The sequence below is a fragment of the Podarcis tiliguerta genome, assembly GCF_965153285.1.
Source record: "Podarcis tiliguerta genome assembly, chromosome: 10".
In the NCBI taxonomy this organism is placed as follows: domain Eukaryota; kingdom Metazoa; phylum Chordata; class Lepidosauria; order Squamata; family Lacertidae; genus Podarcis; species Podarcis tiliguerta.
The window spans coordinates 64,338,408-64,410,496 of record NC_139543.1 but is presented as its reverse complement, the minus strand read 5'-3'; the positions used below and the strand labels follow the sequence as shown (position 1 = coordinate 64,410,496).

Genomic DNA, 72,089 nt, shown 5'->3' with positions numbered 1-72,089 from the left:
CAATCAGCTTGAACCCACATGCCTTAAATTAAGAGTCCCATACTCTACTCCCAGTAGTGCTTCCATTTCTCTCTCTCTCTTTCTCTCTCTCTCTCCACACGAGAGAGAGAGATCTACACATAATTTGTTATAAAAATCCACACTTGGGAAAGAAAACCTGAATTAATGTTGCTCAATTTTTGACTTGCTTTTTCTTCCCTTCGCAATAGTTCATCATGAGAGTACAAAGCCCGGAGGTATCTTAAAATTTCTTCTTCTTTTCTAAAGGAACCAAAATAGGAACACATAAGGCTATAGGCTCCAATCGCCACTGCTGAGATTGCCTCTCTGTGTCTGTGGATTTTAGATGCAATTACAAGGGAGAAAGCAGGAAGCCAAGCAAAACAGACACGGCCGCTAATACTCTATCTGTCAGTCACAAAGATGAGCTTCTCACTCCTGGCTTTTACCAAATTAACACATCAGTGACTTATGCATAACTCGGGACTTTAATTCACAGCTTGACAAACCATAAACAAGAAAGCCAAGGTACGATTCCCCCACACCCAATTTCTCTGCAAATGCTTAAAAAATAGAAAGACATTCTATCAAATCAACTGGGCCCTGCAAGAAGATTAAACGATGCGTTAGATGCATTTCCATAGACATGATGGTCCACAAGCTTGGGCAGTAATGTTTCCATTTTCAATCTTCAGGTGGACCATAGAAGATTGATTTGTTCGTTTAGGGCTGTATCTAGGTAAGGCTTACCATCAAATGGAAGATTTGTGTTTTCAAAGTAACCCAAGGGTCTTATTTCATTTTTATGGTCCACAACCCTACCTGTTAATTTTGTGACTCCCCCCCTTTTTTTTTATTTAGCCATGATTACATTTAGATCTCACCTGTCCTCCAAGGAGCTCAGAGTGGCCTGTAGGAGTCTTCCCCTTCTATAGCCTCACAAACCAGTGTGGTGTAGTGGTTAAGAGCAGTGGACTCGTAATCTGGTGAACCGGGTTCGCTTCTCCACTCCTCCACATGCAGCTGCTGGGCGACCTTGGGCTAGTCACACTTCTCTGAAGTCTCTCTGCCTCAGTTACCTCACAGAGTGTTTGTTGTGGGGGAGGAAGGGAAAGGAGACTGTTATCCGCTTTGAGACTTCTTAAAGAGACCCCTGACAGTTAGGTCCAGTAGCAGACAACTCTGGGGTTGCGGTGCTCATCTCGCTTTATTGGCCGAGGGAGCCAGTGTTTGTCCGCAGAGAGCTTCCAGGTCATGTGGCCAGCATGACAAAGCCGCTTATGGCGAACCAGAGCAGCACACGGAAATGCCGTTTACCTTCCCACTGGAGTGGTACCTATTTATCTACTTACACTTTGATGTGCTTTTGAACTGCTAGGTTGGCAGGAGCAGGGTCCGAGCGACAGGAGCTCACCCCGTCACGGGGATTCGAAACGCCGGCTGTGATAAAACAGGATATCAAATCCAAATCGAAACCACCCTCTGAGATAGGTTAGGTTAGATGGGTTCATCCCCATTAACATGACATATTCCAAATCTGGGACGCAGGTTCCAGGTTCAAAATCCTGTACGTGACCCGGATGAGATTGCAGATCCAGAAAAAGCATTTTTTCAGGCATGGAGCCCAAAATGCAAGATCACATACCCAGAAAAGTGGTTTGGGGGACATGGTGCTCCCAAATGCATGTTTTGAGGTGCCACATGGAATCGTGGACTCCTCAAAAAACATTTTTCAGGGCAAGACCTTTGCCCGGAATTGTGCAAGGGCAGGGAACCCAAAATGGCTACCCTACCCTTGCAGGGAGGAAACAGGATGTCCTGGTTTTTCTGGGGCTGTTGACATGTATGGGCATGGTGACTGACCCCCGGACACTCAGTGAGCTAGTGGTGGTCTAGTGGAGATTTGAACCCTAGTCTCCCAGGTCCTAGTCCAACATGCTAACCACTAGGTAAAAGGTAAAGGTAAAGGACCCCTGTCAAGTCCAGTCAAAGGCGACTATGGGGTTGTGGCACGCATTTCGCTTTCAGGCCGAGGGAGCTGGCGTTTGTCCACAGACAGCTTTCCGGGTCATGTGGCCAACATGACTAAAATGCTTCTGGCACAACAGAACACCGTGACAGAAACCAGAGCACACAGAAATGCTGTTTACCTTCCTGCCGCAGCAGTACCTATTTATCTACTTGCACTGGGGTGCTTTTGAACTGCTAGGTTGGCAGGAGCTGGGACAGAGTAACAGGAACTCACTCTGTCACAGGGATTCGAACCACCAACCTTCCAGTCAGCAAGCCCATGAGGCTCAGTGGTTTAGACCACAACGCCACCCGTGTCCATGAACCAGTACACTGGTTATGAATGGTATGAAGAGGCCTTTTTCTAACCGGAACTCAGTTTGGGCATCTCTGGGAGGAGCCATTGCCATTATAAGAAAACAAGGGAGGAGTTTATGCAGAGTTCTGACACTTCTTTTTCCAGAAAAAATAGCACTGTGTATGCATGTTTTCCCTGTACAATATGTGGCTGCCGGAATCAGTACAGGCCAGCTTGCATGTTTCCATGTATGCAGACACACTAAGCACTTGATCATTCTGTTTTTGCTGCTTACCTGAAACCAGGGTCACATTCAGTTCTATGACACCACTTTAAACAGTGGTATAATTCTGGGAGCTGTAGTGCGTAAAGGATGCTGAGAGTTGTTAAAGGTAAAGGTAAAGGTACCCCTGCCTGTATGGGCCAGTCTTGACAGACTCTAGGGTTGTGTGCCCATCTCACTCAAGAGGCCGGGGGCCAGCGCTGTCTGGAGACACTTCTGGGTCACGTGGCCAGCGTGACATCGCTGCTCTGGCGAGCCAGCACCGCACATGGAAACGCCGTTTACCTTCCCGCTAGTAAGCGGTCCCTATTTATCTACTTGCACCCGGGAGTGCTTTCAAACTGCTAGGTTGGCAGGCGCTGGGACTGAGCAACGGGAGCGCACCCCGCCGCGGGGATTCGAACCGCCGACCTTTCGATTGGCAAGCCCTAGGTGCTGAGGCTTTTACCCATAGCACCACCCTCGTCCCTTTTTGCTGAGAGTTGTTAGGAACCCTGTATTCCCTTCCAGAGCTACAATTCCCAGAGCTACAATTCCTTGTGAAAAGGGAGTGGTTATTGAACATAGTTCTTAGTTAACAAGCCACACTCAGATGAAAAAAAAAGAAAAGAAAAATAACATTTTTCATTTCAGTACAACACATCGAAACCTTTAACAAAATTATGTCAGGATGGTAGATGATACAGGCAAAAGTTAATAAGAAAGATTATTATTATTTAGCCACCTGTTGGCGTGCAAAAATGAGAAAGAAGACTATTATCATCTGTGGTGGAAATGTTCAGTGGCTAAAAAATATTGGGAGGCAAAAATAATTTATAATAGAAAAGATTCCAGGCTATGAAATTCAATTAAATCCAGTCTTCCCCCTCCCTTTTGAACTATACTGAGAGATCAATCTATCAGACAGATAAAGAATTAGTAATTCATATGGTTACTGCAGCAGGGGTAATTTACGCAGAACATTGGAGGTCTCAAAACCAACCTTTAGTAAAAGAATGATCAGGCCAAATTAACTCATTACATATAAACCACAGAGAAAAGACATTTGCTGATTACTTTTAATGTAGTTTATAGTTATTGTGATATTTCTGTATTTTAATTATTGTGATTTTGGATTTGAGTGCATTGTTATTTTATTCACTGAAATGAGCTTTATATCAATCTGCCCAATGAAGGGTGTTGTGTATATAATGCTGCAATACTTTTGAAAAGGACTGGACTTTAAATCGTATACTGCAAAGGCGATTTAAATTATGGAAAGGCTAGTTTTTTCTTATTGTTTTGAAGTTAAGTATATCAGACTTGTTACAAATACCAGATATGAAAATGTATGTTTTGGAAGTGTAACCATTTGTTTTATCTTAAAAATAAAATAAAAACCTGCATTAACATTAAAAAGGAAAGAAAAACAAATCTCAAGAGATGAAAGTCTTCATTTTAGAATTCTTCTCTTGCTTATCCCGATGGTAGCACAGAGGGAATAGAATGGGCAGAGAATTCTTTCTCCATTACACAAGGAATTGAGTGCAAGTGGTCAGGGGCTGCCCACCTCAGAATCATGTGATGCATAATGATGTCCTGTGATGTCAGGAATGAGCCAGCTCCAAGCAAAGGTTTGCAGCCAACGGCAAAAAGCAGCCAGGAACGGAGAGGCTTAGATGTTAGTCAGGCAGGGGAGAGCCAGCAGCTGCAGACTTCAATTCTTCCTGACCTTGACGGGCAGGCTGATAAAGCAGCAGCTGAGAGCAGGCTAGAGCACAGCCAAAGCTCTCAGGAAGCACAAAACAGTGTGAATAAACTCAGAGGCAGCCTCTCAGAACAGGAAGAGGTTGGGGCTGATCCAATAAGTCCACACAGTTGGCTAATGGGAGGGCTGCTAGACAGGAAGCAAAACAAGAGACGTAAGGTGCAAAGCTTCAATATCTTCTGTCAATGCTGGAAGAAGTCTTCAGAAGGGTCATCGTGAGTAATGATGCCGGAGGCTTTGTTAGAGCCATCCGGAGCTATCTGTTTGTTTTTGCAATAAATCCTTCTTTTTAATTACCTACGCTTACTGCGTTATCAAGCTGGGAATCTGGAATCCTGAAATGTGATTGGCAGACAGATGCCACCTGGTGATCTGTCAAGTTTGGTCCATGATAGGGATCTGGCTTGTGAAGACTAAAATGTCCCCTACCCCCGTGTCAGGACAATTTTAACATATCTGTTATTTCTTTGAAGAAGAAGAAGAGGAGGAGGAGGAGTTTGGATTTGTTATCTCGTTTTATCACTACCCAAAGGAGTCTCAAAGCGGCTAACATTCTCCTTTCCCTTCCTCCCCCACAACAAACACTGTGAGGTGAGTGGGGCTGAGAGACTTCAGAGAAGTGTGATTAGCCCAAGGTCACCCAGCAGCTGCATGTGGAGGAGCGGGGAAGCGAACCTGGTTCACCAGATTTCAAGTGTACCGCTCTTAACCACTGCACCACACTGGCTCTCTCTCTCTCATGGTATCATGAACAGATGACGCCAGGCATGAGCAAGCATCTGCCAAGGCCCCTTTCTGATGTTCTGAGCAATGCCAGTAGGCTGGATCTGAGAGATGGCCACCATGTTAATTTCCCACAATGCTGTTGTGAGCATTGTGAGACATCAAAATGGCCGCCAGCTCCCAACCCAGAGACTCGGCACTGGTTGGACTGCTGCCACCCCTATTGACAGGTAAGCATGCTTGTGCGATGTGTGTGAGTCTCCCCAGACCTGGAACTATACAGTCATACCTCATGTTACTTCCGCTTCATGTTATGTTCTTTCAGGTTACGTCCCGCGGTGACCCAGAAGTACCGGAAAGGGTTACTTCCGGGTTTTGCCACTCGCGCATGAGCAGAAGCACAAAATGACATCACACACATGCGCAGAAGTGGCAAATCACATCCCTGGCATGCACAGATGCGCCGCTGTGGGTTGCACTCTTTTCATGTTGCGAACGGGCCTCCGGAACAGATCCCGTTCGGAACCAGAGGTACCACTGTACCTGAAACCGATCCAAACAGCTTATATCTGGGAAGGACCATAGCTCAGTGGCAGAGAATCTGTTTTTCATGCAGAAGGTCCCTATTTTAACTCCCCACCAGGTGCGGCTGGGAAAGAGACCCTGATTGAATCAGAGTAGACAACGTTCACCTAGATGAGTCAGTGGTCTGAGTATAAGGTAGCTTTCTATGTTCCTATGTTATGTCAACCAGTTAATTGAATGTCACATTTCAATGGAAAAGAAAGGGGTGTAGGTATGTGTCTTACATTGTGTTCTTTTTGTAAAAAAGAAAAAGGATGGTATATTATTACAGTTGCAACAACACTTTTGACCTCTCCATCCATGGTGCAGGTGTCCTATTCAGCCTCCTCACTCATAACTGGAGTCATGCAGCCATTGTGATTCCTGCAGAGCAGGAAGGTGGGGTGGTACTTGGTTGACCATGACCATGACCTGTTGTAGTGGGTGGATTCTCTTGCAGAGATAACAGGAGAAGATGTGAACCTAGCATGTGAACCTGGTTAGGTATTCTGTATGTGTGGGGCAATGGACGGAGCGTTTGGAGTTGGATATGGGATACCAAGGCCCGCCGCACGGAGCATATCAGGTAGCTGTGGAAACAAAAATCCTCGTCTCTCAAGAAGCTGGCATACAATATGGGTTCGCTGTGAGAAGAGGACAGCTGCGAATGACCACAATTTCATTTTGCATCGCAGCTGGCCGCACAATGGAGGAGTCATCTGATTGAGAAACAGGGGGATACAATTAATTTTCAGCCCATGGGACACACATTTATTTATTTATTTGATGCTCACTCTAAAGACGGACGCGGGTGGCGTTGCGGGTTGAATGACAGAGCCTAGGGCTTGCCGATCAGAAGGTTGGCGGTTCGAATCCCCACGACGGGGTGAGCTCCCGTTGCTCTGTCCCAGCTTCTGCCAACCTAGCAGTTCAAAAGCATGTCAAAGTGCAAGGAGATAAATAGGTACCGTTCCAGCGGGAAGGTAAACGGCGTTTCCGTGCGCTGCTCTGGTACACCAGAAGTGGCTTAGTCATGCTGGCCACATGACCCGGAAGCTGTACGCCGGCTTCCTTGGCCAGTAAAGTGAGATGAGAACCGCAACCCCAGGGTCGGTCACGACTGGACCTAATGGTCAACGGTCCCTTTACCTTTACCTAACTCTAAGGATGCTAATGCTACCTATGGCATGTCCTTATCAAGCATACCCACATAGGTTTTTCCCCCTCTTCTGATTCCAAACTTGAGCCTTAATCTTGACAAGAAGAAAGCTCCCCTTGCTTTTGCACCTCCACCCGCCCAATAAGGCACAGTGTGTACATTTTTATACAGATAATGTTTTATGTATATACCCTCTTCTGGTGACAGAATGGGAAGCTGGAAAGGAGAAGGAAGGAGAGGAGTCAGGTGGAAGGGCCCGAGAGTAAAGGGCATATTTGAGGAGGAGCAAGAGAGCTTGCAGGTTTCAAATAGGTATCTCTGAGAACAGGATGGTGGACGAGATGGGCCATTGGCCTGATCCAGTAAAGCACTTCTTATGTTCATGCGACTGGTAGAATAGGCATTCCCCATAATTAAAAGGGATTCATTTGGTTCTAGTGACATCTCCACCCAGTACTTGTTCCCTGATTGGCTACATAGTATTGTGCTGGCATCTGCACCCACTACTTGTTCCCTGATTGGCTACATAGTATTGTGCTGTCATCTACATCCACTACTTGTTCCCTCATTGGCTACATAGTATTGTGCTGTCACCTGCATCCAGTGCTTGTTCCCTGATTGGCTACATAGTATTGTGCTGTCATCTGCATCCAGTACTTGTTCCCTGATTGGCTACATAGTATTGTGCTGTCATCTGCATCCAGTGCTTGTTCCCTGATTGGCTACATAGTATTCTGCTGTCATCTGCATCCACTACTTGTTCCCTCATTGGCTACATAGTATTGTGCTGTCACCTGCATCCAGTGCTTGTTCCCTGATTGGCTACATAGTATTGTGCTGTCATCTGCATCCACTACTTGTTCCCTGTTTGGCTACATAGTATTGTGCTGGCATCTGCATCCAGTACTTGTTCCCTGATTGGCTACATAGTATTGTGCTGGCATCTGCATGTTCCCTGATTGGCTACATAGTATTGTGCTGTCCTCTGCACCCAGTCCTTGTTAACTGATTACCTTGGATCACATGGGAAGAAATGACACAGAGAGTGAAAAATGGTGGTCGAAGCAACAGCAGAGAACAAGTTCATTCACAGAACCATAGAATTGGAAGGGACCCTAAGGGCATAGCTGTCAACGTTTCCCTTTTTTAAAGGGAAATTCCCTTATTCTGAATAGGATTCCTCGCAAGAAAAGGGAAAAGTTGACAGCTATGCCTAAGGGTCATCCTGCAATGCAGAAATCATAGCTAAAGAATCTCTGACGTATGGCCATTCAACCTCTGCTTTAAAACCTTCAAAGAAGGAAAGTCTATCCCCTTCTGAGGGAGACCATTCCATTGTTGAACAGTTCTTCCTCGCAGGAAGTTCTTCCTAATATTTAATCAGACTCTCCTTCCTTGTGATCTGAATCCATTAAAATAACAGTGGATGCAAAACAATTGCAAGCTATCACATAAATAAAGGGTTGCATTTTGCGGGGAGAGTGAGGGAGTTCACCTTCCCCAAACATTAATTTTGAGTGGGAAAACAAACAAATCTGGGGAATTTTTGGCAAGGCGTAAGTTTTCATCTATTATTTAAAGAGGCAAAGAAATGGGACTTTGCTTTACAGTGGTATGTAGGAATGGGGAAGAAATTTGTTGGGTTCACATTTTACTTAATTCACATTTCAGTGCAGAAATGGAAATTCAGCCATCCTTCAAAATGTGCACTTCTCTGAAATTCTGCAATGCAGCTCTCCGACCCAAAAATGTGTACAAAATGTGCATATTAGGGTGATGTGTACGCAAAAATGTTTGCCTTAATGAAAATAGCATACAAAACTGCATTCTTGGAGGGGGGTTGCTTGCAAAATTTGTATACTGATTGCATGCAAAAACGTGCATGTTTGAATAAATCAACACTTAAATGCAGAGAAATAGTCCTGAGGCCCACAGGCAAACTGATTGGCGAAAATGGCAAGTTGTACTTAAGTTTGCAAAACTGGAAAACCAATTTTGACAGATTTGTCCATTGTCAAAACACTTGATGGCAGTTCCATTGATGGGACGACTCTGCAAGAAAGAGATTGTGGCCAGAGTCTCAACATCTTCCTTGCAGGTCTGGTTGTTTGTAAAGAAAGTCAAAATGCAGAATACAAATTGCACTATACTCTGCAAGTGATTCATAGAACTAATACTGGTGATCCGGTTTGGCAAAGCACAATAAATGTTTCTTGAAATGTGCTATAACTAGCATGCATATTAAGATGAATGCACTTTTCCCTTTTTAAAAAATCTCTCTCTCTCTCTCTCTCTCTCTCTCTCTCTCTCTCTCTCTCTCTCTCAATCTCTCTTTCTCACTTGAGGGTTATTGAGAGAATTTGTTCCCACAGTTCTATTTCACTAATGAAGTCATCCATGCTACCCAAAGAGTGGCACCATTGACCCCCCCCCCCCCTTTGCTGAATGCCAAATTTTAAAGGTAACATGATAACAGTTTTCGGTAGAGAGACAAAGCCCACTCTATGTGTAAACCACATAAGCAGGGGAAGGACAAACAAAGATGCTATAGAATGGAGGCAGATAATTCCCCACGGGGAGAGTGTAAAATAATCCCTCGTCGCCTGTTCCTTTGCTCACTGCCGTACAGTCTTGGCTTTTTCTACTCCCTTCTCTACTTTTTCTCTCCACCTTTTATAGCAAAGAAAGAGATTTGTTTCATAACACAGAGCGGGGTTGGGGGAGGGGGGAAGCAAATAAACACAGCTCCTGATTCCCCTCCCCTGCCCAAATTTTCTCATGCAGTCGAACGTACGACTGTTCCTCACAGTGTTTGTAAGACATGCTGTCTCTTGTCCCGAGTATCTCGACACAAGATACTTCCAAGACATGCTCATGAAACATTTATTTCCTCTTCTTAGTTGCACGTCCTCAAATGAGTCCCGTTCTCTTGTCCATTCTTCCCTCCCGGCCTCTCTTCTTTTCCCTTCATTTCAACACTGGAAATAAAGATTAAAAGGAAGCCTGCCCATTGTGAGACGAAAAGCTGGGCAAAAACGCTCAGCAGAAAATTTAGCCGCCATTTTCAGTAACCCTGTTGTCCACGGATGGCTACCACAACATATAAGCCAATGTCAAATGTCTTATAGAGCAATGTTCCCAGGTTCTGGAAATCAGTAGGTGTTACTTTTTTTCATTGTTCCTCCATTTACTGAGGTGATATCAAGTAGGCTGTGGAGAAGGGCTTTTTTGTGGTGGTTACTAACATAGCATCTTAAAAAGCAGAGACATCACCTTGCCAACAAAGGTCCGTATAGTTAAAGCTATGGTTTTCCCAGTAGTGATGTATGGAAGTGAGAGCTGGACCATAAAGAAGGCTGATCGCCGAAGAATGGATGCTTTTGAATTATGGTGCTGGAGGAGACTCTTGAGAGTCCCATGGACTGCAAGAAGATCAAACCTCTCCATTCTGAAGGAAATCAGCCCTGAGTGCTCACTGGAAGGACAGATCCTGAAGCTGAGGCTCCAATACTTTGGCCACCTCATGAGAAGAGAAGACTCCCTGGAAAAGACCCTGATGCTGGGAAAGACGGAGGGCACAAGGAGAAGGGGACGACAGAGGATGAGATGGTTGGACAGTGTTCTCGAAGCTATCAGCATGAGTTTGACCAAGCTGCGGGAGGCAGTGGAACACAGGAGTGCCTGCCGTGCTCTGGTCCATGGAGTCACGAAGAGTCAGACACGACTAAACGACTAAACAACAACAACTAACTTGCTCTGTTAAGGAAGATTCACCTGGCAACCTCCCTCTGTATAGTTCCTGCTACTGTACTTTGATAAAATGCCTTAGCACCAAGATCAGTGGCAGACCTCAAATTTCAGCAGCACATTGTGTGATGCCAAAATATCAGCCCTTCTAAGTGTCCCTGTTTTCCACGGTCAGTCGTGAATTTACAGAAGCTGTCCCTTGTTTCTGACTTGATGCTGTAATGTCCTGCTTTTCCTTAGGACCATGGGCGTAGCTAGCATTTGTGTGTGGATGGGGGGGCTTTTTTGAGGGTGAGGCAGAACTGAGCTATCTGTGATGCTATTGGTCAGTTAGTTAATTTTTCCCCATTTATTTACTTGATTTAGGGGGGGGGGATTTAGCTGCCCCCCGATCCCTGCTCTTGCTTAGGACATTCCTGTTTTCATCAGAGAAATGTTGGCAGGTATGGAGTTATGCAACCCTCGAGCCGAGGAGATAAGCAATTATACAACCTTTAGAAGTCTGAAGGCAGCCCTACATAGGGAAGGATTTTTTTAAAAAAATGTTTTATTGTGTTTTTATATATGTGGGAAGCTGCCAGGAGTGGCAACCCAGTCAGATAGGTGGGATATAAATAATAAAATGATGATGACGATGATGACTGCTACTACTATAGAACAGGGCATCCCTATTTTTATCAGAGAAATGTCGGAGTGTCCGCGGTAGTGTGTTTGAACATGGGGTTTATTGTATTTGTTTTGCCGGTTATAATCCTATACTGCTTCTCTCCTGATTTCTAACATTCCTTTTTACACTGCAGTGCTTTGTTGTGTTACGGGACGGCGTTGCGCTAAATTCTAAATGGCGGGAAAGAATTTTATGTCGCCCTACATTTCGTCATAGCAAAACTCCTGAGATTTTAATGAGGTTGCAAATGGATTTGCAGAAATGAGTGCTAAAGTTCTGCTAGATTCCCAGAAGCGTTTTTTTGTGTTTGTTTGTTTTTTGTTTTGCATTATGTGAAAGAACGGATAAAATGTGAAAATGAACTGGTAAGGAAACATTGTGAAGATTGACTAAAGTGCTGTCTGAATGCAGGCTTAGTGGATCTCAAGGGCTCCAAAATGCAATTCTGGGCTGCATCAATAGGAGTATAGCATCTAGATCAAGGGAAGTAATAGTGCCACTGTATTCTGCTCTGGTCAGACCTCACCTGGAGTACTGTGTCCAGTTCTGGGCACCACAGTTCAAGAAGGACACTGACAAACTGGAACGTGTCCAGAGGAGGGCAACCAAAATGGTCAAAGGCCTGGAAACGATGCCTTATGAGGAACGGCTAAGGGAGCTGGGCATGTTTAGCCTGGAGAAGAGGAGGTTAAGGGGTGATATGATAGCCATGTTCAAATATATAAAAAGATGTCACATAGAGGAGGGAGAAAGGTTCTTTTCTGCTGCTCAGGAGTGTTCTGATGGTGTTTCCTGCTTGGCAGGGGGTTGGACTCGATGGCCCTTGTGGTCTCTTCCAACTATGATTTTATGAGCTAGGCTAAGGTTACCAGAGTTTTTTCAAAGAATCTGGGGACACTTTTTTGGGGGGGGGGAAGAGGGAAAAAAATATTAAAAAATAATTTAAAAAAATAAAGAAAGAATATCTTCTCTTCTGTGGTCTCCTCTGTCGCGCGGCCTTCCTATAGGCCCCGGCCTCCTCTCTTGGAGAGCTAGCTGCCATGGTGTAGGCTGAGGTCGGTCCTGGGCTCGGCCACGTGTCCTTGCCCTCCTGGTGTTCTCCTACCTCCCCTCCTCAGTGGCAGCAGCGGCAACAGCGTGGCAAGGTCGGGGCTCCCTCTTTTTTCTCTTTCCTCTTTCTCTCTCTTCCTTCTCCTCTCCTCCTTCTCATTGCGTCAGCCCCAGGGTTTTTACTGGCCCCAGAGTGCCGCTGGGCTGTCAGCCGTGTGGCCAGGCGCTCTCGCTCCCGGCTCGATATGGGTTGGGGGAGGGGGATCAGTGGTTCCCCCAGTTGATGCGCCGGGCATCCCTGGTTCCCCCTCAGCAGTGGCAGCGGCAGCGGCAGTCTCAGCCGCCCGGATCCAGCCTGGTAGCGCATTTGGCTCTGGCTGGCTTCAGGAGCTGCTCGCTGCCGTGGCGCCCGCCATTTTGCCTCGCCAGAATTCCCCATATGATGTGTCTTGTGCCGTTGAACCAATCACACAACATTCATTCCCTACTAATAAATTTGCAACACTTAAAATATAAATCTGGGGACATTAAATGAAATCTGGGGACATTCTGGGGACGGATTTTGTCTGGGGACAGATTTGTAAATCTGGGGACTGGCCCCGGGAAACGGGGACGTCTGGTAACCATAAGCTGGGCTGTTTCTTTGCTTCTAGGGAAACTTATTAGACTCACTTCCAGTCAACCCCAATACGAGCAAAGCTTATTTGTCTTTTCAGTCCTGCACGTCTATAAAATTATATATGCTACTCACACCAGATGACTATTCCTCTTTCACAAATGTGCAGTCTTGAAAGGAAACGTTGTGGTCATCGCGCAGTTATGTGGGGGTCTTTCCTGCATGTAAGACAAGGGAAGCAGTGAACATTTCCCAATGGGCTGTCGAGCCGCAATAAATCCTAGCCTGTTCCTTGTAAAAGAACACTGTCAACAACAATTTGTTTAAGCGTTGCTGTAAGGTCATGCTTCCCTAGCCCACTTGTGCTTCCCACAGTATTTATGGCAACACTATCAGAGCGAGTTACAAAGTGATTTGTGGGATGCCCACTCCTTCTGCATCCTCTCGAGAAATGCTCCCAATTAGTAATGATGGTGAGGCCACTCAGAGACATTTTTTAGTTCATCACGAATGAGATACTATAGGGACATGGAGTTTTGCTCTAATCTGGGGAAGGCAGGGTTCAGATAGAATAAGATACACACTCAGAGAGGCATTGCTTCTGGATGCAGCCCTTTGCACACAAAAGGACGATGCATAAGGTTTAACATGAACTATCACCTCCATGTTGATCCTTACTGAATTGTATTCATGTACATGTACCAGGGAGTTTTAAATGTCTGATGCTTTATTGTGGTTTTATATTTTGCTGGAAGCCACCCAGAGTGGCTGGGGCAACCCAGTCACATGGATGGGATATAAATAATCATAGAATTGTAGAATTGGAAGAGACTGCAAGTGTCATCTACTCAAACCCCTTGCAATGCCGGAATCTCAGCTAAGCTACACAAAATAACACAACATGATGGCCAATAACAATGGCACTAAACACTATGTATAGACTAATATAAATGATCAGAAAATGCAACCAAAGTCTCTAAATCTTCTTCAGCAGACGCAGTGGAATAATTCAAAAGTTTGATATATACATAATCTGTCACCAAATATCGCCGGAACAGAGTTTCCGGATAACCAATCTGTTTTGTTCAATGCTTCATCAGCCAATACTGATCAATTCTTCATCAGCCAGACTTGTAAGAATGGTGACTACAGTATCATATCCAGAGCATATTTCCTACAGCGTTTATATTTACTTACATCTTGTTAAGAAATTGAATGGCATCCTTCTCATATTAATTCTTACAAGTCTGGCTGAAGAAGAAGAAGAAGAAGAAGAAGAAGAAGAGGAGGAGGAGGAGGAGTTTGGATTTGATATCCCATTTTATCACTACCCGAAGGAGTCTCAAAGCGGCTAACATTCTCCTTTCCCTTCCTCCCCCACAACAAACACTCTGTGAGGTGAGTGGGGTTGAGAGACTTCAGAGAAGTGTGACTGGCCCAAGGTCACCCAGCAACTGCATGTGGAGGAGTGGAGACGCGAACCTGGTTCACCAGATTACGAGCCCACTGCTCTTAACCACTACACCACGCTGGCTCTCAAGCATTTGGGAATCATCTTTTTGTGCTAATACATAGGGCATTTTCTGTTGATTTGCCATGTTCTGGAGACCCACACCTGCTTCTCTTGCATACCCAGAATGCCAGGCATGTGCACGAAGCCCAATGCTTTTCAAGGGTGAGGTGGCCATTTGGGGCTTTTCCTTCCCATATAGAGGAGCTTCACAGATTGTAGCAAATCCCTGGACAGGTGTGCAAACTCTATAGAGCCAATGTGTCTTTGGCCCCCTCAATATCTGTCGGCAGGGCCCCAGGCCCACTCAATGTTGAGGGGGCAGAGAAGGCCAAGCACTCACCAGGCCCCCTCAGTCTTGATGGCATCTCTGCTACTGAATAACGTTATCTGTATAGGCATCCAGTTAACATGCACACCTGGACACACACTCCCCAACAGAAACAGTAAACCCAAACTGATTTTTGTTTTTATGTAGTGGAAGTGATCTTGAAGGAAGACAATTCCTTGCTTGGTTTCAGATGAGTCAGCTATAGATGTCTGCTCCTGCTTGCAGACAAAACCTGAGCTTCCAGTTCTAATGTAAGCTCCTATTTTTCTTAGCACTTAGGTTTGACAAGCTGCGGAGACTTTCAGACATAATAAATCTCTCCCTGACTTTCCAAAAGGAACAGCAGCAAGGAAAGTGACCCTTGTAATAACATTTTGTCAGCCTGGATTGTTGGGATGAGCACAAGCCATTTACTATTCCAGGTGGTGCCTCCCTCCCTTTTCTCTGTTCCTTATTCTATAGTTTTCTACCTTTAGTCTCCTCTTGGTAATTCAGCAGCATAACCAGATTCTGAAGTCCATCTCTTTGTCTTTAGCAATCAAGTCAGGCTCAACTAGGGACGCAGGTGGCACTGTGGGTTAAACCACAGAGCCTAGGACTTGCCGATCAGAAGGTCAGCGGTTCGAATCCCTGCGACGGGGTGAGCTCCCGTTGCTTGATCCCTGCTCCTGTCAACCTAGCAGTTCAAAAGCACCTCAAAGTGCAAGTAGATAAATAGGTACCGCTCCAGCGGGAAGATAAACGGCATTTCCGTGTGCTGCTCTGGTTCACCAGAAGCGGCGTACTCATGCTGGCCGCATGACCCAGAAGCTGTACGCCGGCTCCCTCGGCCAATAAAGTGAGATGAGCGCCGCAACCCCAGAGTCGGCCACGACTGGACCTAATGGTCAGGGGTCCCTTTACCAGGCTCAACTATTTGTCAGCTGCTTGAAAGACCTGGGCAACATGTATCCCTTGTGCCATATGCTGCCATGTTGCCCTCCTCCGAATCTCTGATGGAAGGGGAACACGAAAAAGGGTCTCATATAGCAATTTCAGAGCTTCATGTTGCCTCACATGGGAAGAAGTGGTCCTTAAGGTATTTGGGTCATGAGGCTTTATAGCTCAAACCCTGCCCTTTGAATTAAGCTGGGAAGCTAACGGTTAAATGACGCATTTGTGCCAGAATTGGTTTTCTCTGTTCCATCTGTCCTACCCTGGTTAACAATCTGGCTGCTGAATTTTGTACCAGTTGCAGTTTCTGAACCATCTTCAAAGGCAGTAGTCCAACCTAGAGGTTACCAGAGCATAGACAACAGAGGTCAGGCATCTGCTAGAATTTAGACAGAAGGTTCCCCACCCTTCTTTAAGCTCAGGCTGCAGCTGATGATGTTCATTTGGACATGTTCTATAAGGCAGCCTACAATAGGACAATGCTGCCTCTCTCTTTTCTACCATACCTTTAAGCAAAAGAATAACACCCTCTTGGCTATTAAATTGTGGGGCTACACCCAGGTGATGGCCGGGTTGATTCTTCCCTTACATCCCTCCCCATAAATGCCTCTTCAGATAGTAAATGTTGCTGAATGTGTTTGAGTTTCAGCCATTCTGGAATAAGTGCAGCCAGAGATCCATTTGGAGATTAAACATTCTATTAAATATTCTATTAAAAAGGAAAGTCTTTTGGCCAACGTAGTAACACACCCTGCTTTAGAAGCCTGTGTTGCAGAGTGAATCGATACAGCATGAGGAAAGAAGTCATTGCAAATGTGTAAGGGGTGGTCAGAAAGTGATAGCTAGTGGGAGAAGGCTGCTTAAAAGCACCAGAGAGTGTCACTGTTATTATTGTTGGTGTTGGTGTGTTATCACCGATGTTGCTGAATGTTATGTTGCCTGGCTCAGAAATACAGACTTCAAGGACTTTCAGGACCTGCTTCAAATACAAGGTGAACAATGCTGACTTCTTCTTTTTTCTTGAAAGCATTTTTATTTGAGTTTACAAATATAAATTTATAACATTCCAAATGCATATCCATATCTAGAGATTACTCTGAATCTCGAGACCTCCCCCATCCCCTCCACGGGTCCTATTGTCAACATTTACAGCTGCATATTATTCCATATTCTATATTTTAAATCAATCCATAGTATTTGTTACATTAGAAGTGGGTTTCAAATCCTGCTAATGTTTCCATCTGCTTGCAGTGGTCTCCTAGATATATTATAAATCCCTCCCCCCATTCTTTTTTAAAGTTTTTGTCCTCTTGGTCCCTGAGTTTTCCAGTCGGCTTTGCCATTTTAGTGTAGTCCATCGGCTTAACTTGCCATTCCTCTTTGGTAGGGGAGCAATGCTGACTTCTAAAGCAAAGGGTGAGGACCATTAGGCCCAGAGGTCTGGCCCCCACTTTCCTCTCCATCTGGACCTCAGGATTTTCTCCAGAGCTATATCCCTCTCCAACCATGCTTTGCGCCCTCTTCAAATGTTTCCGGATACAGAGAGGGGTGTGAGTGTGCGTACAAGCTAGTCTAGAAACTCAGGAAAGTGCCTTCCGGTTCATTGGTCCATCTAGCTCTGCATTGCCTGGAAGCGGCTCTCCAAGATTTCAGGCAGGAGTTTCTCTCAACTCTACTTGGAGATGCTGAGGACTGAACCCGTGACCTTCTGCTTGCAAGGCAGATGCTCTACCACTGAGCTATGCTGCACAGCAGTCAAGTTTACAGTTGTTGCTCTGCCCACTTTTGGTTCCAGTTTTGCCTACTGCTAGCATGTGGCCCCAGGAGGTTCCCCAGGAGCTGGTTTGGCCCTTGATGTGTGAAAAGGAAGCCCCTACTCTAAAGGAATCTGAGCTGCAAAACAACTTAAGTGCTCCTTTCCTCCTTGATTGCCACTCGGTGGTGGCACTGAAATTGTCAGGAGTGCGTGCAAGAGCCAGTAGGGCTTTGCAGGACTGGGGCCTTCCTAAGTTTGTTCTGGAGAGGTAATAATAATAATAATAATAATAATAATAATAATAATAATTTGTTATTTATACCCCGCCAACCTGGCTGGGTTTCCCCAGCCACTCTGGGCGGCTTCCAACAAAACACTAAAATACAATAACCTATTAAACATTAAAAGCTTCCCTAAACAGGGCTGCCTTCAGATGTCTTCTAAAAGTTATTTAGTTATTTTTCTCTTTGACATCTGGTGGGAGGGCATTCCACAGGGCGGGTGCCACTACCGAGAAGGCCCTCTGCCTGGTTTCGTGTAACTTGGCTTCTCGCAGCGAGGGAACAGCCAGAAGGCCCTCGGCGCTGGACCTCAGTGTCCGGGTAAAATGATGGAGGTGGCGAGGCCGCACAGGTGAGGTCACTTGGTAACTCACTGCACCTGGTGGCAAGAGCTGGGAAGGGATATAAGTTCAGCATTTCCCTTTGGCTCTTTGCCACAGAAACTTGTTTCCTGCCTTGCTGTGTTTGGCTTCTTGCTTCTCGACCCTCGGACCCCTGACTTCGTGACTCCCTGCTTCCTGACCCTCAGACCCCTGACTTCTGGACTCTCATTCCTGCTCCCACCCCACCATCTTGCCCCCGGTCCTGATGTCCTCAGCCGGGATTTCGATCGCCTGTAGATCGGACCGTGACAGAAATAAAAGAGAGGGAGGTGGTCTCCCTCTCCCCCTGCCCACTGCCAGCATCTATGTTGCATCCATGACAGCATGCCCCATGGCACAATCCAGCCACAGCAGGCTACCAGCAGGAGAAGTGCGGCAGCGACCTCCCTCCTTTCCTGGAACAGAAATATGGGTGGGCAGGAAGGGGCTTTGAGGCTCACTGGATGTATCCAATTTGGCTTGAAATGAACGGAGCTGTTATCTGGGCCCCACGAGGCAAATTTGCTCCCTTGCTCATTTTCATCTGGGTATGCGAGTGGTTAAAACACCCACCAGGGTAACTTACCCCTTGTCTCTATTGCCTCCCAATTAAAGCAGTTCAGTGCAGTGAGATCATAGCAATAGACCCAAAGCCCTAAGCCTTCAGTTTGGCGGGCTGAGGGGAAACCACCCTTCATTTTCAAGCCAGGAAAGAGAGAGAGAGAGAGAAAAAACATCACTGTTGACAGGTAAAAACTTCTGTTTCGCTTGGGGCAAAAGGGGAAGGCAACTCTCCTTGACACATTCTTTTATGAGACAGTCACAGAATAGATGCTTGATTGATGGCAAACGTGTCTCCCTGGCTGGGTTTATGTACACAGTACGCAACAGATGCAGGTTCCAGTCACATACAGTGGTACCTTGGGTTACATATGCTTCAGGTTACAGATGCTTCAGGTTACAGACTCCGCTAACCCAGAAATAGTGCTTCAGGTTAAGAACAGGATGAGAACAGAAATCATGCTCTGGCAGCACAGCGGCAGTGGGAGGCCCCATTAGCTAAAGTGGTGCTTCAGGTTAAGAACAGTTTCAGGTTAAGAATGGACCTCCAGAACGAATTAAGTACTTAACACGAGGTACTTAATTAAGTACTTAACACAAACCACTGTACTTGTGTAGAGCTGTACCTCATGGCTCTCCAGTGGAGCTTCTACTTTGAACGCAGAAGGTCCAAGGCATCTGTAGATAGGACTGGTTGAAACCCTAGCCTGAAATAGTGCAGAGGTGCTGCTGGTCAGTGTAGTTCATAGGGTGAACTCGACCCACCTGATGTATAAAAGCTTGAGAGGAGGGGCATCTCATCTATAGGAACTCCCTTGTTCCTATACAACCTATATGACTCCTTTGCTACAGTAGTTCGACTGCTACCTGTCTGTTTCCAGCAGTGCCAGATTTACGTATAAGTTAAACAAGCGGGAGCTTAGGGCCCCTCTCTCTTGGGGACCCCCCAAAAAATTAAAGGAAAGAAAACCTGAATCTACATTTCCAAAATATAAGGTAAAAAGACAAAACAAATAAAACCTACATACAGCAGCAGAGTGTACTTCACTATTAATATAAAGGTAAAGGTAAAGGGACCCCTGACCATTAGGTCCAGTCATGGCCGACTCTGGGGTTGCGGTGCTCATCTCGCTTTATTGGCCGAGGGAGCCGGCGTACAGCCAGCATAACTAAGCTGCTTCTGGCGAACCAGAGCAGTGCACGGAAACACCGTTTACCTTCCCGCCGGAGCGGTACCTATTTATCTACTTGCACTTTGATGTGCTTTCGAACTGCTAGGTTGGCAGGAGCAGGGACCGAGCAACGGGAGCTGACCCTATCATGGGGATTTGAACGGCTGATCTTCTGATTGGCAAGGCCTGAGCTCTGTGGTTTAACCCACAGTGCCACCCACGTCCCTTTTCACTATTAACATACTTCTTCTTAATTGCATTTCAGTTCAACCATTACTTTGATAAAATACATCTTTTCTTATGTGCAAATGGCTTTAGATACCGATTAGGTCCATAAATTACCATATAGCATATATTCAACACAAAAAAACAGTGACAATTTGTTGTTGACAAAGGACAGATGGACGTATAAAGGGCCCCATTACCTTCAGTAGCTAAGGACCTCATCAAACCTAAATCTTGCCCTGGTTTCTAGGCACGGTACTATTCAAAGAGTTGGTTATGGTTTAGGTTGAAGCTATCTGAAAGACTGCCTTCTCTCATACAAACCTGGGTTTTGAGATCTTCGCAGGAAGCCCTTCTCTTGGTCCTGCCACACTCACAGGCATGCTTTGTGTGTGCGTGGGAGAGGGCCTTCTCAATGGCTGCAGGAACAAGCACAAACTCTTACCTCATGCCAACACATTATGACATCATCAGCTTCCTTGCTTACACATCTTCATTATATCTCTGACAAAGGATGCTAAGAATGTTGATCTCTGTGAATTCCAAGAAGAATTCACCTGATCTGTGTCTCCTGCCACCCTTCCCAAAAGTTCTGACACAGGTCTTGGCAGAGAGAGAGAGAGAGAGAGAGAGAGGGAGAGAGAAATGCACAGAACTATGGGAAAATATAATTGAACAAAGACATTTAAATGTGAATTTTCATGTAGATTCTGCTCCTTCTCGCTGCTCCAAAGTTGCGGAAATGGGACAGAACTGACTAACAAATGAACACATGTAAAGAAACCCAAAATGGATGGATTTATCTACTGTCAGGGAACTGCCATCGGAGCGGGAGGCGGAGAGGAGGCTCTCGGACGATGGTGGAGAAGGTCCTAGTAGGAGGAGGGATAGCCCATCCGCTGGGGAAGGTAATCAGCGCAACACCAGTGGAGAAGGGGAGGAGATAGAGGAATCGGAGAGGTGGCTCCAGGACTCTTCGCAGGAGACCAGCGGAGAGGGGACAAGTGTTCCTTTGCCCACACCCACCCTGCGCAGAAAGCTTTCGCGCAGGGAACGGGGGAGGAGACTGGGCGTCAAACAGCTTCTATGCTGGAAGCGGTTTAAGAAACGCCCACTGGCGGATTCTGCCAGTGACTGAGGCAGCCACAGAACTTGAGGCTGTCCTGACAGAAAGGGTTCAACCATGCAACCTAGCCAGGAGTAAAGGCAACTTACGCACGAGCAACCCCTAGAACCATTACATCTACCTTTGATGTTATTTGGAAAACGGGGGGTGATTTGAAAACACTCCCCATCCAGTGTAACATTTCTAAGGCCTACATTTTGCAGATGAGCTTTTGAGTCAGTGGAGGGGTGTGTGTGTGTGTGTTTGTGTGTTTCCCAGAGACGGAAATACACACTGGCTCCACAAGTTCAACCTTCTGGCCCAGCTATAGAGGTCATGAGGAACATGGAGTCAGTGTTGGATATCTCTCAATCAGAAACAAATAAAATGTTGCCCCAGTGGAATTCTGGCTCCGCCATTAGCTGCCCCTCTAATGAACAGTTCAACTTTGTAGTGAGCCTGTTTCAGGAAGAGCTGTTTGTCTAACCCTTGAACTGCCCCCAATATATTAATCTCGGGCATAATTCAGCTCCGTCTCGGCTTCTGTATAAGGCACTGACAGCCAGCAAGCATAGACTTAGGCAGCCGGTTAAAAATAATAATTTGGGGAGGATTGTTTTAAAATTCTTCTCCTGACTTAGATTAATTGGGCATGAAAATATTTAGCAGAAACCAGCAGAAAATGCAGCCTTTGGTCATCATTTGGCGCCTGCATTCTTCCAGTCCTCTGGTTTCCAGATTCATTCTACAGTGGTACCTCAGGTTAAGTACTTAATTCGTTCCGGAGGTCCGTACTTAACCTGAAACTGTTCTTAACCTGAAGCACCACTTTAGCTAATGGGGCCTCCTGCTGCCGCCGTGCTGCCGGAGCACGATTTCTGTTCTCATCCTGAAGCAAAGTTCTTAACCCGAGGTACTATTTCTGGGTGAGCGGAGTCTGTAACCTGAAGCGTCTGTAACCTGAGGTACCACTGTACAGATTTTGCTTTTTAGGAGAGCGCAACACATCCTCACCATAAGCCAGAACTACTTACATTGTTGTATGTTTGTTTGTTTTTTTAAAAAAGAATGGAAATGCAAAAATATCACATATATTTGCAAGGGAATACAAATACAATTCAGTTTTTTATGGCGTTTTTTCTTCTCAGCACTTTTCTGCTGCTCCAGAGGTTGGGACCCCAACCAAAGTACTTCAGATCCCCACTGCTCTCAACTTGCATAATCTGCATTCTTGTGTTTCCGAAATCCTCCTGGGAGATGTCCTATAAATAGAAATGCATAGAGATTTACAGTTTCCTTTTTCTTTGGAAATGGTGCTGGAATTCCTATTGGCAGGAAGCTTGTCTAAAAGTTAGAAAGAAAGAAAGAAAGAAAGAAAGAAAGAAAGAAAGAAAGAAAGAAAGAAAGAAAGAGTTTGGATTTGATATCCCGCTTTATCACTACCTGAAGGAGTCTCAAAGCGGCTAACATTCTCCTTTCCCTTCCTCCCCCACAACAAACACTCTGTGAGGTGAGTGGGGCTGAGAGACTTCAAAGAAGTGTGACTGGCCCCAGGTCACCCAGCAGCTGCATGTGGAGGAGCGGGGAAGCGAACCCGGTTCACCAGATTACGAGTCTACCACTCTTAACCACTACACCACATAGGATCATGTTTGTGTGTGTGTGTGTGTGTGTGTGCGCGCGCGCGTGTGCATGTGTGTGTTAGGCGTGGGGAGTAAAACACCAGAAAAAATAACAAGCCTTTTTGCAGAACAAAAGGAGGGAAATTTTATCTGAAATGACAATGTTATTGTGTGATCAACACTCAAATGTTATTGTCCGCCATTGTCAAGACATCTGCCCCATTCCCCAGCTTCTGTAGCATAGGAACATAGAGAGAGTTGTCTTATTGTGGTAGAGTTGCCTCAGAAGAAGGGATTGTCCTGAATCTCAAGGAGAAATGCTGTGTCCCTTATTTCTGCCTCACTTTCTTCTTCCTGCCTCCTCGGCTGAGGCGAGTGCTGAGCTCAGCTCTTCCCTCCCTCCCATCTCTACCTGCACCATTGCCTCCCTCCTCCATTCTTTCTCTCCTTTCTTTTCCTTTCGTTTCCTTTCCCTTCCCTACCCTACCCCTCCCTGTTATACTAAATCCAGTGATTGATGCAGCTGTGGCCCAATGGATGGCCACAGAGGACGGAAAAGTATTTGGGGATGGAATGTAGAGGCGGGGTTGAGAAAAATATGAGTGACTTTAGATGAAGGGGGGAGGAGGAGAGGAGGGAGGTGGAGGGATTGCTTTGAAGTCATTTCTGCACCAGGTAAATCAAATTTTAGCCTCCCACCTGACTTGTCCCATATTTTTGCCCGACTTGTCCATTATTTCGCCTGACCAAAGGTGGGGCAACCCCATGTGAAATTGATCTGATGGTTTCTCCCCACATGTAATCATGATCATTTTTTATTTATTGACAATATTTTTTTCCTTTCCTCTTCATTATTTTTTTTTTTTGGGGGGGGGAGGTAAATAAATAAACACTAAGTTAGAACGTTGGTCCGTCTAACTCAGTATTGTTGACACTGACTGGAGATGTTTGGGGTTGAAAGTGGGCTTCCTTCATGAAAAGCACCAGTGATCTATGGCCCTTTTCAAACGATGGGACTTGTGTGCGACGTTGAGCTCATGAATTCTGATACACTCTGAAGTGTACTGGCTATACCTCCTGGATGAACCATATTTCACACCTGAGATTTGGGGTGCAGTTCTCAGCTAAAAGAATAAGTAGAAAAATGTGCTTGAAACAAACAAACAAACAAAACACATGACAGAACAGATTTATGAATAATCACATGTGAAATTCACACAGGCCTGGAAATAAACTGATCCATCCATCCCTAGCTTTCCATTTGAGAACTAAAATGCAGTGCAAGTTTTGACCTTTATTTTTTATTTTAAACCCAAGAAAGTTTTGTTTTCCAATCCTTGGCTGCTTTTTTGTTGTTGTTGGTTTTAAATTGGTAATTATTCAGAGGTGGAATATACCTATTAAACTTGGAAGACAACAGCAAGCAACAGAACTGTCGCCAGGGAAAATAATGAGCTTTGCATTGTTATTTATAAACATTTGAATTAATAGGGAAATACAGAAGGAGGCATTTGTCTCAAAAGCTGGCTTTCAGCAAATAACAAACAAATGAAAATTTAATGTTATTCTTTCCTCCTGATATGTTGCTCTTTCGAAATAAAATATATACATATACATACCACTGATGAATGAAACGAAGAAATAATAAATAATATTAATTAGTCATTATGGATATAATTAAAGTGAAGCCATTAGTACTGAAAGACAGGAAACATTGAGAAAGCAGCGTTTGGTTATAAACCAAACACCTTGTATTTGTAGACTGTCATGGAATGGTTTCAGAGTAGATTTATGAACGTCCGTTTTGACATCCTCAGTTATTGCGATGTAGAAATTTGACAGAAGGACTGCAAAAAAACAAAACAAAAACAAAAACAAAAAACAGTTGGCATCCAAAGCGAAAGTTGCCTTTCCTGGTTTAGTTCTGTTTGTGAGCACCCTTAATGTTTAAGGAAAGTGTTTTGGAAATGCTAGATTTGCTGTGTGAATTTACTTATCAGTGAATAGGGCTGTTTGTACATAGTGGAATCAAAGAATCATAGAACTGTATAGTTAGAAAGTACCTCCAATGTTTATCTCCAGGGATCAGCAAACTTTTTCAGCAGGGGGCCAGTCCACTGTCCCTCAGACCTTGTGGGGGGGCAGACTATATTTTTTGGGGTGGAAATGAACAAATTCCTATGCCCCACAAATAACCCAGAGATGCATTTTAAATAAAAGCACACATTCTACTCGTGTAAAAATACACTGATTCCCGGACTGTCTGCTGGCTGGATTTAGAAGGCAATTGGGCCTGATCTGGCCCCCGGGCCTTAGTTTGCCTACCCATGGGCTAGTCCAACCCCCTGCAATACAGGAAGGTTTAAATGTGCAACATTTTAAAATGTGACAACTTTCCTGCAGTTAAAAACAGTCCAATCAGTTCTCTCTCTCGTCATTGTTTGAACCAATCAAGTTTATTCTTGCTTGGAGGTTGCTGGGAAGTCTGCATTCACACTGTGGTGAAATTTGAAATCTTAATACTTGGTGATTGTGTCTCGTTCAGCACTGTATGTAAAAAGAAGAAGAGAATTGAGAGTCATTTGTCCCTGTTCAGGCAAGCTCTTGAAACCCAACATTCTCAATAGTTGGGTGATGGCTGCTGTAGTTCAACAACACTTGAGTGCTACACATTCCCAACTATGAATCTAAGACGTTGTATGGATTCTAGTGCCATTAATAAATGGTTTCTTCACTAGGGGACACTGGACTTAGTTGTATCTGGGTACAGTCAGGAGTTTTCTGTTTCTTTTCCATTCTTTAAAAGAGATAAAGGAAGTCTCGTCTAGTTGCTACACTGGTGTGTCCTCCAAGAGTTCATTGACAGATAATACAGCTTTCTTTTCTTTAATGGAGATAAGCCAGGGTGGGTTTCTTCAGCCAGCTGCCTCCCTGCATACAGTGACTTGCAAACCACCCTAGAGGGATAAGGTTAGTGTAATCCTGGACATATTTTGCTGGAGAAATGGACTTGTGGGAGCAGAATAAGGAAATTGGTGTGGAAAGATCCAGGAGAGGCTGTTCTAGATGTAGCCGCAGTTCCCTGGGCTGTGATCTACTTTGTGAGGTGGAAGAGTGAGCAACACACTCAATACCTGCTTCGGAAAGTGCATAGTTAAACCATGGAAATTGCTCCAACAAGGGGGTAGTGATGGCTTCCTCAAAAGATTCCATCAATGGTGTCTCCGAAAAATTGTATACATCACTTGGGAAGATAGGCGAACTAATGCCAGTGTACTGGAAGAAGCAAAGATCACCAGTGTTGTAGCAATGATTCTTCAACAACAACTTTGTTGGACAGGTCATGTTGTGCGGATGCCTGATGATCGTCTTCCAAAGCAACTACTCTGTTCTGAACTTAAAAATGGAAAGGGTAATGCTGGTGGTCAACAAAAGAGGTTTAAAGACTCTCTCAAGACTAATTGGGGGGAGGGGGGGTGTAGTATAAATACCAACAACTGGGAAACACTGGCCTGTGAGTGCTCCAGTTGGAGAACAGCCTTTAATAAAGGTGTCATGGGCTTTGAAGACGCTCAAACTCAGGATGAAAAGGAGAAACGTGCTAAGAGGAAGGCACGCTTGGCAAACCCTCACCGTGATCAACTCCCACCTGGAAACCTGTCTCCCCACTGTGGAAGGATGTGTGGATCCAGAATTGGCCTCCTCAGCTACTTACGGACTCACTGTTAAAACTGTGTTTATGGAAGACAATCTTACTCGGCTACGAGGGATTGCTGAAAAAGAAGAAGTGATGGCCACTGACTTGGATGGCTTTAAAAGAGAATTAGACAGATTCATGGAGGATGAGGCTATTAATAGCTGCAAGCCGCAGTATCTATGTTCTGCCTTCGTTCTTGTAGGCAGTATGGTTCTGAAAGCTAGTTACTAGGAATCACATGTGGGGAGAGCACGATTGCACACTTGTGGGCTTTCCATGGTCATCCAGTTGGAAACTGGGAGAAGAGGATGCTAGACGACCTGGGCCTCTTGTCTGACTCAGCAGGGCACTTGTGTTTGGCAAGGACATAAAATGAAGCCCTGATTCACGTCAGGAATATAAGAACATAAGAAGAGTCTGCTGGATCATGTCCATGGCCCATCTAGACCAGCATCCTGTTCTCTCCATGGTCAACTGGATGCCTGTGGGAAGCTTACAAGAAGGACCTGAGGACAAGAGTCTTCTTCCCTCCTGAAGTTTTCAGCAACAGGAATTCAGAGGCATACTGCCTCTGTCTATGGAGGCAGAGCTTAGCCAACATGACTAGGAACTAGGGCTGTTTTTCAGCTGGAACTCAGTTCTGGCTCCTCTCAAATGGGTGTCATTGGCATTATAAGAGGATGGGGATGGGGATGGCACTGTGTCTAAACCACTGAGCTACTTGGGCTTGCCGATCAGAAGGTCGGCGGTTCGAATCCCTGCGGCAGAGAGAGCTCCCGTTGCTCTGTCCCAGCTCCTGCCAACCTAGAAGTTCAAACGCACCCCAGTGCAAGTAGATAAATAGGTATCGCTGTGGTGGGAAGGTAAACAGCGTTTCCGTGTGCTCTGGCTTCTGTCACAGTGTTCTGTTGCGCCATATGCAGTTTAGTCATGTTGGCCACATGACCCGGAAAGCTGTCTGTGCACAAACGCCGACTCCCTCGGCCTGAAAGCAAGATGAGCACCACAACCCCATAGTCACCTTTGACTGGATTTAACCATCCAGGGGTCCTTTATCTTTACCTATAAGAGAACAAGGGAGGCATTCATGGTGAGTTCTGGCACCTCTTTTTCTAGAAAAAAATTAGCACTGCTAGTATACATTGATACCCTTGCCCTCCATGAATCTGTCCAATTCTCTTTTAAAGCTATCCAAGTTGGTGACCATTGCTGCCTCTAAGGGAAGCGAGTTTCATAGTTTAACTATGTGCTGCAAGAAGAAGAAGAAAAAGAAGAAGAAGAAGAAGAAGAAGAAGAAGAAGAAGAGGAGGAGGAGGAGGAGGAGGAGGAGGAGGAGGAGGAGGAGTTTGGATTTGATATCCTGCTTTATCACTACCCGAAGGAGTCTCAAAGCGGCTAACATTCTCCTTTCCCTTCCTCCCCCACAACAAACATTCTGAGGTGAGTGAGGCTGAGAGACTTCAGAGAAGTGTGACTGGCTCAAGGTCACCCAGCCGCTGCATGTGGAGGAGCAGAGACACGAACCCGGTTCCCTAGATTACAAGTCCACCGCTCTTAACCACTACACCACACCAGCTCCCCTACACCACACCGGATAAAAAGTACTTCTTTTTATCTCTTCTGAATCTTCCAGTTTTCAGCATCATCGGATGTGCATGAATTCTAGTGTTATGTCATGTTTCTCTTACTTGTTTTCCCTCTAAACTTAAAGGCCACAGATGCCTTCCTCATAGGTGAATCGCTCCATCCCCTTGAACTTTTTGTCTGCTCTTTTCTCACCCATAGATTCGTATAAAGGATAACAGGCAATAATTTTGCTCCCTTCCCCACCCCCCACTTAGCTTCACACATTTGGATCGACTCACATTTAATGAAATATTTCCTACTTGATAAAATGAAATCACCTATGAACCCTGTTAGCTTCTCTACAATTGTGACTTGGCTGTTCCACAATGATCACCTGCCCTTCTTGGGTGGGTTCATCTCCATATTTCTAACCCTGGAGCTGTTCTAAAGAGATTCGTGGTGTAACTACGGCAGGACAGAGAGATGAGGAATTGGCACGGAGGGCAGCTGGTGATGGCAGACGTGATTGAGAAGAGCAGAGAAAGCAAACAGAAATGCAGATAGCAATTATAATGAAGGCAGAACCTCAAAGAAGCACACACACACACACACACACACACAAGCACACACACAAACACCCCTCCTCAGTGCCATAGCTGGGAAATTGATAGCGCCGATTCCGCATCTCTGCCTGTCCACGTGTCTGCGGGTGAAATGAGCTCGTCCCTAAAATGGAAAATTAGAATGTTTCATGAAATTAATGGAAAAGAGGATCCTAGAAAGAATAAAGAGGGGCCTGGATAAATTAAAGATTTTATCTGTAACCAAACTGGAGTAATTGACTAAATTAACTTGTCTTATAGAGACACGTCCTGAGACATTGCAAAAAATAAAGAGAAGATAAAAGGAAATTAGAGAATGTAATATGGCATCGGGACGGGGCTAGGGAAGGAAACCAAAATAAAGGGTAGAAATACAATTGTCAAAGAAGAGGTGTGTTGCGGGGAGCAGGGGAACCATTAACATGCATATAAGCGATGGGTAAATGTGGCACTTTGTTCAGCTACAAAGACCCTTATCATTTGGCAAACAATTCACAAGGGTGGGAGGAAAAGCATTCATATAATGCCTATCAGGGAATCATTCACATTTTCTGGAAGCAGGTGCATTGCCCATTCAAACCCCTGACCCCTTAAAATTGGGGGGGGGGGGACAAGAGTGGCATATTTATTTAACTTTTTATTAATGTGCATGGGCTTCCCAGCATCCCCTTACTATCAGTGATCTGCTTTGGACCTTCTGCTCTTTGCACAACACTTTCATTCCCTGAGATTATCTGAGAAAAGTGGCCACTACTTCCTGGTTCATAGATGCCTCCAAGCTATAGGGAACCTTCATGTTCTGAGAAGATAGACCTCTGGACACCAGAGGTCTATTGCCTTCAAGCCCTGCTTGTCGCCTTTCCTGGAACATCTAATTGACCGCTGCTGGAAACAGATAGGTGGGATCAACCTGCACATTAATTGTCATTAATGCCATAAATTCTCGTGACTGTCATCTGTTTTAACTGTTTCTATTTCTGAGTTTCGGATTGTTGTGACTCGCCCTGTGACCTGCTAATGAAGGGCAGGTAACAACAGCAGCAGTAACAACAACAGTCCACATGCATCCTGATGCCCCTCTTCCAATGGAAATTGACTCTGTGGTGATCGTCCTGGCTTTTAAATCACCAAGGTGAATGGTGAGGGGAAGAGATCTGTTCTCTTATTTACCCTGTTGATGACTTGGTGTGCGCTGGATATTTACTCGAGGCAGGAGCAGTGAAGTGTTTGGGAGCTAATGTTTCCGAAGCTCTGCTCATTAATTTCAGATAATGAATAAACAAAGCAGCACACAAGCAACAAATATTATAAGGAAAATATCAGATTGATTGTGTGTGTGTTGTGTGTTGTGTGTGTGTCTGTGTGTGTTACCTTCATTCCCTTCCCCTTCTTCTCCAAAGTAGGCCAGCATTATTATCCTACTTATAACATGGGTTGGGGTTGGAATCACTTTGGTCAGCATGGGGTCAGTTGCGGGCTGAAAGGAGAATGGAACTGGTATCTCAGGTTCCCATCGTCAGCCGCTGCGTGAGATCAGTTCTCATTCAGAGGCTGCAGTGTTACCTGTATTCCTGCAGAATGGTGCCATCCATTCAACAGGAAGAGATGCAAATTTTGGCATGGGGGCCATTGCAACGTAGGGCTTATCCACACTTACCTTTTGTCACGCTCTTCCCAGACACAGGTCCATTCTTAAAAGCTCGATGTCCAAGCTTTTTGCTTTCTTTCTTTTGCCCCAAAGCTTTCCCCATGAAAACCCACTCTTTAGCACTCAATGAGAGCAAACATGAATTCGTTTTTTTCCAATGAAAGGGTGGGGTTTTGCGGCGAAAGCTCCAGAGCAAAAAAAACCCCCAAAGGGCAGGGGAACTTCTACAGATCATTGGCTCTTCTAGCTCGGCAATGTCTCTATATTGACCCACAAAGGCTCTACAGGGTTTTATAAAACCATAGATTTGTAGTGTTGGAAGGGACCCTGAGTCATCTAAACCAAACCCTTGTCATTTGAGTACCTTTCCAAAGTTCTACCCGTAGAGGAGTTTGTTTGGTTTCTGTAGTGTTAGATTGGTTGCTTGTAAAATTTCACGAGAAGGCTTTCTTTTGAGTGCAGTTTGTTAAGACTCCTGAGAGTTGTGAGGAATTCCCCTAGCAGAACTTCCATTCTCAGGGTGGTTTAATAATCACTCCCTCTTCACATGGAGCTCTGAGAATTGTAGCTCTGGCGGGGGAATAGGGGCTTCCTAGGATGCGGGTGGAGCTGTGGGTTAAACCACAGAGCCTAGGACTTGCTGATCTGAAGGTCGGAGGTTCGAATCCCTGCGATGGGGTGAGCTCCCGTTGCTCGGTCCCTGCTCCTGCCAACTTAGCAGTTCGAAAGCACGTCAAAGTGCAAGTAGATAAATAGGTACCTCTCCAGCGGGAAGGTAAACGGTGTTTCCGTGCACTGCTCTGGTTCGCCAGAAGCGGCATAGTCATGCTGGCCACATGACCTGGAAGCTGTACGCCGGCTCCCTCGGCCAATAAACCGAGATGAGCGCCGCAACCCCAGAGTTGGCCACAACTGGACCTAATGGTCAGGGGTCCCTTTACCTTTACCTAAGACCTCTCAGCATCTTTAGCAAACTACAGCTCCCAGGATCCTTTGGGAGAAGCCATGACTGTTTAAAATCTGCATCACAGTGCTTTAAACGTGTGGTGTGAATGTAGCCTGGGGCAAACTCTCATTGACTGCTTCCCAATCCCTGCAATAAAATAAAAAAAATCCCAGGAATTACTCTGCTGGTTTTCCAAGCTCACCTGACGTCTGGAAAGTAAACAAATTTGTGAAACAGAGCCAAGAAGCAATTACTTTCAAGGACTCCTGTTTTGAGAAGGGGTAAAAAAAAGAGAACGGAAAAGAAAAAAGAACTGCAAAACCAATTTAATCCCACCTCTGGTCAAGTTGACATGCAGAGTGGCTCAATGAAAGCGGGCGAAAGGAGCAGGCTTGCATCCAAATCACACCAGCCAGAGACATGGATGTGAGAGATCCTGAGAGAGGTAAAAGCAACCTCCGTTAATGGAACCAAGGGAAAGCCGGTGGGCAAACCACAAAGAAGCGTAATTGCAAGTGGGAGACTCATAACAGAGCAGTACTGCCCCCCCCTCTCTGAACATGATTCCCCCAAAGGTAGAAATCTTACCATGCCCATCGGAGTTCCCCTGGACTCGGCTTCAAACGCTGGGCAAGGCAGCCAGAAAAGGAATCCACACCCATCGCTCCTTGCCAGCTCTAATTAAGCCCAGAGCCACAACATGGGGGGAAAAATGATTGAGGGTTGGCAAGTGGAATGCCATGTTTGTCTTTAAACGTGCATGTTTTGGTGGGGAAGGGGGGAATTTTTGTGTCTCCCAGAGGTGCCAGGCTGACAGCCCCGGAGCTTTCCTTCTCTCTTCGCCCCGGCAGGAGGGTGTGTGTGTGCCAAGGATAGTTTGCTCCCGCTTCCCCCTCGCCCTTCTCATGCATGCCCACAAGCAAGAATTTGTGTTGGTTTTTTAAAATAATAAGAATAATGATGATGAAGGAACGGTATTCTAAGGTGGGACTGTGTCCTGTGTTGGAATGTGAGGCTTTGGGACTTGCCCTCAGGAGTCGAGCTTGTTTGGAACAACAAAATATTTGTCTGTCTCTCTTTCTCAAGCAAGCGATGATTTCTCCAAAAAACGTGCGGCTGCCCCAGATCGCCCTCTTGTCGGCTCCTGGGAAGCCCCCGGCGACTCACCACTCCCAGTGAAAGCCACATGGGCTGAGGAATGCGTGTCCGTAATGCTCCTTCAATGGAAGAGGCCTCAGGTCATGTGAGGCCTCTGTTGTGGGGATTCTCTCAAGCTCCATAGAGGAAGGAGCCATAACTGAGTGGCAGATCATCTGCTCTGCATGCAGAAGGCCGCAGGTTCAATCCCTGGTGCCTCCAAGGAGGACTGGGAGAGAGCTCTGCTGGTGAGGCTGGGCAATAGATTGCCCAACTGTCTGATTTGACATGAGGTGGATGTCATTGTTCCTATTTTGTAAGGGTGATGACTAAGTGGTAGAACATCTTTCTTGCATGCAGAACGTCCCAGGTTCAATCCCTGGTGTCTCCAAGTAGGACTGAAGGGCAAGCTCCTGTCTGAAACCCTGGAGAAGAGCAAAACATCTCTTTTTTTGCATATAGAAGGAGCCAGGTGTTAGAAGCCCTGATCTATGATTACAGTCACGGGATTATGGTCTATCACATGACAGTGTGTGTTTGGCTCCACAGAGTGGGAAGTGAAGGAGACAGGATGTTTGTGTTGCTGTGTTCTGCGAACTGGGACTATTGTCCTTTGTTCCTTTTCTCTTTGCTGTCTGATGCTAGAAAGAGAGGGAGCCATGTTGCAGTGCTCCGTGTGTGTTGATATGTAAATAAAGTAGATTAGCCAAAACACTGAGTTGCTGAGGTCTGCCACACGCAAGTTGCGCCAACTCTGTGGATTTCTAAGTGTGCCGGTGTCGGTTGGCATTGGTCGCTGTGATGTTCGGGCTGGAGAAAGCTTATGAAACTCCCAAACGATCAACCAGGAGGGAGGGAACATGCCAGTTGGGCATGTGTCTCGGCCAGAGTCCTACTCAAGTGTAGGCTGAACTCCTGACTCCAGGTTCAATTTCCCAGGATCTGAGAAACGTTTCACTTAACAGTAAACAATACTGAGTTAAATAGAGCAATGGTCTGGCTCAATGTAAGGCAGCTCCCTATGTATGCAAAACGTCTCCTTGACATCTCCAGATAGGGATGAGTATGTTCCCTGCCTCAAACCTGGAGAGCTGCTGCCAGTCAGTGTTGACAATACTGAGCTAGATGGAGCAATGTTCTGACTCACATTCCAGCTTCCCATGTATGTTCCTGTGATCCATAATCTCCTATGCTACTCCCATTTTAGGACCAAAGTCAACCCAATGATTCCATGACTTAGAACAGGCATGGAAAACCTGTAACCTTCCAGGTGTTGCTGGACTACAACTCCCTTTATCCCTGACCATTGACTGTGCTGGCTGGGGCTGATGGGAGCTGGAGTCCAAGAGCATTCCTCATTAGGGAGTTCAAGCACTTATTGCTTGCTATGAGATAACCAAACTAATGCAACAACTTCCCTGTAAGTAGAGTATGTATTATTGTCTCCATGGTTTATTTTTACATCCTGCTGTTCCTCCAAGAGGTTATGAGGAGCATACATGTTCCCAGACCACTTTCAACCTCATAGCAACCCTGTCAGGTAGGCTTAGCAGGGCTTTGAGAACCCAGGGGTCCTCATTCGAATTTCAACACTCTTCTGACAACATCTGCTCCCACAGAGCCACAAAAAATAACCCAGATACTGGAGAGTATGGGAGAGAGGTGAGATTCCTACCAAGGACTTCCAAGATCCCAGGTCTTAAACCAGGCGCCTGTCATCCGATAAGAATTCATTTTAGATTATAAAGGGAGATAAGTCCCTTTGGTCCATTTAGCTGGGGCAAACTAGGAAAGCTTGAAATTTGATAAGATCTAAATGCAGGTTGATTGCTCATGGCATACAGAGGAGGCTGCACTTAAGAATGAATGGTAAGAAACCTGCTGGAGCTTCAATGACATTTCACAAAAATGTAAAGCAGCATGGTTTTCCTCCTTTCTGGAACCGGCATTTGACTTTTGGGTACATAGGAAGCTGCCTCAAACCAAGTCCGGTCAGTGGCTTATCCAGCTCAGATCATTGGCCCACCAAGCTCACCGCTGTCTAGTGCCTAGACTGGCCACTAACTCCATACTCAACTGCAGTATTGCTTCTGAATACCAGCTGCTGGAAGCCACAGGATGAGGAGAGTGTTCTTGACCTTAGGTCCTCCTTGCATGTTTCCCAGAGGCATCTGATTCACCACAGTGAGACCAGGATGCTGGACTAGATGGGCCTTTGGCCTGATCCAGCAGGATCTTCTTTTGTTCCAGAGTTTTAGAACAGGTGACATTCCCAGTTCCACCTGGAGATGTTGAGAAGTGAACCTGGGACTTTCTGAAGGCAAAACAGATGCTATACCACTGAGCTACAGCCCTTCCTCTTGGATTTGGGAAATTTCTGTCTATCAGTCCTGAACCTTTTGGAAATGACTTTGAGGTAGTACTGAAGGGGGATGGGTTTCCCATTCTAAAATCTGACTGTGCAGGCAGTCTGAAACGGGCCCCAAAATCCTCATTTTCCCTTCTCCAAGGGTGCTTTAGCTAAAAACCATTAACTTGAGCACTTGAGCAAATGCATAACAAGAACACAGCTGTATAAACAAAGCTCTCTCTTTTATCAGTCAGTGACGCCTAATGAATGGCCTTGCCAGTTCCAAAGTGGAGCAGGGATGACACATCTGACCACAATGACGCACAGAACTTGTCAGCCCCCCGGGAACGGCGCCAGGAGTACTCTTAGAGTTGGTGACCTTCTTACCCCAAGATAAGGAATACAGGAACACCATTTTATGTTCTAGTGTACAGGAACAGGAATACCCTTTTATGGTTAAGAGTACAGGAGCAGGAACATCTGTGATGTCAACTTACATGTATAAGCTTACATGGCTGGATTCCTGGGGAAGGGGGGAGAGGGTGCCTGGATATATATACTGCACCGAATCTCTCATTTCTTTGGACTTGCTGTGGACTGACCACGCAAGTGCCTTCTGCTATCCCGAGAGCAGAATAAACTCTTTCTCTGAACCAAACCTCAGTGTCGTTTGACTTCCTCCCGTCCGGGAGCAACGCTTACCCAACCAATCAGTAAAGTCTAATAAGGCTACAGTACCAGCTCCAGTTTCTGGATTGCTAGTGGGCAAGACACTGTCCACAGCCTTCTCACCACAGAATTGAGCAAACCAACCTTCTCACTGCAGCAAGTACATGAAGCTTTCGTCATTGCTCCACTACTGTGTGTGCTCCTTGAGTTGGTGCCAGCCCTCAGTTTGGGAAATGATTTGCATCAAGGTGCTGTTGGCTTCTTGCCTGAAATGAAATTTGAACCAGATTTGGGCATTTCTCCTTAGACCAAGTCTAAGGAGAAATCAGTAAATCAGTAATCAGTAAAATATGTTGACATGGCCCTTTCCTCAAGAGAGCATTGTGAGGAATTTTGAGGTGGCACCCAATGAACTTGGGCCCAGTACTTTTTTTTCAGGGGGTACTCAAGAGTACACAGTACCAACACCTCTTTTTTGTTGTTAAAAATAGTGGCATAACTCTAACAACTTCATAGTGAGTACCAGCACCTATTTTTCTCAAAAAAGGGCCCTGCTTAGATCCAATTAGTCAAATTTACAGAAGAAGAAGAGGATGATGATGAACAAGAAGTTCACATTGTCACCATATTTCACCCAAAACCAGTTTCAACATGGATTCAGAAATTTGTCTTTGCATGAATTTCTAGCGAAGGATTTTTATTATTATTTTTAAAAAGGAGTCTGGAGAAATTTCTAATTCTAACTTAAGGTCTTAACTTAAGTTCCCTAGCACCTTTCGTCCAACTCAAGGGATTCTGAAATGGTTTTGTTGCAGTTATGTTCTGCATATGAAAATTTGTTTTGACCAAGTCTAAGGAGAAATCAGTAAATCAGTAATCAGTAAAATATGTTGACATGGCCCTTTCCTCAAGAGAGCATTGTGAGGAATTTTGAGGTGGCACCCAATGAACTTGGGCCCAGTACTTTTTTTTCAGGGGGTACTCAAGAGTACACAGTACCAACACCTCTTTTTTGTTGTTAAAAATAGTGGCATAACTCTAACAACTTCATAGTGAGTACCAGCACCTATTTTTCTCAAAAAAGGGCCCTGCTTAGATCCAATTAGTCAAATTTACAGAAGAAGAAGAGGATGATGATGAACAAGAAGTTCACATTGTCACCATATTTCACCCAAAACCAGTTTCAACATGGATTCAGAAATTTGTCTTTGCATGAATTTCTAGCGAAGGATTTTTATTATTATTTTTAAAAAGGAGTCTGGAGAAATTTCTAATTCTAACTTAAGGTCTTAACTTAAGTTCCCTAGCACCTTTCGTCCAACTCAAGGGATTCTGAAATGGTTTTGTTGCAGTTATGTTCTGCATATGAAAATTTGTTTTGAGGGAATCCCCACTGTTTCCGCAGTCTTCTCAACCCTAAAACAATACTGCACTCCCAACAAAAAATATGTTGCTTTAAACTATTTTTTAATGTTGTGACGCAGCCTGGGACCTCAGGATGAAGAGTGGGTAATTCTGCATCATGATCATCATCATCATCATCATCATTGAGCACCTACAATTCTGGCATTTAACTGCTTGCTTAAAACCCATCAGTTCACCCAGAATTTTCCCTGATCCAGCTATGTTGATCTATTAAGCTACTCTACCAGTTTGCAATGTACTTTTGTACCTGTTTATGAATGTGATTTTATTGTTGATATTATGCTGTTCAACAACATGGCATTTCCCCCTCCCCCCTTAACACTGATGGCATTCTCTCTCTCTCTCTCTCTCTCTCTAATAAAATAAAGTCAGAAAAGCCCAGCGTCCCCCTCTTTTAAAGCTAGGTAGGTGGCAGTTTCAGCTACTTCATTGTGTCAAAATGCCAGACGTTTTGCTTGCATCCCCACGAAGCTGAGGACCAAACTGAGAACGCACCTCTGCCTTTCTTTTCTGCTGCTAATACGAAGCAGGAGGTGTGGAAAGGTGACACTCAAATCCATTTCCTCCTCTAAAATGGCCACCCTGTTAAGCTGCAATACTGACTCCTGAAACAACAACACAGTTACGAGGGACGCCTTGGAAGCCTTCAAAGGCTGCTTGTTTTGTTCTTATTGGTTCCTTCTGAAAATTTTGAGACACATGAACCTCTTTTTTTTTAACAGTAGAGTGATGTATAGCTTTGAAATAATAACTGAGGGGGGCTAGAGGTAAGCTGAGCTATGTTTACTTAAGCCTTCCAGGTGCCCTTAGCCATCGGTGACCTCGCCGAGTTATAAGAAACAATACGTTCCTTCAGATCCATCGCCGCAAAGATCCACAACCCGCTAAATGCATTAAGACATTAATGTCTGTTTGGGGATCAGCTCTCAACTTAACAGGTTAACCTCTGGCCCAGGAGGGAATAAACAGCAAGTGAGATTTAGCCAGGGCTTGTACACGGGGAGTAACTGATAGCTGCAGCCCACCCATCTGATAACCGTTTGAGAAGGAGGTACATTTCCCCTCTCAAAAGGGAGCGACCGGCAGAAATAATTGAAGTTGACGTCTTGGGGGCTTAATCAGAATTCTGGGACCTGAGTATGACTGGATGCTCTCAGTCCTTCCAGCAGAAGTGGCTGAGTGGTACTCATTGGAGCAGAATTGGGAAATGAGGGCTTGTCATATATCCCAGAAAGACTCGGGTTCAATGTAATGAGAGGGATCCAACCCCATTTCGAGTCCAGTGAAGATGGGAGTGGCATGGCCAAGACACGATGAAGTTTCAGTAAGCACAGGAAAACCACCTGGGGATTAAACAGGGCACAACTTTATGGATTGCAGATGTCAGCAGGTTTTGGCAGAGGCACTGGGTGCGTATCCTGAATCAATCAACCTGTCTGCTGGTTGATTATTTGGCAGGGTTAAGGATTGCCCTATGGCGGAATGAAGAAATCTTTATTTGTGTCAGCCACCGGCCATAGCAATGAAACAACAATGCAATATTCGAAGAATAGAAATAAAAAGTCAATTATATAAAATACATTTTGGGGGTTTGAATCAGTAGTCAAATGGTGGATCTTATTCTGATTGCCCCAGCTAAAAACCTTTCAACCTTTGCTGTCACCTGCTCATCTTGATCTGCCAAGAGAAAGGACACTGTGGCAGTGGTTGGGCAACCCGGAATGGACAATAAAAGAGGGGTGATAAACTCAGTCCTCAAGTCTTTATAAAGAGTGCAAGCCAGAAGGACATAGGCACCGATTCGGGACTGCCATCTCCACAGGGACATAAGCGTTTTTTGTATGGAATCTGTTGGAATCTTCCCTCAAGTACAGCCGAGGGCAATACATTCAATCTTGCGAGAGTAAAAGCGTGTCTATATTTTAGGATTGCTAGGTTATGCAGCTAGGGTGCCAGAGAGTTGAAATGGGAAGGTGGGAAATAGTCATACCATGGGCAAGATTTCCTTATTGTGGCCAAGTTGTTCTGACGCTCGATATCATTTAGGTACTGACAAATTAGACTGTTTGCTTTACTAAAACCCAAAGTCAATACCTGTTGTGGTGGTAAACCCTATGGCAGATATCAAATTGGGGCAACCCCTCCAAGGACACCATTTTGGGGGTACTGTGTCCCACCAGCCCTTGTGTCACACCAGTCCTATGTGGACAGAAGCAACTCTTCCTGGATCCCTTGAAAGCAGGGTGGTCCAACGAATAGCCTGAGGAGCCTTTTTTTGGTAGCTCTCAGGACCATTTGAAGGCCTCCCATTGCAGCCCTCATGCTGCTTTCCCAAAGTTGGGTAAATGAGGCGCTGGGCTTTGGGAAGGAGGTTTGAGGGCTCTGAGGTGTGAGGGTTCTAGATTTCTCCAGTCTCGTTCCCAAAGCCTCGTTAGTATTTTCCCAGCTTTGAGAAGGACTGCTTTAGGACCCTGATTCGGAAGGTGGTGGCAGTGTGTGTGTGTCCAAGTCCGGTCCATGGTCAAAGGTGCAACATGGAGGCAGTCCGTAGTAGCTGAAGCTGGGTGCAGGGCAGGGAGTCGGGTGAAGTCAGGAACAGGCTTGCAAGCAGGGAGCCTGGGCAGGTCAGGAGGTCAGGCAGGAACTAGCAACCCACAATGTTGCTCCCGCAACTTGGGACTGGGGCTGGCCGGCTTTTATCTGCCCCGAGGCATGGGGCGGCCCCAATCCTCTGGTGACTTGCCTCTCCTGGCCTGGAGGTGAGCACTCCTACTGCGGGAACTTCGTTCCCTCCGCCTCTCTGCTCTGAGCCTCTGCAGCTCAGGAGAGGCTGGAGGGTTACTGGACCCAGAGGCAACCTCAGCTTCCTCTGACAGGGCTGAGAGTGGAGCACCTGCAGGCAATGGGTCCTCCATCACCTCAGGAGCCAGAACAGACTCAGCTGGAGCCTGCACCTGAGGATCCAGCACAGGTGAGGACCCTTCAGGCTCATGCCTCAGCCCTGGCTCAGCTGGTTCTGGAGGTGGGGAATCCTGTGCAGGCTGGGATCCCTCAGGTTCAGCATCCGAGTCCGAATCCCAGGCCATCACACATACTGAAGTACTCTTGCAGGTCTTTTTTCCATTGGAACTCACCAAAACTCAGTTCTGTCACCTCCCGGGTGTGTGCCATTGCCATTCTAAGAGAACAAAGGAAGGTGTTCTGCCACCTCTTTCTCTAGAAAAACAAAGCACTCCCCAAGCCGTGCTCCCTAGCTCGCCCACGATGGGCTGCAATTGCAGGCGAGATTCAGCGCGGCTGGTGGAGAATATCACTCCCAAACTTCTACAACCATGCCAAACTGCAACCGCAGCTCCCCTCCAACTGGCAGTAAGCAGTCTTTATGTAACCGTGGGTGTATTGGGCAGCAGTTGGATACACACTTTCATGTAAATAAGGCTTCATGTATCGGATTATGCATAGGATTTTGCTATCTACAAATGATGGGTGAATAAGTCCATTTTGTTTCCACTCATTTTCCCCATCTTAAATTCACTTCTCCGCATATCCACATCTATTTGCATTTTAGTGTGAATTTCTCCTGATTTACACACTTTGGTATATAATTTTGCTTTATATCTTTGCAAAGCCATTTCCCTCCTAATGAAATACATTTTTTGCATGTTATTCTCATTAACATATGCCTTTATGTACACTTTACCTGAGTGTCTGCATTTTTGCCCCAGATCCAAGCACTGTCTGAGAATGGAGGCCAGATGCCTGGAAATCTGCCTTTTCTCTGAACACCAAAATGGTTAATAATAACCCAGCGTTGGTTGATTAGTAGCAGGTGGTCTCACAGGACACAGCCTTGGCCTGTCTGCCATTTTTAAGTTTTCCCTCTTGCCCTTCAGTTCTCTGAAGTGCTCACTCCACTAGCAAATGGCACAGGGAAATTTGTGGTTGGGTGGGTTACATTTTGGCTTAGCCCTCTACAACACAGGACTTCTGTGAGACAGAGCAATTAAGGGGAAGAGAGAAATATTGTTCCCTGAGCTATTCCTTCTCTTCTCATGGGGAGAAGTGGGGCTGGTGTGGGTTGCGGCCTGGGAGAGTTTTGAGGACCTTATAGATGTTCTCAACCACATCCTTGTAGCTCCTTTGATCATGTTTGCAGACCTTGGGCAGATCATAAAGATTTAAGGCTGGATAACACAAATATAATCAACGCATTCTGATGGAAGCGATCTATTCTTACACAGTATTGGCTCCATCCAGCCCATAATTCCCTTGAGCTGAGCCATGTGAGTGTTATGACTGCCACCCACATCTTCAGTTGGAACTAGATGTGAAAGAGGGCTGGTGCCAAAAACAGCAGTCCCCTGTCACCCCCATAATGTCTGGCGATGCTCAAGAGATTACACCATCACTTCTTGTGTACTTTCCTGCCCTAACATTTGTCCCTCGGCTGTTGCTTGTGGAGGAGGGGAAAGTTGTGCAATGACGATGTCCTCTCACATGGGCAGTATCCTTAGATGTGTCACAGGAGAGAAGAACTGTGGAGTTTTCTCCAACAAGATGCATTGATGGCCGCCATCCTGGGTGGTTTCAAAACAGGATTGGACTAATTCATGGAGGAGAAGGCGATTAATGACTACCAGAGCTAATAGCTATAATAATAATAATAATAATAATAATAATACCCCACCCATAACAGAGTATTAAAAACATGATAAAGCAGCGGTTCTCAACCTGTGGGTCCCCAGAAGTTGTTGGACTACAACTCCCATCATCCCTGAGCTCTGGCCTTGCTAGCTAGGGGTGATGGGAGTTGTAGTTCAACAACATCTGGGGACCACAGGTTGAGAAAGGCTGCAATAAAACATCAAACATTAACTTCTCTAAGTAGGGCTGCCTTCAGATGTCTTCTAAAAGTCAGATAGTTGTTTATTTCCTTGACATCCAATGGGAGGGCGTGCCACAGTGTGGGTGCCACTACCGAGAAGGCCCTCTGCCTGGTTCCCTGTAACCTCACTTTTCACAGTGAGAGAACCACCAGAAGGCCCTCAGAGCTGGACCTCAGTGTCCGGTCTAAACGATGGAGGTGGAAACGCCCCTTCATGTATATTGGCTATGTTCTCTCTCAATTGTTACACCTCTTAGTACCAGCTGCTGGGAATCATAAGTGGGGAGAAAACGCTGTTGCACTCGGGTCCTTTTGTAGGCTTCCCATAAACATCTGGTTGGCTACTGAAATAATGCTGATGGGATTTTGGCTTCATCCAGAAGAGCTTTTCATTTCTCCTTATGACCCTGCTACAGCCCCCACGTCATTGGTGGGAGTGGAGTCCTGTGCACTCACAGGGCAGGAAAGATCTCTTCATTGACTTGCATATATGGTGAGGTGGTGGAGAAATAACATAAATTCCCAAGGGAATGTCACCCTTCAACCCCAGCAAGGACCCTGCTATCCCAAGGCTCATTGATGCATGTGGTGGTTGGCATAGAGTTTTGGTGATGCAATTAAGACCCCTCTATTGACTGATATAGGGGCTGGCATCAGTCCAGATGAAAAGCATGCACCGTATTCAATCACTCCTGCAAGTCACTGCAATTGGTGCACCCAAAGACAAAAAAATTATCACTATTTAAAGCTGGACCAGTCAGTCAAACTTAAAGTTTCCAACCCACATCTTGATCCCCTCCCCCTTTCTGCTCTGGATGCTTTCATAGTCTGCTTAGTTTCATTTTCCATGGGTGAGGAAATAGCTGTGAAATTTTATTTTATTTTATTATTTTATTTTATGGACAGCTGAAGCCACAGAATCATTCAACCCAGTCAGATGGGCAAAATACGAATAATAAAATTATTATTATTAGTATCATCATCATTCAGCAGCTGAATGAGTCTCTGATCTGATTCAAGAATAATCCAAATCAGAAACATGAGAACCTTCTGCCACAAATCTCCATGATTCCCCTGGCAATTTGGGTGACATACAATGCTGTATATTTCTCTATATATGGCGCTCTTTTCTGGCTATATATATATATATATATGAGGCACTGGTGCTCACAACTTGATAAAAGCACTGTGGGTGCCACAGGCAGCAAAAGAAAATGAAAAAAGAAAAAGAAAAAAAACTGACAGTGAGCACTGTCACAAATGCAGACCCACCCACACCCTGGTTTATAAGAATGATGCAATATATGTCCTGGTCTGCACTACACATTTAAATAAATATTTAAACAGTCATGGCTTCCCTCACAGAGTTATGGGAACTGTAATTCCATAATGGTTGTTAGGAGATACCTATCTCCCCTCACAGGACATATTCGGGATTCATCCATCGGAAAAAGTGTCCAGGCAGAATCATAGAATCATAGAGTTGGAAGAGACCACAAGGGCCATTGAGTCCAACCCCTTGCCAACCATCAGAGCACTCCTGACATATGGTTGTCAAGCCTCTGCTTAAAGACCTCCAAAGAAGGAGACTCCACCACAATCCTTGGCAGCAAATTCCACTGTCGAACAGCTCTTACTGTCAGGAAGTTCTTCCTAATGTTTAGGTGGAATCTTCTTTCTTGTAGTTTGGATCCATTGCTCCGTGTCCGCTTCTCTGGAGCAGCAGAAAACAACCTTTCTCCCTCCTCTATGTGACATCCTTTTATATATTTGAACATGGCTATCATATCACCCCTTAACCTCCTCTTCTCCGGGCTAAACATGCCCAGCTCTCTTAGCCATTCCTCATAAGGCATCGTTTCCAGGCCTTTGACCATTTTGGTTGCCCTCCTCTGGACACGTTCCAGTTTGTCAGTGTCCTTCTTGAACTGTGGTGCCCAGAACTGGACACAGTACTCCAGGTGAATGAAAGAAAGAAAGAAAGAAAGAAAGAAAGAAAGAAAGAAAGCCCCAACAACTCCCCCCCCCCAAAAAAAAGAGAAGAAAAAATATCAACAATTGTGTCTGGATTTTCACGTTTCCTCTTCTTGGGGAACTCTGAGAATTATAGTTCTGTGCGTTGAAAAGGAGTTTCATAACAAACTACAGAGCTCATGATTTATTGAAGGAAGCCATAACTAAACAGTAATATGTTGTTTTGTTTTTAAATTGTATAGTGCAAATGGGGCATAGATGGCAAGGATCACCCCCATCCATGTTCTAGTTATAGGTAGGTAGCCATGTTGGTTTGCCGTAGTCGAAACAAAATGAGCTTTCATGTGGTATCTGAAGAAGTGTGCATGCACACAAAAGCTCATACCAATAAGAAACTTAGTTGGTCTCTAAGGTGCTACTGAAAGGAATTTTTTTATTTTGTTCCCCCATCCCCATTGTTCAGTCCTGATGGGAAACATGTGCTGACATGGGTACTCTTACTGTATTTTGCTGAACCTGGCTTGCCAATCGCATAAGGTAAAGTAAAGGGACACCTGACCATTAGGTCCAGTCATGGCCGACTCTGGGGTTGCGGCGCTCATCTCGCTTTACTGGCCGAGGGAGCCGGCATACAGCTTCCGGGTCACGTTGCCAGTATGACTAAGCTGCTTCTGGGGAACCAGAGCAGCGCACGGAAACGCCGTTTACCTTCCCACCAGAGTGGCACCTATTTATCTACTTGCACTTTGATGTGCTTTCGAACTGCTAGGTTGGCAGGAGCAGAGACTGAGCAACGGGAGCTCACCCTGTCACGGGGATTCAAACCGCCGACCTTCTGATTGGCAAGTCCTAGGCTCTGTGGTTTAACCCACAGCGCCACCCGCGTCCCGTATGCCAATCACATAGGTGCACCCTATTCAGGCAAAATGTCCACATACACATAACTGTCTCACTAGCCAGTTTGATGCCCTCTTGACCAAAAGGCACTGCAGCAGAGGAATCTCACATGAACCCATCCCATGACTTATTACACCTTCGCCTCCCAGTTCAGCATGGTCATCTGTGCAATGGATGGGATCTCTGCTCTTCCTCCAGGGTCTCTTATTTCACCTTGCCCACTTTTTATCTGCTTCACGGCACTGATGCTTGATCAGAGCGTTGGGAGTGGGCAGACAACAAACGGGAATAAACATAATAAAAACTTCCACCAAGACGAGTGGAGGAGCCTGAAATTTCTTCTCTCCCCGCTAAGCAAAGAAGGAAGGAAGAACCTAAATTTCAGCAAGAAGGCACTACGACCCAAACTGGTTACCTGCTATATGTCTATGGCACATTTTAACATTGAAGATTTCAATGATAGCGAAAAGTTCTGAAGACAAGTGCAATTTCAGAAGTGGAATTGAAACCATATATTTTGCAGGCGTTTACTGTGGCTGTTTCCTTCAAAAGGTTTTAATGCTCTCCTTCCCTGGTGCATTTGTTAGGCCAACATTTACAGAAGCCTTTGATCTTCTCAATAAAATGAAGGAGGTGGGGAAGGGTTGTTAACTTGGGTTTCTGCTTTAACTATGCTGCCAAATGCTGGAATGGGGGCATAGTTAGCCACCCAACCTTTCGCAGGAATGGCTGGGAGGGTGAAAATCAGGGCATGTTGGGGATTGGTGGCCATTTCAGCCTCCAGAAGTTAGAATCATAGAGTTGGAAGGGACCCAAAGGTCATCTGGGGAAGCTTTTAATGTTTGATGCATTACAGTATTTAAATATTTTGTTGGAAGCCACCCAGAGTGGCTGGGGAAGCCCAGCCAGATGGGTGGGGTATAATTAATAAATAAATTATCATCATCATCGTCATCATCATCATCATCATCATCATCTAGTCTAACCCCCTGAAATGCAGGAATCTCAGCTAAAGCATCCATGACAGACGGCCATCCAACATCTGCTTAAAAACCCTCCATCGAGAGCCCACCACCTCTCATGGGAGTCTGTTCCACTGTCAAACAGCTCTTACTGTCAGAAAGTTCTTCCTGTTGTTTAGTTGGAATCTGCTTTCTGGTAACTTGAAGCCATTGGTTTGAGTCCTACCCTCTGGAGCTGGAGGAAACAATCATGTTCCCTCTTCCATGTGACAGCCCTTGAGATATTTGAAGATGGCTATCATATCTCCTCTCAGTCTCCTTTCTTCCTTTTAGAGGTCTCTAGATGTGGGCTTCCCATTAAGCCAGGATTCATCCACCTTGGTTCCCCAGATGTTGTTGGATCACAACTCCCATCATCCCCAGTCAGCTTAGCCAATAGTCAGTGATGATGGGAACTGTGACCCAACAACGCATGCTGACCCAAGATTGAAGAACAGTGCCAAGTTATCATGGCTAATCAGTTGACAGCAGACTTTCCTAACTTTGGGTCCTCATGTTTTCAGACTATAGCTACCCCCATCATCCTCAGCTGGCACAGTTAATGGTGAGGAATTATGACGATTGCAATCCAGTGACATCTGCAAACCCCAGAGTGGGAACCACAACCTTTCACAGATCCTGCATTTGCCTAAAGCAGGAGTAGGCAACCTTTGGCTTAGGAGTGCATGTGCCCCTTGGGAGAGGAGGCAAGAAGGAGAGCAGCAGAAGATAATACTATGGAAACAGATGGAGCAACTAGAGCAAGCATGGCAAAACTTGGCCCTCCAGATGTTTAGGGACTACAACTCCCATCATCCCTAACTAACAGGACCAGTGGTCAGAGATGATGGAAATTGTAGTCCTCAAACATCTGGAGGGCCAAGTTTTGCCATGCCTAAACTAGATGATGGAGGCAGGAGCCGTTGGTGGGAAAACGCAGGGTGATGTGGCATTGCTTGGCTGGCTTTCCAACATGGGTGTCACTGTGAAGGGGAGGGGCAAGATGGTGGGGAGGTCACTGCAGTGCAGGCACAGAAGAAGAAGAAGAGTTTGCATTTGATATCCCGCTTTATCACTACCCGAAGGAGTCTCAAAGCGGCTAACAATCTCCTTTTCCCTTCCTCCCCCACAACAAACACTCTGTGAGGTGAGTGAGGCTGAGAGACTTCAGAGAAGTGTGACTAGCCCAAGGTCACCCAGCAGCTGCATGTGGAGGAGCGGAGATGCGAACCCAGTACACCAGATTACGAGTCCACCACCCTTAACCACCACACCACGCTGGCTCTCTATACAGCAGCAGGAGTGTTGGATTGGCTCTGCCACTGTGCCCGTACTGTGCCAACCTTCTCCTCTCAGTTACTGGCAAACTATTACAGTCTACACTGGGGGTGGGGAAACCACCAGGCTACTACAGGGATTGGAAACCTATGGTCTTTCAGATATTGTTGGGCTACGATGATCCCTGATCATGGTCCATGCTGGCTGAGGATGATGGCAGGAGTGCATCAACGTCAGGAGGATCACAGAATTTCCATCCCTGTTCGATCGTCACTGATTCTTCAGGTTATCAGGCAACAAGTTCTCTTCTGCATGGGCAGCCCTTTTAACTGGAGACACTGGAGATTGAGGGACGCAGGTGGAACTGTGGGTTAAAGCCTCAGCGCCTAGGACTTGCTGATCGAAAGGTCAGCGGTTCGAATCCCTGCGGCGGGGTGCGCTCCCGTCGCTCGGTCCCAGCGCCTGCCAACCTAGCAGTTCGAAAGCACCCTCGGGTGCAAGTAGATAAATAGGGACCGCTTACTAGCAGGAAGGTAAACGGTGTTCCGTGTGCTGCGCTGGCTCGCCAGATGCAGCTTGTCAACGCTGGCCACTTGACCCGGAGGTGTCTGCGGACAGCGCTGGCTCCCGGCCTCTAGAGTGAGATGAGCGCACAACCCTAGAGTCTGTCAAGACTGGCCCGTACGGGCAGGGGTACCTTTACCTTTACTTTACCTGGAGATTGAACCCAGGCCCCCGGCAGTGTGGCCAAGCTGGTCACGCTACCCTAAAACTGTTTCTGCACTGTCCAAACCACCTCTGGTATTTCGTGCATCTGTCATGGCCAACTCCACTGCAACCAACTTTTGGGAAAGCAGACATGCTTCCTCTTGGCTTGGGAAACCTTCATTCTGCCCCCTTCCTTCATAGATGGTGGGCTTCAAACTACTAGTTCTTTGGGAGAACTGAAGAGTGAACTTTAATTCATGTATTTTAAACAAAGGTTAGACGAGACTTACAGACAGCTCACAAAAGGTGAAAAAAAATATCAGCGAGAATTGCATATTATGTCGAGCATGCTCCTGACTTTTAAATTTCTCCACAGGTATTATTTCCTCTGAATAGGAACAAAGAGCCAAAAAAACAGTTAAAAAAAAGCATATTCAAATGTGTGCATAAAAACGTTTGGTAAATGAACACTGTTTAGTTTGCTGACATAATTACTTCAATGTAATTTTTATGAGTTGTAGAAATCTTGGCATTTTCACTGAACCAGATAATTAGACTCTGAATAGAACAGGGTCAGAATAATTAATACATCAAAACTAGATGAACTTTTTCTAATTATTTTTATTTAATCTCTATTATAATTATTGTTATACTCTGTTGAGCATGATTGCCTCATGTTCATAGATTTGAATACCATCCTATAGTTGCATCGTGGGACTTTGTGGAATATTAACAAACCGTGGCATGGAGAAATTAGAATGGTGTCGTTTCATGATGGAATTCTAAATTGGAATTTTTCTTACTTCAACCCCCGCCACCATGGTACAGATGCACCAAATTTGCTCCAGTGTCGTGTAAAATAAAAAATATATATTTTCTTACACGAGAAATGAAGAAGAAAAGAGTGTCGCTTGATTGTATTCCTTTATGGAGAAAGTTCTGGCAAACTTCAAAGCAAACTTGTAGGACTCATGGATGGTAAAGGGCTATGGTGTTTAAGGCAGAGGAAAATTAATTTTGCTTTAGGGATGCTGGCATTATCCCCATGCTGCACTGAAGCTCTAGTGACCTGGTACCAGAATGCTCATTTGCCAAGAAGCAATAAGTCACCCACTGTGCATGGACTGCACAGCACTCAGATTTCTGGCACTTGCAGGGAGGCCACGAGAAAGAGACGACAGGGCTTCTGAGCTCTCAAGAGCCGTGTCGGAAACAGTATTTTGAGAGGCGGAAAAGGCGGGGAAACCCCCTAGCTAGGGATCGGCGAATCTGTCAATTTCATTTCCCCCTCCATTTCTCATTTTCCCACTCCTAAGTTAAGTTTGACCCATTTCCCATAATTTTGCAGAATAATAATAATAATAATCTACGTTTGAAGGTATAGCTCAGGCATAGGCAAACTCAGCCCTCCAGAAGTTTTTGGGACTACAACTCCCACCATCCCCAGCTAACAGGACCAGTGGTCAGGGATGATGGGAGTTGTAGTCCCGAAACATCTGGAAGGCCACGTTTGTCTATGCCTGGTATAGCTTATTAATCTTGTCTGGATACCTGTTTGGACATATGGACTGCTTGGATTAATTTAAAGGTTTAAGTCTAGATTGATGTGGTTGTTATTGTCAGCTGCTTATATTTAATTCTCTTTTTTCTGTTCTATTGCAAAATCAATAAAAACATGGTAACTTGTACAGTGGTACCTTGGGTGAAGAACTTAATTCGTTCTGGAGGTCCGTTCTTAACCTGAAACTGTTCTTAACCTGAGGTACCACTTTAGCTAATGGGGCCTCCCGCTGCCGCCAGAGCATGATTTCTGTTCTCATCCTGAAGCAAAGTTCTTAACCTGAGGTAATATTTATGGGTCAGCAGAGTCTGTAACCTGAAGCGTCTGTAACCTGAGGTACCACTGTATGCATTTTTTTGCATGGTTCTCCTAATATATGCTTTCTTTATTTTTTTTTGCTATGCTGTATTTCCAATTGTATGAATTTTGCAATCTACATGCATTTTGCAATCTGTACACATTTTGCAGTTCAACTTGGGACGTTCTGCAAGCAAATCCTCTAGTATTATAAGAGAAGGAGAAAAAAATTCCCGCACCCACTGTTGCAATGCATAACTTTAATACATCTCTATCACGTATCCCCTTGGTCTCAGCCTGGGGGGAGAGTGTGTGGAAATAACAAGAAGCCAGTCCTCCAAAGTCTTGCGGCATGCAAGCCAAATCCATGATCAAAACCTTCATTTCTCATGGTGAAAAGGGTGGTGGACACAGGAGAGCAAAATCTCTCTCCAAGTTCAAAGGTCCTTCCTTCCTCCTTACTGGAAAGAATGTTTGGTCCCGAGAGGGATCTTCCCACACTTTCACCGATAAGATGGTCACGTTTTTAACATTTCAGGGAGTCACAGGCTGACGCAATGCATATTAATTCTATCTGGCATCCCATTTCCTTGCAGTTTTGTTTTCCTCACTAGCTAATAAAGTATGACTAACTGCCACCACCAGTTTGCAAGCTGTGCTTTGGGATCATCATGCAGCGACCCGGAAACCCTTCCTGTCTCCTCAACACCTCCAGGGTCATGGACATAGCTGTCAACTTTTCCCTTTTCTTGCAAGGAATCCTATTCGGAATAAGTGAATTTCCCTTTAAAAAAGGGAAACGTTGACAGCTATGATCATGGAAAAGGGGCTGCAATGGGTATCCATCATCTCTTTGCTCCTATCCTTTTCCATTTACCTACATATTTTATTAGTGGGGGGAAAATAAATAAATTTCTAAGCCTTGATTGCAATTATAGGTAAGGAACCCTCACTGCATTACTAGATAATTAAAAGATCTGAGGCACTTGCGAGAGGATGTGTAATTGAGCTTCAGTTGTCCTGGCAGAATTTAGAAGGAGGCAGCAGGAGGCTAAATCTTCTGATTCTCATTGTCACCAAGGAGCAAAAGTAACTTATGCAAGTCGTCTTTTCTGGCCTTACAAAAAGGGCGAGCAGAAGGTGGATCTGGTAAATCACAAAAGATCAGCAAGGGTTTTTTTTTAACCAAAAAATTAGGTTTAAAATTGGAGCTCGTCTTATACACAGTGCTGAGGGGTGTTTTCTTAATTTGGAGTCCCCAAAGATAGGGGGCATCTTATATATGGGGGCATCTTATACATGGAAAAATACAGTATATAATTCTGGGACTGTTCCTGGAAAACTGGGACATTTGGAGCATATGCTGTTGTGCACTGCCTTGAGATGTCCCCATACATTGTTGTTGTTTAGTCGTTTAGTCGTGTCCGACTCTTTGTGACCCAATGGACCAGAGCACGCCAAGCACTCCTGTCTTCCACTGCCTCCCGCAGTTTGGTCAGACTCATGTTTGTAGCTTCGAGAACACTGTCCAACCATCTCTTCCTCTGTCGTCCCCTTCTCCTTGTGCCCTCCATCTTTCCCAACATCAGGGTCTTTTCCAGGGAGTCTTCTCTTCTCATGAGGTGTAATTTAGCATGTATATCTCTCTGCATTCAGATTCCACATGGTTCTCTTCTACCTGAGCATAGCAGCCTCGAGAATATTGACCGTTCACAGACTGGGAACACAAACATTCATTCTGGGCCATGGCCAGATAAAGCTCCCATCCTAAAACCCTCCCACGTCTGTCCATTAATGGTCCCCAGTGAGTCGCTCCAGAGTTATTTACTTCTCGAAGAGCATTGTTTGACTTCATTCCCCGCCTTTTAATTCCCATTGCTAATTCTACCCACATTTAATCAATGTTTATGACTCCTTTCATTTTCCTGTAACTGTAGGTCTTTCCATTACTTCCTCCCCGCCCCCATTTTGTGTTGTATTCCCCCTTGACCGCTCTATTTGTGCTACAAAACCTGGGAACCAAAAGCATATAGTGTCACTGTGTTGGCTTGTAAAGAGAAATCCAAATAGCTGGGTTGAAAACCAAGATGTGATCCAAGAGCTTTTGGTGTGTTTTTTTTCTGCCCCCTTTTCTTTTTAAGAAGAGAGCTTGTGACGTCAAACCTGGGGGGAAATTGCATGGTTAATTGTCCCTGGCTTCTGCAAGAATCAATCATACCTGCGAATACCCAAAGGGGAGAAGATGGTGTGAGGAGCAGTAATTCTCAGGTATCACCCATGATCAGATCCAACAGCCATGATGCTCTTAGTGCAGATAAAAACACAGATCAAGAGGACCACACCTGGCATGAAGAAATTGAATCAAGCAAGCCAAGCCAATAGGAACTCAGAATGAGCTTTTAATACTTTTAGGTAGTTCTCAGGATTACAGGATGTGTTCCAACACAGCTCCTTTGCGCTCCCCCGGTGATGTTCTTAGGCACACAAATGCTATCTTCCATCCATTTGGCACAAGTGCCTACATCTCCCCTGTGATGGTATGTGGTGATGACACCCAGAAATATCACCCCTTGACATCTGGTTCAGATAAGGTGGTGGTGATGATGATGCTAAATCAGTGCTTGAAATCTGGATGAAGGCCAATAAGCAGAAGCACTTTCCACTCTGGCAAGAGAGAGGAACTGTTGGTGGGCTCTTTGTCACACACAGCTGCCCTCTAAGGTTGTGCAACTTGTATGCATGTAGAGGTCCCTTTCACATGGTTGGCTGTGTGCACAAACATTGTGTACATAACTACACAGAATGGTACACCCAAAGTGCTTCTGAAATCAACCCAGTCTAGGTCTGCGTGCTACCAGAATTTGGGCATCTGAGCTCCTTTGAGGAAGAGATGGAAATCTATCAAATAAGTGCAGCTCCACAACACATTGGTACACAAATAAATTTTGGATTAACACTTGTGTTGCCTAAGGTGGAGTAGCGAATGGCACCCCCCACCCACGTCGAGGTGCAGATGGCTCGGGGCCAATCCAGTTATTTTGGTACCTGAGGCAGAAGATCTCACAAGATCTTCAAAGTAAAAAATCCAACAGTAATAAATTGAGTAATCAATCATTTCCTGCCCTTTCAGGTGCCTGAGGTTGCTGCCTCACTCTGCCAAATGCAGGCTTGGGGAAACTTTGACTATCCAAATATTGCTGAACGACAGCTCCCCTCAGTCCCTGCAAGCATGGCCAATGACTACAGGTGATGGGAGATGGTAATTCAGCAACAACTGGAGGGCCAAATGTTCCCTAACAGTAGGGCCGGACCCTAGTAGACCATATAAGAAGAAGCCAGTGCTTATCTCCCCCCACAAAGAGAAATACCTCAAGTCTGGAAAGAATTCACATTCTCTGATGCAGACTAATAGAACTCAGTGAAACTGAGAAAAATAAATATAGAAGAGGGGCAAGAATAAATGCATCAGTTTCCTGCATTGAAAGGGGTTGGACTAGATCAGGGGTCAGCAACCTTTTTCAGCCGTGGGCCGGTCCACTGTCCCTCAGACCTTGTGGGGGGCTGGAATATATTTTGAAAAAAGAAGAAGAAATAATTCCTATACCCCACAAATAACCCAGAGATGCATTTTAAATAAAAGCACACATTCTACTCATGTAAAAACATGCTGATTCCCGGACCGTCCGCAGGCCGGATTTAGAAGGCGATTGGACCGGATCCAGCCCCCCAGGCCTTAGTTTACCTACCCATGGACTAGATGACCCTTGGTCTCCCGTCCAACCCTACACTGTTATGATTCCATGATCACCCTCTTTGAGATGGAAGACCGCCCCATAAAGCCAGCAGCCTGTTTCTACTCATGCAGTCTCTCCATGTTATGTAGAACCCTGAAGGATCAAGGTCTTCACACTGCAGCCCTCCAATTCATGACAAAGATCAGGTGGTGTGTGTGGTGTCAGTGCACTTATTTCTGCACATCCCATGTGTTAGTTTCCACGATCGCCAAGACACCTTGAAAGGATTTCCATGAATCTGATAGGTTGGCAAAGGGTTAAGGAAAGTGCAATATCGATCCTTCCTTGTACAGTGGTACCTCAGGTTAAGTACTTAATTCATTCCCGAGGTCGGTACTTAACCTGAAACTGTTCTTAACCTGAAGCACCACTTTAGCTAATGGGGCCTCCTGCTGTCGCCGCGCCACCAGAGCACGATTTCTGTTTTCATCCTGAAGGAAAGTTCTTAACCTGAAGCACTATTTCTGGGTTAGCGGAGTCTGTAGCTTGAAGCCTATGTAACCTGAAGCGTATGTAACCTGAGGTACCACTGTACACTATGTAAGTAACGTATGTAAAGGAATGTAGCTACATGGCATGGCACAATATAGAAGCATAAAACTGTAGAATTGGAAGGGATACTCAAGGTTCTTCTAGTCCAACCCCCAACAATTCAGTAATCACAGAATCTCTGACAGATGGCCATCTAACACCTGTTAAAAAACCTTTACTGAAGGAGAGTCCACCACCTTCAAAGAGAGTCCTTTCCACTGTCAAACAGCTCTTGCTGTCAGAAAGGACTGCCTAAAATGTTTAGCTGGAATCTCCTTTCTTGTAGTTTGATTCCATTGGTTCAGAGCCTACCTTCTGGAGAAGCAGAAAACAAGATTGCCCATCATCCATGTGCCAGTCCTTCAGATATTTGAATACGACTCTCATATTACTGCAAAGTCTTCTCTTCTCCAGGCAAAACATACTCAACACTCTTTCAATGCAAACAGCCCTAGCTTTAATCTTTGGTTTCTCTGAGTTGGGCTGGGAAGGACCGCTGTCTGAAATCCGGGAGCTGGAATTCAGGAACACAGGAGCATAAGAATAGGCTGGAGTATCAGGTTAATGGCCCAACTTGTCCAATATCCTGTTCTCACAGTGGCCATGTAGAAACCTGTAAGGAACTCACAGGCAGGATCCTTGCGCAAAAGCAGTCCCTCCATGCTTTCCAGCAGCTGGTATACAAAAGACTATTGTATATTATAGAATCATAGAATCATAGAATCATAGAATCATAGAATCATAGAGTTGGAATAGACCACAAGGGCCATCGAGTCCAACCCCCTGCCAAGCAGGAAACACCATCAGAGCACTCCTGACATATGGTTGTCAAGCCTCTGCTTAAAGACCTCCAAAGAAGGAGACTCCACCACACTCCTTGGCAGCAAATTCCACTGTCAAACAGCTCTTACTGTCAGGAAGTTCTTCCTAATGTTTAGGTGGAATCTTCTTTCTTGTAGTTTGGATCCATTGCTCCATGTCCACTTCTCTGGAGCAGCAGAAAACAACCTTTCTCCCTCCTCTATGTGACATCCTTTTATATATTTGAACATGGCTATCATATCACCCCTTAACCTCCTCTTCTCCAGGCTAAACGTGCCCAGCTCCCTTAGCCGTTCCTCATAAGGCATCGTTTCCAGGCCTTTGACCATTTTGGTTGCCCTCCTCTGGACACGTTCCAGTTCGTCAGTGTCCTTCTTCTTATATATTATTAATATTAATATTAACATTCTGTTGGAAGCCGCCCAGAATGGCTGGGGAAACCCAGCCAGATGGGCGGGGTATAAATAATAAATTATTATATTATTATTACTTCCTCCAACCATAAAGGCAGAGCATAGCCATCATGGTTAATAGCCTTTGGCGGCCCTCTCCTCCATCATTTTGTTTAAGCCTCTTTTATGGGTGAGATAAACACTAGGAATAACTGAATATATTGATGAACTATTCAACATGCTAGTCAGACAGGATCTTCATCTAGTGAAGCAATATCCTTTCAAACATCAGATGTTTTCTGGTGAGCTCTGAGCTGCTTTGAGATTATTTTGTCAAGAAAAGCAGGCTATACATTTTTAAAATTAAATTAAATTAAACATTGTGGGTTGTTACCTCTTAATCCTGCTTGCATGGTTCCTAGAGGCATCTAAGATGCACTTTGAATTGACCCCACAAGCTTGTTCTTATGTTCTTATAATTTTTTTTCTTAACCTTCCCACTTAATCCCCAAACTGGCCACTGTGGCTACCCTAATTCATTCTATACATTCTCCGAGTAGACTTCATGGGAGTCATTTTGTTCTGGCTCTCAGGGAGCAGGACATTGTTGCCAATCCTCTACAAATGGCTAAATCTATCTTCTGCCATTGCTACTGCAACTCATTCTGTCGTCAGGATTTGTTCAACATGCCCAGGTCTGGAGCCTAGTGAGGCCATGCTACAACAAAACCATGTTCACCAGAAATGAACTCAAGAGGAGAGGAGAGGAAACGAAATCAACTTGAAGTTTGTCTGGTTGTGGGGGAGCTGGGAGAGGCCCGTGCCAAACGCCCAGTTGCTGTGATGCCAGCTATTCTGCATTCCTCCACGCTTGGATGAGGATCGTTCATATGGTACCTTCGTGTGGCAAGCTGTGACGCGAGGAAATTCTTTTCAGCTTGCCCTTGCATCTCCAAAGCCTTGGAGGAGAGAGGGATGGGTGTTGTGGGGGTAGGAGAGACAAAAGGCAGAGGTGGATGGCAGGAACAAACACCCTATAATGGGTACGCTTGGGTGGTGGTCAGGAACGCAATTTTGAGATGCTCACCGCATAGTGACCTCACTATGTGTTCATGTTTACCTCGGAAGATAAAAGGCGTGTGATTGCTGAGGAATGAAAACACGGGTTACGTCCAAACAGAGGAAAGCAGAAACAGAAGTTGAAGAGGGAGAGAGAAATGTAAACCAGGACTGGGAACAAAGAGGTCATAGCCGCATTGCATTGAAATAGGAATAGGAACGACCATGCAGAAGGTTTTGATCAAGGCGAAAATGAAGTCTTACAAAGACAAAATCTTATGGAGGCAAAAGTGCTTACTTTTTGAAACTCCCCCCCCCCCCAAATTTGAAAAATTAACATTCTCTATTGACATCAAAAGTCCTCGCTGAAAACATGTTGAGCTTTGTTAGCATTGCCCCGACTGACGTAATCAAATCTGATTTCCTGGTTGGGCAGGACTAAGCATGTGACCGATTTAGGAGAAAGGAAACCACACATTTTGAAATATTCCTGAATCAGAATATTTGTTGAAGTGCAAAAACCAGTGGAAAATTACAGTATGTACCAAGTCTCACATTGGCCTAGGAGGTGCCGATCAGGTCAGAGCAGAATTTTCCAAGAGGGAATGATTCAAGCACCATTAAAGGTCACTCCTAACCTATATGGAAGAATTTGGACAAGTGAATATCATTGTCTAAGTTATAGGCATGTGAGAGAAATATGATTCAGTTCGCAGGTCTGTAAGATTCACAATAGGAGAAGCGAAAGCCTTCAAAATTTGCTCTGGTCTGAATTTTGTGATTCTCCAAAATAATGTTTGCAGAAGTTCATATATTAGGTAAAAGTGTGCATAAAAATGAATATATGTACCATAAATGGCATCAGGTTTCCCAACCCTGGCATATATCATTCTTCCACCTGGTGTCCTCTAGATCTTTTGGAATACAACTCCCAAACTCTTTTGGAATACAGCTCCTGCAGGCATCTTCAATAGCCAGGGAATCATGGAACATGTAGTCCAGAACATCTGGAAGACACCAGGTAGGGGGAGACTATTTTAGATTCAGGCTAGAATATGTCATCGTCACATAGAGAAAAATTATACTAGTCTAGTCAAGCCATTTTGGGTGCCCTGCTCGGCATAGTTCATAGCTTCTCTGAGTTCTTCAAGCCCCTTCGCCACTGCAAGGCAGTGATCCATGAAGGGGTCCGTATAGTAAAAGCTATGGTTTTCCCAGTAGTGACGTATGGAAGTGAGAGCTGGACCATAAAGAAGGCTGATCGCCGAAGAATTGACGCTTTTGAATTATGGTGCTGGAGGAAACTCTTGAGAGTCCCATGGACTGCAAGAAGATCAAACCGATCCATTCTGAAGGAAATCAGCCCTGAGTGCTCACTGGAAGGACAGATCGTGAAGCTGAGGCTCCAATACTTTGGCCACCTCATGAGAAGAGAAGACTCCCTGGAAAAGACCCTGATGTTGGGAAAGATGGAGGGCACAAGGAGAAGGGGACGACAGAGGACAAGATGGTTAGACAATGTTCTCGAAGCTACAAACATGAATCTGACCAAACTGCGGGTGGCAGTGGAAGACAGGAGTGCCTGGCGTGCTCTGGTCCATGGGATCACAAAGAGTCCGACACGACTGAACGACTAAACAACAACAACAGTCAAGCCATTATATTGTTTCCCTTCAAATTCCTCAAATCTTTCACTAAGATAGGAACATCCAAATTTATCCCGAAATATAACTTTAGATATATCAATGCCCCACCATCATGTCTTCATAGGAATGTTGTCGTATACCAAGTCAAACCAATGCTCCTTCCTTGGGTTCTCCTTCCTTGGAGGTTTTTAAACAGAGGTTGGATGGCCATCTAACAAGGATGCTTTATCTAAGCTTCCTGCATTGTGAATTGTTTATTTGTTGAAAAATTATAAAAAGAATGGAAGACATTTATGTTGTACATAGGAAAGATATGTGTGAAATAGAGAAACCAATAGAATTGAAATAAACCTCATAATGTGCAATACAAATAACTTTACTGGGAAAAAACAACAATAAGAAGTAAAATGTACAATGTGATCAAAGTAACTAATAGTAGTGGCAAATGATATAGAAACAGACAATAAGAATTGTATATATAGAAGGATTTATTTATCTACAGACATTTTATGGACAAATGTGGAAGAAGAACAGCAATATATAAAATGCACAATGTGAAAAATTTAGAGGCGATATAAAGAAGTCAGAAGAAGGAAGAAGGAAAGTCAGGACCTAGGAGCAAATATAAACGTAAAATGTAATATAATATGTAGGTGTAGTATGAACTTTGCAAAACCAATAAAGATTATCTTGAAATATATATATATATATAAATAAAATTATGTATAAAAAAGAGATTCCTGCATTGCAGGGGGCTAGACTAGATGAACCGTGGGGTACCTTCCAACTCGACAATTCTATTATTCTATGTTCCTTCAAACTATATCTACTGGGACCAACCTTAAATCTTGTGTGACTCCAGTCAAAGCTGAGATTTTCAGGCAAAGCTGGAGACATTGAGAGCCAACAATGTCTCCCAGGGGGTTTCTGGCCCATTTGCCATTTAGTGGATGCAGCCGCAGTCACATGACACAGAACATAAGGAAGTGCTGCCAGATTGATATGAGATACTTTAAAAATGGTGGGCAAAAATCACTAGTGGGGGGCAGCATTTAAAATATATATCTAGGTATAATGGCAGTTCTTCAAGTGGTGTGAATAAGAGCAGTTTCACTGAACTTCAGATAAATTATGGGCACCTAAAGGAAACTAGGAAATGACCTGTGATATTTCTCAGACACAATCCTTATTCATCTGTGTCCGGACAGCAAACAAAGGAAATTCATCATGTATGTATGCAGACACCAAGCTCTTGGCCCAAAGGTCTGATTCTTATCTCCTGTGTTCATGTGTATATAAACCCGTTGACTCTTGCGAAATCCCTTCTTATTACACCAGCCGCATTGAACGGGGGACGGAACCCAGCTTCCAATATGAGCAGGGAGTGGAGGGGGCGGGAGAGAAAAATTAGAAAGAAAAGGGAGGGGGGGAAGAGATCAAGTTTTCATTTGACACCCACTGAATCATGGCTTCCTTCTGGGATGCGCGACCCTTTCTGCCACCATTGGTTCCATTTCCCATCATGCCCTTGACCTTGCGGGTCACCTGTCATTGGAAGATGAAGCTCTGAATACAGGGAGAAGACCCTGCGGTGTCTCTTATCTCTCTGTTTTGCCTCAAATCTCTGGGCAAGCTTTAAATTATTCATTCGCCTCTTGCAAGTTACACATCTCCATCACCTAGTCTCCCTCTCTCCCTCTCTCTTTCTTTCCCCCCTCCACCCTGCCTCTCTCCCCCCCCTCCCTACCTCGCCATTTGTGAGGGAAGACGGTATCCTTGGGAACCTTATCAGAGATCGCAGATTGAGGCTCCAGAAATGAAATAAAAGGGGAAATTGGCTGTATTAGCATAAGGGGAGTTGAATGCACATCACCCAGGAGCTCTCTGGCTCCTCTTATCAGTAGTGACTGATCACTACTTCATTCATCTCCTGTGTACGTGTTTGCGTGTGCATGTTTGAAACTTATATGTATGGATGCATAAAATGATAATAATAAAATAATCATCATCATCTGTGCTTTAAGATCCTTGAACCTGATCTGAAAGCATATCCAATATTTTTTAATTAACCTAGGATGGGCAAGGTTTTGTTTTATTCCTTATATCCCATCTTTCATCCAAGGTGCTCAAGGCATGGATCTGCCACTCTCCATTTTATCCTCTCAACAGCCCTGTGAGGTACCCAGGTTAAGAGATAGATCCACTGAGCTTCACAGCTTGGTGGGGATTTGAATCTTGGTCACTCAGGTCCTAGTCTGACCTTCTAGCCTAGTGGTTCTTAACCTTTTTGGAGCTCATGGACCTCTTGCAGAATCTGATGGGAGCTATGGGCCTCCTTCGCAGAAACTTGACATACAATATATCCCCTCCAGAAAAAACAACAACTTATTTTCAATTGATCAGGAAGGAAATTGTCCCCCTCCCCCCAAAGTTTAAATACTTTATTGAAATTCATAGGTAACATACACAATATACCAAGATGAAAACAATCGTGTACTAATAATCTTATATATGTTTACAAAAATTGAATTTAAATTAAATTTATGCGATCTCATTTTCCCTATCTTTTTGCTAACATAGAATAAACTTCCTATCATTTCCCTATGCATATATCTTTTCTGGTGATTAATGTGCTTATCATTATTACCTTACACTTTCTCTATTTTCTAATACTTTCTTACAACAATTTGTACCTTTTTGCTTGTTTTTTAGCAGTTCGTAAAGACAAGGGTCATTGATCAGGAAGGAAATTGAAGATGATGGTGATTGACATTTATATACCACTTTTATCTTCCAAAGATCTCAAGGTGGTGAACATGGTTCTTCTCCTCCCCATTTCATCCTCACCACAACCCTTTGAGGTTGTTGTTGTTGTTTAGTTGTTTAGTCATGTCCGACTCTTTGTGACCCATGGACCAGAGCACGCCAGGCACTCCTGTCTTCTACTGGCTCCCGCAGTTTGGTCAAACTCATGTTAGTAGCTTCGAGAACACTGTCCAACCATCTCATCCTCTGTTGTCCCCTTCTCCTTGTGCCCTCCATCTTTCCCAACATCAGGGTCTTTTTCAGGGAGTCTTCTCTTCTCAGGAGGTGGCTAAAGTTTTGGAGCCTCAGCTTCAGGATCTGTCCTTCCAGTGAGCACTCGGGGCTGATTTCCTGCTTTAGTTGGAATTCTTTCATTGCAGAGGGTTGGATTGGGACCCTTGATATCCCTTCCAACTCCACAATCCTATGATTTTATGTTCTGAATGAACTGGCATGAAGTATTAAGTTCACCTGGCTGTCTTCAATATTGTAATGATATTTTTAATCCTGTTGTTTTTAACTGCAGTCTTGTTATTCTTGTGGGTACAGGGTAAATGTTGGTGGTGTTTTTTTGGTGGGTTTTAATGGCATTTTAATTATTCGTGTCTCAAGCCACTGTGACCTATAATCAGAAAAGGTGGATTTTACAAGAAATTAATATCGGTAAATAGTCCTTGCACAAAGTGGCTGCCAACAGGAGAAGGTGTATGCTTATGTACTGTGAGTAAGTGGGGGAGAGTCTTGTATTCTGAGTCAATGGCAATTAGGTATGGGGGAAGAATTTGCTTTGGCTCACATTTATAGGCAAACCCACCTATTTTGCACTTTGTAAAACAATACCAGAACTAACATGCAAAATCTGTGCTTCTCCATATTTCACAGTGCAGTTGCGTGTCGAGGTCCCCAAGTCACCCCCCAAATAACTTGCAACGCACACTTATTTTTTGTTTAAGGTTTTTGGCATAATTTTGGCCACAACTTTATTTAAATACAAAACCATGAGTGGTTGTTTAGGCATTGGTTAAGACTATCTGTCCCCCCACCTGGGGACAGAACTGACTTCCGGGCACCACCGAAAGACAGTGCGGGGGAAAGCAAGTCGGGGAGAAATGGAGCTGAGTCACAGACCCTCAATTCTCATCCGCATGCTCCCCGAAGGCTTGCCGGCCCTAGTCCCATTCCAGGGATTGGACGACAAGATGACAAGACCCAGGATTCCTTTAACGGAATTCCCTTTCCGCAGCAACCATGGAGGGGCAGGCCCAGCCTATCCTAACCCCTCCTCCACCAATTTATAACCAATGCCTAACCGCAACCTTACAAGTTGTGACGATTTGCTACGCAGTAGGCAAAAACCAGCCAATCAGCCAGATGGACAAAATTCTTACCAGGCCCCTGCCCCAACGGCAGACCACCCCATGACAGACATAGCAAGGTCAATGCAACAACCCCTTACTCAAGGGCTGGTGGGCAGGTGATCCGTTGCACGCAGCAAAGAGAAAGCTCCAGGCTGTATGCAGAGTATTTAAACATTTTACCCCTCCCACCAAAATTGCAACATAACTTTTACCCCAGCAACCCAGTGAACCAATCACTGACCCAGGCCATCTTTAGAGACCCTGCCTGGTAACAGAGGGGTGGCTCAGCAGACCCCACTGCAACACGTGGTCTCCATGAAGGAGAACACGCTTTCTCCAGCCATGTAATGTGTACAGAAATGCATACACTAGGGCAATGTGTGCATTAAAATTGCACATATTAGTAAAAATAGCATGCAAAAATGCATTTCGTATGGGAAAATTGTTTCGCAAACATGTGTGCCTTAGGCAAAATTGCATGCGGACGTTTGTTGTCTATTGTTGCCTATTCACACTAAAAGCTGCTGAATTTTCATGAGAATTTTCAAAAAGAAAATTGCAAACTGCCCGGACGGATTTGTTCATCCCTCGTGGTAATAAACTTCACCAAATGCTGAAAATATTCTTAACTCAGGTGTAATATGTTGTCTCATCCTTTGGTTTAAGAGCACAGAAAGAAAGAAAAAACCAAGAGGAACTATATGCCTCTCAAACTTAGAAAGCCCCCTCACAATGAAATCTTTGCTTTAGGCAATTTGGAAAGTATGAGAACGCTGATAACCAGGGCACCCTTGATGAAAAGAAAGGAAGAAAATAATCATTTAAAACTGGACTTTGGAACAGCTACAAAGGGATGAGAATGGATAGATTGTTCTTTGACACCCACAACGTTGATGTTTATGCCTGCTTGCGTCTTTCACACTAGTGCATAATACCTGTGGATGCTTATCACAATAGCTCCCTTGGCAAATGAGTCTTTTGACCGCAGTCGCCTTTGGAAACCTAACAAAGAGAGACGGGCCGTTTCCCACCCACAACATTCACGTTCCCCCCCCCCAATTTGCTGACACCGAACCATGTTCCAAAATGTTTAAACAACCCCCCCCCCATGCTTGGGAAAATTGAGATTTGACTCCCACGCACCCCTTAAAACAGTTTACATTACAACCAACCATCATTTTCCCCAAATGCGTCCGGCTCTTTGGAGCTCGGTCAAAAAGGAACAGTTTCAAAGCTCTGTGATCTTTACCCGGGGGCCTCATTGACGCTGCGTGAAAAATATTGCACTCTCTCTCTCCTCGCCCCAATAGAGCTGGCTCTGAAACTGGGCACTTTCCAAAATAGCTTATAGAACCAACAAACATGCATTTCCCGGAGTGCAGTACCCCTCTTCTCCTGAATAAATTCAGAGCAAAGGTCAAACGGGGGGGGGGGGGGAGAGATGTATTAGAAGCATAATCACAATCCAAGTTTTCTTCAAGGAGGGGGAACCAACTCCCTTTCCCTCTCTCTTTTCAAGGTTCCCTTCCTTTCATATTGGTTGTTTGAAAAGAGATCTGAGGAACAGCCAAAATCCCCATGTAAATGTGTGTACGTTCAAACACTTGGATACCTACAAGTTTGCATACTTAGCGATATCTCGGTCGGGTGGGCAGTGTTTGATTACAGACTTTCTGCGAAGCAAGTTTAAAAGTGTGCCTTGGCATCCTTGCCATTTTGCAAACAGTCCTAAAAGTTTGCTGGATTGGAAGGGAAGTAAATATTGTTGAAAGGTGGGATGAAATAGCATTTTAGTGGAGCGCGGTGGCGCTTCCTTCTTGGACGCCCAGCTCTGCCTCTGGTATCATTCCACACAGTGATGGAGGATATGCCAGTGCTGCCCAGGGCGGGTGTGCTCCCGAGGGGGTGTGTGGTGGAGGATTTGTCCTTCCAGTGAGCACTCAGGGCTGATTTCCTTTAGAATGGAGAAGTTTGATCTTGCAGTTCATGGGACTCTCAAGAATCTCCTCCAGCACCATAATTCAAAAGCATCCATTCTTCGGCGATCAACCTTCTTTATGGTCCAGCTCTCACTTCCATACATCACTACTGGGAAAACCATAGCTTTAACTATACGGACCTTTGTTGGCAAGGTCCCTATACAGGGCTGCCTTAAGATGCCTTCTAAAGGTTGTATAGTTACTTATCTCCTTGGCTCAGCGGTCACATAACTCCATACCCTCCATCATTTCTCTGCTGAAAATAGGGGTGTTCTAAGGAAAAGCAGGACATTTCTGGGATCAAATAAGAAACTGGGACAGCTTCTGTAAATCCGGGAATATCCCTGGGAAATAGGGACACTTGGAGGGTCTGGTGTTGCTTTATCTCTTTATGGTTATATAGATTTTGAAATGATTAGTATGTTTCTGAAATGTATCAAGGAACATTTGAAAGAGGAATTATATCTCTTTCAACTCTAAGAGGTAACAGGGGTATGGATAAGTTCTGTTTGTGGGTCAAATGATTAAGTGAACTAGGCGCCTTCCTCCCCTCTCACATTGAAGTGTGATGTCCACAGCAGCAACAACAACAAAATTCAGAACTGCACAGGAAGTTTTCTAAGCCAACTATAGGGGGCCCTGGGCTGGTTGCCAGTATTTTACCTATGATGGCAATGTATGTTATATTTGTGGATTTTGTGTTTCTTTAACAGAAGCCACCATGAGAGAGTTTTACTCAGAAATGGGGCATATATATATATATGGAAAATTGTGGGCATCTTCACAAAGGCAGGAATGGAAGCAGCCTTTAGAGAGCTCCCATAACATTCTGCTGTATGGCTAGAGACATGGGTCCACCAGAGCTCCTGAGGATACAGAATGACTCGCAGCTACTGTCATCCCCAGAAATAAGGGTCAGAGATTTGGTTTCATGTCAGCGGATCCCCTGTCATGTGCAATGGCTCCAGATAGGACACACATATGATACCTAGAGCCGTTAATTGAGCAGCCTGACCAGTCTATTGAGAATGTCAGATTCTTAAGCTGATAATTTAGCATTTACCCATCCAAATGCACTGTATTACTTTTCAGCCGAGGAGCTTTGGGCTGCTATAATATGCATCTTCTCTAACCCCCCCTAATAGAGGTTAAGGAAAACCATCAGGGCAATGTCACAGGCTGCATATTTCCATTGTCCTGCTCTGCCATAATGAGAGCAAAAAATGGAGGCGTGAAGTTATCATGGACCAGGGGTCAGCAAACGTTTTCAGCAGGGGACTGATCCACAGTCCCTCAGACCTTGTGGGGGGCCAGACTATATTTTTTTTGGGGGGGGGGGAATGATGCAAGAGCCTCACGAGCCCCAGTGGCTGCTTACCTGTGTCTTGCGAGCAGCAGGGGCTGGCAGCGGCAGAGGGACGATGAACAGCACGCAAAAGTGCTCCAGATAGGGACTGCTTAAAATGGCGGCCGCTTGAGCGCTACTGCTCCTGGCATCAACAAAGCCCAGCCCCCTTCCTCCTCTAGGCAGGGCGGGGAGAAGCCAGGAGGAGGGAGGGAGGAGGAGGAGTCGGCGCCATGTGAGGGAGAGGGAGGGAGAGGGAAATAATGTACACACTGGCGATCCACACGGAGATTTCCGGACCATCCACAGCAGGGATCCAGAAGCAATCAGGCCTGATCCGGCCTGTGGGCCTTATTTTGCCTACCCATGACATAGACCTTAGTTTGTATTACTTTAACTCTTTAACCAAATGGGTCAAAGGGAACATGCTGATATAGCCCACCTTGGGCTACCCAGAATCCTAATGTTCAACACAGTACAGATGCATCTTACACAGGAATTCAGTCCCAAGGGTTCCACGTACATGCAAAAATGTGTATTCTTGAAATGCCCTTTTTGAAACATTCCTGTTTAAGTGTCCATACCCTTCTGCAGCGAGTGCACTGAGTAGGCCTTGCCCAGTCAGCAAGGCAGAGAGCATAAAAGCTCTTTCTGTGCTCTCTGCCTTGCTTACTGGGCAAAGCCCACTCAACTTTCTGGCTATGGGATGCTTTTGGGTCATCTTCCAGACTTCCAGAGCTGGCACGTCAAGAGGGCCTTGTGCATGAAAAGCAAGGCAGAGAGCTTAAAATCTGTTTTCAAGTTGAGAAAACCTTGCATGCATTTAATATGTGCCGTTTCAAGTGGCTGGCCTTCAGAACTGAAATCTCACAAAGTTAAATGCAATTGTAATATATTGGGTGTGGCATTTCTGGCAGATTTTATTGTAATAAAATTTGCTGCTGGATTTTGCCAATTTATGGCAAAGAATAAAGGGTCATTGCGCTCGGTTAAAAGCATCTGTAAGGATTTTGGGGAGAAGTAATGGACTCCCATCAACATCAAGTGCTCTAACTCAGTGTCAGTTTTGGCACAGGTGGAGCTTGTTTGCCACACATTTAGTTCCATGCATAATTTGGAACAATTTCTCCCCCTGGGAGAGAAGGGCAGTTGTGGAAGAGCCTTAGCTCAGTGGTAGAGCATTTGCATTGTCTCCAGAAGGTCCCAGATTCAGTTCCCAGCATCTCCTGGTAGGGCTGGGAGAGACCTCTTTCTGAAACCCTGGATTGCCCCTACCAGTCAGTATAGACAATATGAAGCTAGATGGACCAGTGGTTTGACTCAGCCTAAGAAAGCTTCTCTGTGGGTTAAACCACAGAGCCTAGGACTTGCCGATCAGAAGATCAGTGGTTCGAATCCCCGCAATGGGGTGAGCTCCTGTTGCTCAGTCCCTACTCCTGCCCACCTAGCAGTTCGAAAGCACGTCAAAGTGCAAGTAGATAAATAGGTACTGCTCCTGCGAGAAGGTAAACGGTGTTTCCGTGTGCTGCTCTGGTTCGCCAGAAGCGGCTTAGTCCTGCTGGCCACATGACCCGGAAGCTGTACGCCGGCTCCCTCGGCCAATAAAGCAAGATGAGCACCACAACCCCAGAGTCGGCCACGACTGGACCTAATGGTCAGGGGTCCCTTTACCTTTAAGACAGCTTCCTATGTCTCTGACCATCTTTCAAAATGCGTTTGTTTGAGGGCTCTTCTTCATGTCAGGGGTTTGGCCCTTTGGCCTCTTCCAATGCCATGGCTGGAGTGACCAGTCACTTTCACTCAGAGCAAGATGCAGAGCTTGGTTTAGAAGTCCCAGCTTGGACAATACAGCCAACAAATTTCATGGGAAGAATATAGCATTTCAAACAACAGTGAAATTTCCCAAATTATGCACGGTACTGAAATTATGCATGGTATCGGAACAATGGCTACAGACGGTCTTTTCTCCCTTCTCTTTCCCTCTTTCATAACTACAGAGCTTGGAGTCACCTGACCAAATTTGCAATGGCACTAATATAGCTTCTTCCCACCTCCGGAGTTTTCTTCCTCTGTAGCTTCTACTGGAAGTGGAAGCAAATGTGTTGCCAGCCGGACCATGTTTACATCCTGTACAGTATATTTATATCAATCTTGTTAAAAGCAAAGAAGCAAAGGGCCTTTTTAGTTGTGGCCCCCTGCTTCTAGAACACTCTGGCTGGTGAGGTCCACCTGGCATCTTTGCTGCCATCTTTTTGGCCACAGGTAGAAGCCTGACCTTTCCCTCCAGGCTTTTGATGGACCATGATGATGAGGTTGAGGACATCACAGACCCTCCAAGTCCTGGGACAGGGACAGTCCCAGATTTACAGATGCCATCCCAGTTTCTGATTGGATCCCGGAATGTCCCACTTTTCTTAGGACATCCCTATTTTCATTGGAGAAATGTTGGAGGCTATGGAGTTATGCGACCCCCAAGCCAAGGAGATGAGTAACTATCCAGCCTTTATAAGACATCTGACAACAGCCCTGTATAGGGAAGTTTTTTTAAAAAATGTTTATAAAAACATAATAAAACATTATTATTATTTTTTAAAAACTTCTTTATATAGAGCAGCTTTCAGTTGTCTTCTAAAAGTTGTATATTGGAAGCCATCCAGAGTGGCTGGGATAACCCAATCAGATGGGCAGGGTATAAATAATAATATTGTTGTTGTTGCTGTTATTGTTATGGGCTAGGACATCCGATACGATACAATACAATATGATACAATACAATAATCTTTATTGTCACTGTTCCATACAGAACAACGAAATTGAAAAAATTTACATAAGACATTCAAAAACCAAAAAGCCTGCTATCCCAGCTATCCCAACCTGGTTAGCCCCCTAAAAACTCTGATACCCCATTTTTAAATACAATATACTCCCATAGAGACTCCTTACACTGCATTTAAAACCAAAATCACATTTGGATAGAAACTATTTCTCAGGCTGCTAGTCCTGGCCTTTGTAACCCTATACCTTCTTCCAGGAGGCAGAAGCTGAAATAGATCATTTCCGGGGTGCGCACTATCCTGCACTATCTCTGCAGCTTTCTTATGGCACCTGGAAGCATAGGTTTGATCCAAGGTGGGAAGAGTGCACCCAATTATTCTCTCCGCAGTCTTTACAACCCTGGACAGCATTGCTTTTTCCCTGACCGATCCATATTTTTATCGGAGAAATGTTGGAAGGCATGACATCAGAAGAGCGTGCTGGATCAGGCCCATGGCCCTTCGAGTCCAGCATCCTGTTCTGACAGTGGCCAACCAGGTGCCTATTGGCCAAGCAGGATTCGAGCACAAGATAAACTCTCCCCCTCCTTGGTTTCTAGGCAGGGTATTCAGAAGCATTGCTGCCTTCCTCCAATTGTGGAGGCGGAACATAGCCATCGAAGCTAGTAGCTATGTGGGAGCACGGTCATTGGTTTGTTTTTGTTTCATTATGTATTTTGTATTCTCATTTTGTATTTTCTTTTTTTTAAAAAAATAATATTTATTAGAAGTTTAAAGGTTACACAAAAAAGAAAAAAGAAGAGAAAAGAGAAGAAAAAAAAGAATAAAAAATTACATAAAAAGAAAGCCAAAAAAAACAACACAATACATCAAAGCACAATAAAACACAAAAACTATTAAAAACACATCCAATATTTATCCTTATCTTTCATTAACTTATTTCCTCGACCTCCTCACACCTCCCATTTTTGTATTCCACTTATTAATTATATCAGCAAATCCTTTCCGTCTTTCACTGCTTTCTATCTTTTAGTTATCTTAATTTATTTTAACCTTATCTTATCATCAAAACCTTAAAATTTATTTATACTTAACTCCTTATAATATTTCTACTAAAGTCATGTAGTTTCATTCCAACATTTCCTAACATTCATTAATTTTACAATATTTCTCTAAATAGATTTTTTTAAAAAAAATTCCAATCTTCTTCCACCGTCTCTTCTCCCTGGTCTCAGATTCTGTCAGTCCTTTCTATCAGTTCTATATAGCTCATCAACCTGGTGATCTTCTATCCGAGGCTCTTAACTCTTCTCCATGTCCCTTCTGCAGGTCTTCTTCAAATTTATGCTTACACTTTACTTCCATCTTGACAGTTCCTTTATTCCTTGTCGACAGGTCAGCCCATACTCCATAGTCAAAGCTAAAGTCCAAAAGATGTTTCAGGACATGCTCCAAAGTCCCTTCGAGGCGGAAGGCCTCCACAACTCCAATCTCCCCCTGGCCCAGATCCGAATCACAAAGTCCAGAGCATCCCTTCATAAGGGAGTCTGTCCAACTTTCCTTCTCCGATCCAAGCAGGACATTGTCTCTCCAGATCTGACTTTCAAAATCAATCACACATGGCATCAGCTTATAACCATCAAATTGTCTCTGTGAAGACGAGACCTCCACTTGTATTATTTGAGGTTCAGAAGCAGTTTTTTCCATCGTCTTCTGGTTTCTCTTCAGATCGTATAAATCTTTCGCCTTTTACTCATTTTGTATTTTCATGGTGTGAACCACCCTGTGATCTTCAGATGAAGGATGGTGTCAGGGGTTCAGGAGCAGAGTCACAGGAGAGGGAGGAAACGGAGAGCGAGGGGGAGGAGTCTGAAGGAAATGTCAGCGACGACAGTAGTCCGAGGTCTCTGAGTCTCTCCAGTGACTCGGAGGATTCACAGAAAGGGGCCCCCATGGTCAGGGCAAGGGGAGTGCCCAGGGGGACACCTCGGGAAGAAGGGGCCAGAGGAGACTCAGAGAGTAGCAGTTGGAAATCAGGGCCCGCGTCCCCCCCAGAGGGCAGTAGGGGGGAGGAGTCCCAGGCATCGGGATCAGGTGGAGCGCTGCCAGCGGGAGAACATGAGGCAGGATTGACCACACCTCCGTCGGAGAGTGAGGAAACGGTCATCAGGAAAGTTAAACGCGCGCGCGCGCCAAGTTCAAATGTACAGGAGGGAGGCACAGTGGGCAGCCCGGGAAGAGAGCCAGGTCCTAAAGCCCGCAGAAGAGAGCGGGAGGAGTCAGGGGGGTCGTCATCGTCAGCCTCAGAGGAATCCAGGGAGACAGGGGCCCCGGAGGGCAACAGGACCCAGAGGAGAAAGAAGAGGTGGAGTAAAGCTAGAGTCTTAAACTGGTGTACAGGGGGCGGGGAATCAGAGGGAGCTTCGCCGGTCTAAAGTTTAGACGTAGGGATGGAGCGCTGCGGCGTGGAAATGGAAACTGTACTTCAATAAAGACTTTTGTACATAAATACCAGCCAGCGTTGGTCCTCTGTGAGCTGGGACCAGGAGCCAGCCCTGACAGTAAGCTCCCTCCCCTGAGAAGATTTTCCACCAAGAACCTCGCAACGTGAGTCGACGTAGCGAGGGGAGAGAAGTGGTGCTTGGCGAGCTCACAAGAATCAAACAAGATGACTACAGAACAGGAATGGACAGACCTGCGAAATGCTGTGGTTCAACTCAACGCAGAGGTGCGTGCCTCCAGAAAAAGGGAAGAAGAAATGGATACAGTCTGCAAGGATCTCCAAGCCAGGTTGGACATGCTTACTAGACAAGGGCAAACGGGAGCCAGACCAGAGGGCATAGGGCTGGGGAAAAGGGGGGGCAGCCTGGTATCGCATTTCGACGGGAGTTTACCACAGTACCCTAATTTCCGAGCAGACTTGCTCTTTGCGCTGAATCTGCTGGAAAAGGACTTTAGAGATGAAAGAGAAAAAGTGGGGTTTATCCTATCCCATTTGCATGGGGAAGCCAAAGCGTGGCTGAGAAATTTATGGAGAGATAATGATCCGGCACTCCAAGACGCGGATGCGTTCATTAAAGCGATGGATGCATGTTTTTTATCAAAGATAGACGTCGATATTGCCAGAAGAGACATACATGGTCTCAAACAAGGCAAAGCCAGTGTAAGGCAGTATCATGCCCGCTTTTTTGCATTAGTCCACGCGCTGGGGTGGGAGAAGAATTCTGCTCCAGTCAGAGACCTTTTCTGGGAAGGATTGAATGCAAATGTGAAAGATGAGATTGCAAGAGGAGAGAGACCTAAGACCACTCAGCAAGTGGTTCAGAGGGCGCTGGAAATCGGCGTGCGTTTGGAAGAACGTCCATGGAACAGAGATGAAGGGCGTTGGGGACGCACACCAGCGAAAGCACCTCCCCTTTTTCCCAGAGATGCAGCGCGTGCGCAATCCACACCCCCCCAAGGAGGGGGGGAAGAACCGATGGAGCTAGGAGGTGCCAGGGCTCAGTCAGCTACCAGAGCCCTAACGCCGGGAGCAGTCAAAACGAAGCCTCCTAGAGGGAACAGGAAGTGCTACATCTGCAACAGTGCTCAACACATGGCGAAAGAGTGTCCCCAGAGGCTCCACAAGCACACTGCAGCCTCAGCAACAGTCAAAGAAGCAACTCGACTGGGAACACAGCAACAGTTAAACGACAGAGTCTGGCTGGAGGAAGAGGCACTGGGGTCCAGTCAGACAAGTCCATGAAGCAATCCCCAGCACTTTTGCAGCCCATAGACCCCCTCCCACCCAAACCAGTGGTGCAGCTTACAGCGTCTCTCCAACTGCCCAGCGGCAGCACTCTGGAAGTGCCGATCACTATTGACTCCGGCAGCAACGCCGACTTTATAGGACTGGATTTTATTCAGCAGCACAATATACCACTGCTACCAGCCACGCTGCCCCTGAAGGTTGTCACGGTGGATGGCAGAGACTTGTTAGGGGGGCAGGTGGTGCAACAAACGCAGCCAATGGTGATGCGGATTGGAAATCACCAAGAGGTCATCAGTTTCAACGTCACCAAACTGTCGGACACGCCGGTGGTCTTGGGCATGAGTTGGCTGCACAGGCACAGTCCAGCATTGGCGTGGTACCAACGCCAACTGACCTTCGGTTCCTCCTATTGCGCGGAACATTGCATTCTTCCTAGCCCGGAAGAAGGAGGGGAAGACACGCAGCTACAA

At 45.2% G+C, this 72,089-nt stretch overlaps 2 long non-coding RNA genes across 2 annotated transcripts; both read right to left on the bottom strand.

Moving 5' to 3' along the window:
• Nucleotides 1–13,776: 13,776 nt before the first annotated feature.
• On the bottom strand, nt 13,777–20,435 carry LOC310659286. Its single transcript, XR_014502720.1, has 2 exons — nt 20,320–20,435; nt 13,777–13,994 (listed from the first exon to the last, which is right to left on the bottom strand). It is a non-coding gene; the product is annotated as an uncharacterized lncRNA (long non-coding RNA).
• Nucleotides 20,436–24,497: 4,062 nt separating this feature from the next.
• On the bottom strand, nt 24,498–31,810 carry LOC310659322. The gene is made up of 3 exons (XR_014502757.1): nt 31,770–31,810; nt 31,518–31,617; nt 24,498–24,569 (listed from the first exon to the last, which is right to left on the bottom strand). It is a non-coding gene; the product is annotated as an uncharacterized lncRNA (long non-coding RNA).
• Between the last annotated feature and the right edge of the window lie 40,279 nt (nt 31,811–72,089).